Here is a 62,103-nt window from a genome sequence, read left to right on the forward strand (position 1 = left end):
AACTATGATAATATAAGTTTGGAAAATTTAGATAAGATTAAACAAATTTAGATATAATAATTAAGTGTTTTTCAGACAACTTAAGGGAAAATTAAGAAAATGTACAATAAGTTGTTTAAAATAAAAATGATATTTTCTCACTACTAAAAAGTTAAGGTCAAGAGTACATTAAAAATTAATCTATGGCAATTCTCTCTCCAATTTATTGGATATATATTATATATTATTTATTATTGCGACTAAGAAGGTTGACAACCTTAGCTTAGGGACTAGGGTCACTCAAATATTTTCCCACATTCTTACATTCAAATGAAACAAACGATATAAGTACAACACTTATGAACTTACGCTTGATACTAATATCATTTTTAAAGAAAATTCACACACTTTGAATTTGGCCTTCTATAAAAATTATAAAATAAAAGAGTAGGAGAGAGAGTGAAAACATGACTGTGCTTAAATTATAAATAAAGCTTTCTTTAATTTTTATATATATGCGAATTATTTTGCAAGTTTTATGAAATATCAAAAAGAAATATGTTGCGTGTATTAAGAAACTAAGAATAGTAATTATTTTTTTAATATATATCCAATATTTTAATATTATTCTTGCAAAAAAAAAACTAATATAACTGTTCATAAATTTAACATCCTAAACTCAAATTATATATGAAAGTATGAGTGAATCATGAAGTAGTTGACATTATAGGATATCAATAATTATTTCTTATATGCATGATTAAATATAGTTTCCTTGCTAAAATAGATATTTCTCACTTATTCATCATTAAAGTTAAGCAGCGCCATGATTTTTCTTATATAATTAATATTGTATAATACTCATTCAGTTAGATGAAATGGGGAATGATGTAAGATAAAATATTCATCAAAATTGTGGTCATTTTAGGGAACTACAAGTAAAATAATTATCTTATAATTTTATATAAAAGTAATGTTATAATTTTTAAACCATAAATCGTGTGGACGATATTAGACTGGAAAGAGAGATATCTAATGAGCATTGCGACACTAATTTAGAAGGTGAATCAACAAGATGAGTTAATTGTCAAGCTTATATGTAAAAAAAAAAGGGGGATTTATAAGTATTCAAGTTTAATTGGTTTATAATAGAGTGAAACTGTTTTGAAAAGATCAAATAAAGTTATTGAATTGGAAAAGTTGTTAATTTATTTAACTTTGTTTTGGTTTTTTTTTTTCTTTGATGTAGAAGATAATATTGAAATGTACATCTTATAAAGAACCTATAAAACACACTATATTATACAAGTAGTGCGTATTTATATTTGTTTACATTTTCTAAATTAGTCTTAATGAATATTAAAACTTTAGTTCGCTTAATATATTCGAAAATTGGTTTTAGGAAGAAATTAATGAATAAGGGTTAATTGTGGACCATTGAAGTCACTTGAGGTAGTCTTTGGGAGGTGAAAAGTAAATTGAGAAAGCCTGTATTATACTCATTCCGTCAGATGGAATGGGAAATAAGGTATGATACAATATATCATCGAAATTGTGATCATTTCAAGTAGCAACGGGGAATAAGGTATTTAGGAAATTTTTTTTAAGAATTCCCATACAGTTGTTGGCGATTCTATTGTATCGGAAGTGCGGAAGAAAATCTGGAATTCCAATCTTCCTCCTAAGGTGTTGTTGGCTTTACTTATGATGATATAATTGCTTCTGACTATATTATACTTCCTCCGTTCTTTTCTACTGCAGCAATTGGGTTTTCACGCTTGCCAATGCTCAATTTTTACTATTAATATCTTTATTTACTATTTAGTAAAATTATACACATTTGATATTTTGAAAGTATATATCAAGATGAATCTAACAATACCCCACATGACTATATTTGTCTTTACATAAAAATAACAATATATAGTGAAAGGGTATGATAGTGAATGAATAGTGTAAAAATCTCATTGTTATATCAGACTACGAACGGATGAAGTAGCTTCTTAAAACATTTTGTTTTGCTCTAAAAAGAAGTCTTCCAAAACATATGAATATCATGTATCTGTTAAACAACTTTATAATTAATATAAATGTGTATTTCTCTTAAACACAAATTTTCTGATTAAGTAGACGTAAATAATCGTTTATATGTTTTCAATGTAGCGGATATATAAACAATTTTATTGTATTAAAGTTCCCGTGCATTATGCACGGGTCCAAAACCTAGTTAATTCTAACATTTTGGTTGAATAAACAAAAGAAAAAACAAAGTTCAAGAAGCAAATAAATGATGGGACACGGTTTTTCTTGACAAATTAAGAAAAAATGTAAACTAAATATGGAAATGAGAACTATATTTTGGGACACCCAAAATGGAAATGGAAACTATATTTTGGGACGGAGGGAGTATATTACATCATTGTAACGAGGGTATTTCAATAGGATATAGCCACAACCAGCTTCAACAGACCTTCCTACAAATCACCATATGAACTGAAATCTAAACTGTGCTGACTACTTGAGACTTTAATCTATGGAGAGTTTAATTTAGATCCCATAAAAAAAAACATCTTTGTTTTCTGTGTACCAAGTATAGCAGAGTTTATTTTTGTAGACCTTTACGGCCCGTTTGGTAGTCGTTAATAAATTGCGGTAATGGGAATGAATTTTAAGTGTAATTTTATTAGGGAAGCACCCTTAAAATCTCCATGGGGAGGCATTTTTTCTCCATGGACAAGCAATCTCACCCCTAAACTTGTGTTTTTGTCTCCAAGGGGAAGCAATTTTCATTACCACTCATTACCACCCTACAAAGTGGTATTGGATGGGAATGAAAATTCAAGAAGGAAAGTGGACACTTTAGGATAAATTAGCATTACCATGGTAATGGACAATGATATTTTTCACAAATTTATACACAAATTCATTCTCATTACCACCATTTATGACCAACTACCAAACGGGCCGTTAATACCCTAGCTGACTAGCCAACAATAAGTGCTCCGGCCTACAGGGTTTGAACAAGTCATAAGAATTAGATATTCTGAGATTTTTGATGAAATTGCACCTATTATATTAGTCCACCACTGATCTTTTTGGTGGAGTTTAACCAAACAATGTACCACTTTTTTTATGTATTTCTTCACTCCTAAAACACTTTCTGTTTTGTCCAAATTGTAAATTAATTGTAGCACTTTTAGAAAAGGATAAGGGTTTTTTTTTTATTAATTCCGTTTCATATCGTTAGTTCCACCAAAATGCGGGCAATTCAAATGAATAAAACAAAATATAACCAATCCTGTCCTTGCAAAACAACTAGTTGTAAAAAACAGTTGATCATATAATCTATACAGGATATAAGAGTGTAACTATTAAAAATGAACAGTTCAATAAAAAAATGTAAATATTAAAAAGAACGAAGGAATACCAACTTAATAATATTAGAAGAAGTCGACTAGAATTTATAAAGTTTCTTCAAGTCAAATTGTTGTGATTAATTGAAATGGATTGAGTACTTTCTATCAACAATCAATTGCATATCACTATAAAATTTGCAAATGCTCTTCCCCTCATATCACTTGTTTACAGGGATTATAAGAAACCATTATTTTTTTTAATCTAGTACAAGGATTGCCTTGCTCTACTTATATGATAGTTTAAAGCTCTGTTCTTTTGGATTGTATCAATGAAAATTCAGTTTAGTTCAGACAAATTCAGTTCAGGTTGGTTCAATTCAGAAATATTATGTTATTTTCTCTCACAATTTATATTCAGTTATGTAAAATTCAGCTTAGTTGAGTTCAGACAAATTCACTTCAGTTAAGTTCAATCCAAAAGTATATAGCCTAAACAAAAGTCTAAACATACTAAACCAGTTAACCTCCACTTATAATTACACTAGCCTTGTATGCACGGATCTGTGCATTAATTTCAAAACTTGTTATTCTATTATATACTTCATTCGAATTATAGTTATGATTACACTTAAAATATGGAAGATTGATAGTTAGAAGAATTTAGATATATTAATTCGCGAATGTAAAAAAATAACAAAGATTGTGAGTGATTTTTAAACTTAATTTTTTGTGAGTGAATTTTGAACAAAAAGAATAGACATGCTGAGTTGGCTTGAATGAATTAAAGAGCATCAAATGTAGTAAGTGTTTCAGACTTTTTAGGTGGACGTCATGTATACCATCTTATCTCTATACTATAAGGGAAGATGGGAGCAACGGTGTCCCCATCTGAAATCACATTGTTATCCCTGTTAAATAAATTATATTTTAAGAAAAAAAACTTTAAACAACACTCCTAAACAACTCAAAATTAGCACAATCAATGCATATCAACAAAAATTTGACAAAATTATTTTATAAAATAAAATTCCCAAACAAGTCAAAGTCATCACAATCAACACAAAATTGACAAAATAATTTTACATAAGGAAATTTACCATAAATTTAAAATGGCACATACATATGATTATACATTGATTAGAAAAGTCCATAAACAAAATTAGAAGTGTGTTATTGAAATACTTTATCGACAATAATAATGTATTACGTAAAAACTTGATGAGGATTTATAATGTATTTAGAAACTTATATTTTTTATCAATAAAATAAGACTCTTTATCTAAAGTAACATTATCGAACCATCATATAGTTTCAACTCCAACTTTATGTTAAAAACAATAAAAGGTTAGTGATATATATTTTTTAATTGCTTTATGCATTATATGTGCTTCATTGATTTCAAATTATTTGCTCATAAATAGCACAATCAAGAAAAACCGAAGTTATTCAAATGCTATAGAAAATTAACTTGGAAAGAAAAAATTCAAAGGGTTTAGTGCATAAGAACAACTAACAAAAGAAAATAATTAAAGCACGCATCGCGTGCATAAATTGCTAGTTCTCTTATAAAAAAAGGTCAAGGTCCATTTAAATTCTTGATTGAGATTTTGATTCATATATCATTTTTAACTTTTTTTTAGAAGGACAAATCAAACTGATGAATGGTCCTTAAATTGTTTTATTTTATAATTTCTTTTGTTTCATTACATCATTAAGGATAATTTAATATTTTCAAAGGGGGACACCATTTTCCTCCCCCTTTCCTTATACAATGAAGATAATTAAACTTGCTCCTGATCTCAAAGATTAGTAGGAAAGAAGAGTAAGGTACCATCAAACTAAAGCTCGATTAGTCATTTATTACTTGCTTCTATTTCAATTTTTTCTTAAAAGTAAATTTGGTTTGACTATTCATGATATCCAAATTCTAAATGGGAAATGTTATAAATAATAACTTATAATAACATATAAGTAAATTTCTAAAGATAAGAGATTATGATAGTTGGCTAACTCTTCGATTTTTAAGTGGGAGATCACGATTTACATTTAATAAGCTCATTTTAGGAAGGATGTTTCATATTTTACCATTCTTTTTAAAGACGAACCTCCTGTAAAACATTAACATAATTTTTGAAGAACTTGGTCTACTCCCTAAAATAGGTTAGACATAAGTAATTCTTGTATCTGATTTTTTTTTATAAAGAAAAAAGGATCTAATATTTACACTTACATTTTTAAAATTTATTTTCTTTATTTCCTAATCTCTATTATATAAGCCAAGGGAGGAGGTGTGGTGTCCTCTTTTGAAGTGACCAAAATACCCTTAATGATCTAACTAATGGAATAAAAAAAATTACAAAAGCAAATCATTTAAAAATTCTCATTCCAACTTGCCATTTAAAACAAGTTTAAAATGGTATATGCATCAAATACTTCAATCAAAAATTAAATGGACAAAATATGTATACCTTATAAAAAAAGATGACATACATAACGTGCACATGAAAAGTCTGAACATTCACTACCTTTGATACTCTTTAATTCAGTTAAACCAACTCATTATTTTTTGTTCTTTCTGTTCAATATTCATTCACAAAAAATTAATGTTAACAATTACTTACAACCTTTTTATTTTTTTACATTAGCAAATTAATATATCTAAATTCATCTAACTGTTGAATTTTTCACATTTAAGTTTAATCATAAATAAAATACAAATGGAGTATCTAATAGAATAACAAACTTTGAAATTAAAGCACACATCGCGTGCATATGAAGGCGAGTGAGTATATACTACACCTCCTCAGAAGTCAGATCTCATGTGCATACTAGAATTTTCAACGGAATGTAAGTTTTCTCGTCACTTCATTCTTCATTATTAATTCCAGTTTGGTGTTAAAGCAATTAATATCCACCAATCAAATGAATAGAAAAATGAAACACGGTACAAACTATATGATGGAAACTAGTATGATATGTCTATAGTAATAGGACATTCTATTATTCTCCCCCCTTTCACAGTAAAAAGTCACTAATAACTTGTCTGTTACTGAAAGGTTTTCAACGTGTTCAAGTCTCAACATACCAAAAATTGCCAGCTTTTTACTATTAAAATCCTCCATCTCATACTCTTCTTGTTGGGGTGGGGGGTAGATCTTGTTTTCTGGAAGGTAAATAATTGGTGTGTGTTTTATTATTTAAGCTGGTTTTTGCTCTCTTTCTTTTAAACCAATTAGTTTCTCTATTTCTCTCTCTCACACATTACCAAGCTAGGAGAACTCAAAAAACCTCAGGTATTTTCTTTCTTTTTTGGTTTATAAAAGTCGTGTTATAGACGAGATTCGATCTCAACTCTTATAGGTTCCCTCTAAGATTATACCCTGTGTAACCTGAAAACCTATATGCATGTCTTTGAGCGTATTTTTCCTTGAAACTCCAATCATTTTAAAATGGTTGAAACGCAAGATTATCCTATTTTTCGTAATCTTTTTATTTTCAAAACATCAACAGTTTTCGTGCTGCATAGATGATATACTACCGACTAAGTTAGCTGACATTTACATCAATAGGCAATAGCGTCTTTATTTGATCAACTTTTGTCTCCTTAATTTCAATTCTAACACAAATGTTTCATGTCATTACACAGGAATCAGAAAAAAAAAATGGTGAAGATTTGCTGCATTGGAGCAGGTTATGTAGGAGGGCCAACAATGGCAGTGATAGCCTTAAAGTGCCCTTCAATAAAAGTAGTAGTGGTGGATATATCAGTATCAAGGATAAATGCTTGGAATAGTGAAACACTGCCTATATATGAGCCTGGGCTTGAAGAAGTTGTTAAGCAATGTAGGGGGAACAACCTTTTCTTTAGCACTGATGTTGAGAAGCATGTAAGGGAGGCTGATATTGTGTTTGTATCTGTTAACACTCCTACCAAAACTCAGGGCCTCGGGGCCGGAAAGGCTGCCGACTTGACCTATTGGGAGAGCGCCGCTAGGATGATCGCTGATGTCTCGGTTTCTGATAAGGTTGTGGTGGAGAAGTCTACTGTCCCTGTTAAGACTGCTGAGGCTATTGAGAAGATCCTCACCCATAATAGCAAAGGTATGATTTCTTCTTCTAACAATTAACAACTTCTTACATACTACTTCGTCTGTTTCTTTTTAATCTACACACTTTCCTTTTTAGTCCGTTTCTTTCTAATCTACACACTGTTGCTTTTTCTATTTTTGGTAATATATCACATCTACTTTCTCCTCTTTTTTCATCAATGTTATTCATTTTTTAATATTTTAACCCACTTTTTTTTGTTTTCTCTCCACCTTTTTAGTTTCTCCACTTTTTAATATATTTGCACACTTTTGTCTTTGGATTCATCATACATTTAGAGAGTAAGTGAGCATGATACATTTAAGGTTATATAATTTCTTGTTCGTTACTCATTTGAAAAACTCAATTGGAGCTTTCACCAATTGAAAATATGAGCAACAATTGCAAAATGGTGAGAACTCTAAATGAGAAAAAAAAAGTGTTAACTGCAACATATAAACATGCACATAGTACAAATGCACTCGTATTATTTGTCACAATTCTTTCAGTAATATTTCACCCATTTCTGTTACTCATCCACCAATAGATGACAAACCCATTATTCCATCTACCTTTTTCATTTGTTTTATATTTATTCAAAATATTTGGATTTTGCACCATTGGTATAGTCTCTCGGGCCAATTTTTTTTTTATGAAGGGGTAGTCCGTCTAGCCATCTTTTTATTTTATTTTATCAAGGGACAATCCCTTAGCCATTCTTCTATGATTTTATACATAAAGATAAAAAAAGTCATGATGTAAAATTAAGTTAAGCTTGACTTAATAGTAAGAAAAGAACCTTTCAACCTTAAAGTTGGGGGTTCGATCCTTGTTAGGGATCCTTTAGGAAAAAGTTTTTCTTTACCATCCCGTACACTTAAAGTGTCTACTCGCAAACCAGGTTAGGTTAATTTATGAGAGGTTTCGGTTTGAAGGACCCTTCGTCTAACTATCTGGTCCTTGTGGCCCAAAAATGTAGAATCATGTAAAAGTTCGTGTATATATATATAATATATATATATAATTATATATAATATATATATATATATAATATATATATATATATATATATATATACTTTTGAAATATAACTTTTTATAATTTTTAATATTTTAGAATAGATAAAATTTTATATTTTCTCCGTTCATGAATAAGTATTATGTTGAGTAAATTGATACTATTCATCAATTAACTTTTACTCTATTTTCTCATTATTATATAAAGAGAAATATAGTCAAGTGACATCTTATTAAATTCGTCTCAATATATATATTTTAAAATATAGTTTTTATAATTTTTACTTGTGCACAATTTCAATATTAATGATCAAAAAAGCACGTTGAAATATACTACGTCCGGTCTTTATTAGTTTCCATATTTTTTTTTGGGATGTCTCTTATTAGTTTACCCATTTTTTTATTTCTATTTTTGAAATGGCACCACTAGCTTTTAATCACACATACATTCAACTTTAACATATAATAATAATCCCTTCGTTCCAAAATATAGTTCCCATTTCTTTTTGCACAGTCTCACAGAGGTATCTTTGACTTATTATATCTTCTATTTCGTATTAGTAAAAAATATAAAAAATTGATATTATGAATGTACAAGTTGAGACGAATCCAACAAGACCCCACATGAATATGTTTTCTTGTATACATTAATGAGAATATTTGGTCAAAGATTTTAAATTTTGATTCCCAAAATAGAAACGGAAATTATATTTTGGGACGGAGGGAGTAGGTTCTCTTTTCTTTTATGTACCACAACATTGTTTCTCCTAAAATTTTGTAAAAAAAAAAAAAGTAAACTAATCAATATCGGAGCAAGTATTAAAAAATGAATGTAAGTCTTATTTAGACATGAAGGATCTATACTTGTTGTAGGCTTTATGTCATGGAAATAGGTGTACTTTTTATCCTAAGCGGCTGAGCCACTTATTGTTCATGTTCTTAGGAATTGGGTGTTGAGATAGTGTCATGATCATGTCATGTAGGGCAATGTTTTCTCATAATTACTAGACATATCACATATGTAAGGTCATTCTATCATGCCATCTTTCTAAGGTCTACTTCAACTAGCTATTATAGAACATGCAAAGTTAAAACCCTATGCACCTAACATTATTAAAAATCACATGAAAATGTCATTTTTTTTAACCAATGTTAAAATTTTGGCTCAACTTTATTTATAACATCATAGTAATTTTTCGTTGAGTAAAAAAATTCTTGACCAATGATAAAATTATAATTGTCGACAAACTCACTAATAGGCACACTTAGAAATATGTATTTTACATAATATTCTAACAATTACGACTTAGGGCCTGTTCTCTTCGGCATAAAACAGCTGAACTGAATATAATATCTTTGCTAGATTGACATTTCCTCTACTCTTGTTAACCGCGTCATGTATCTATAACAACAGGAATAAACTTCCAAATTCTATCAAATCCAGAATTCTTAGCTGAAGGTACTGCAATCAAAGATTTGTTCAACCCAGACAGAGTCCTGATAGGAGGCAGGGAAACTCCAGGAGGCCAAAAGGCAGTCCAAGCACTCAAAGAAGTGTATGCTCAATGGGTGCCCGAGGACAGGATCCTAACCACTAACCTTTGGTCAGCCGAGCTGTCTAAGCTCGCGGCTAATGCATTTTTAGCCCAAAGGATCTCTTCAGTCAATGCCATGTCCGCGCTTTGTGAGGCAACAGGAGCTAATGTGACCCAAGTATCTCATGCTGTTGGCAAGGACACAAGAATCGGGCCTAAGTTTCTAAATGCAAGTGTTGGTTTTGGAGGATCATGCTTCCAGAAAGACATACTCAACTTAGTCTACATTTGTGAATGCAATGGCCTACATGAAGTTGCAAACTACTGGAAACAAGTGATTAAGATCAATGATTACCAAAAGAATAGGTTTGTGAACCGTGTTGTTTCCTCTATGTTCAACACAGTGTCTGGTAAAAAGATTGCTATACTTGGGTTTGCCTTCAAAAAAGATACAGGAGATACTAGGGAAACCCCAGCTATTGATGTTTGCAAAGGTTTAGTGGGGGATAAGGCATTGCTTAGCATATACGATCCTCAAGTAACCGAGGATCAAATCAAGCGGGACTTAGCTATGAGAAAGTTTGATTGGGATCACCCTGCTCATCTTCAGCCTAAGAGCCCCACCGCGAGTAAGGATGTGGCGGTGTGTTGGGATGCATATGAGGCTACTAAAGATGCTCATGCTATTTGTATTTTAACTGAGTGGGAAGAGTTTAAGACATTGGATTATAAGAGGATTTTTGATGGTATGAGTAAGCCTGCATTTGTGTTTGATGGTAGGAATGTTGTTGATGCTGATAAGTTGAGGGAGATTGGATTTATCGTCTACTCGATTGGTAAACCTTTGGATCCATGGCTTAAGGATATGCCTGCTATGGCCTAGATAATTTCGGTTGCATAACTGGAAGGAGGATCTAAGTAAAGGAAGACATTGCTATTCTTTTAATTTGTTAAGATTTATTAATATTTGTCATATTGGCTTTTGGATTATTATTATCATTGATATCAAGTTACAAATTTGTTATAAATCTTTTTTGTTGTTATTAATAAACAGTTGGTTCTCAGTTTTGTATGATGAATCTTTTCCAATATGAGTTATGAAAAGATTATTATTGTGTTAGTGATTTCTTCCTGGGATGGAGATCATGTGATCTTCTCTCTGACTTGATCTAATGTAGAAACAAAACAGAATTTTGGGAAAATCATACATCAATATAACTATGATTCAACTTAATTAACCCTAGATTGAGAAACCTCACTCATAATTGTAATAACAAAAAAAACAAATAACAGTAATAATATTGCAAGTAATTAAAGAACAATGGAGTTGAAAACTTTTTTTTTTTTTTTTGCATCAGGAGTTGAAAATTTAGTGCATGCATATATGTACTTGAATCATATGTTGAAGTTGAATGAAAACTCAGCATTTATTTGCAACGAAGGTATAATAGAGGTCTTGGATGAAAAATGTTAGTATAATACATCTTCTATTCTAGATTACTTGCAACAAGTGTTAAAAGTTACCCTTGTTTTCAGTTTTCAGCTTAAGAGCTGTTTTCAGCGGATCCCACCCCTATATATATATATATATATATATATATATATATATATATATATATATATATATATATATATATATATATATATAGTGTACTATATGTGATTATAGTATTTGATCATTGGTCCAATTTATAGGATTAAACACATTATTATATATTATCTTTCACAACCTCATCCTTACTCAACTAAACCAAAACAATTTAATATTGCAACAAAATTTATTAAAGAAACTTTGTTGTTACAACAAAAACTATAAATCTATAGCGATAAAGTTACGTATATACTACCTCTGCTTTTTTTAGTTGCAACAAATGCCTTCTTGCACAAATACTAAGGAAAGATGAGAGAGAGTAAAATTTGACTCAATTACCCATACTTTTTGCATATAGGGTATGTAAAGTGGTGATTAATTAAATGGTCAAATTGCCCCCAAAACCTTTACCAAGAAACAAAATATTGCAACTAAATAAAAACACTTATATATGAAAATTGTTGCAACTAAAAAAACAGAGGAAGTATATTAGAGTTTTGGATAATAAAAAAAAAATTAGAGTTTAGTTTTGAAAATTGACATTAGAATATTACATAGAGTTTCACCTAAGCATGTCATGTCATTCTTTTTTATTTTAATTTTTTTTTAAAAATATAGTGTTCAACATAGTATAAGTAGTAGGAGAAGGACAAGAAGTGGCAACTTTACGGTGAAGAGCGCATACTTCATGGCCTTGAAGGAAAACATGTCGAGGGTGCAAGCTCATCAAATGAAGCTAATTTGGAGGGATGGCAGAAGGTGTGGAGATTAAAAGTTCCACATAAAGTGCACAACTTTGCGTGGAGAATCCTAAATTCCGCCTTACCTATGAGTGTGAATCTTCTAAAAAGGCAGGTTGATATTGATCTGATGTGCAAGAGATGTGGTAAAGAGGTAGAAACTGTGGAACATATGTTGATGTTGTGCAAGGAAGCTAGAAAGGTGTGGTATTTGTCACCCCTTAGGCTGAATGTGGATCATATAAACATAAATTCCTTCAAGGAGTGGGTGGGGCAACAAATGCAATTGTGTAGGAAGGAGGAGTGGTGGGATATCTTTTGGTCCCTATGCTGGACAATATGGCTTGCTCGAAACAATTGGTTTTTCAACTTCAGCAAGAGAGATGAGATGAAGAGCATTTCCAAAGCTATGAGCGTGATGTAGAAGTATAGAAGAGGTCAGGGGTACATGAGGGTGTACAAGGAGCCCAACAAGGCTTCCAAAATTATAAAGGTCCCAAAATATATTATTTTGAAAAATTTATTTCATATTTGAAGAAATCACCCCTGTTTCCCATCCTTAATAAATTTGTCAATGATTTATCTTTAGATTTCCAACTTTCCATCCTTAGAAATCTAACCTTCCATCTTTATTTTCTATAAATTTAGGGGCCCAATTTTCATATTAGAATGGGACCCCAAAATCTTCAAGACGGTCTTGAGAAGAGCAGTGGAGGTAAGCACCATTACCCAACCAAAAGGCGCCTGGATTTTGTGCAACTTGGAAAATGCCTCAGGAGGGAAGGCTAAAACTGAACGTGGATGCGGCTTTTAGGAATGATACAAGGTGGGAATGGGTGCGGATGGTGCTGATGATGTTTTGATGGCGATGTGTGATGTATGAAGGGGCTCCTATGCTGTGGAAGTGGGAGAAGCCACGACAGCTAGCCAAGGTATTAAAATAGCTATGGAAGATGGTTTTAATAGCTTTGAATTCGAGATGAATAACATGATTTTGTTCGAAGCTTTGAAGAGGAAGAAGAAGGAGAATTCGATGTTTGGCCTTGTTTTATTAGATATCTTTAAACTTTTGCAGATTACATCTAATTATTGTACAATATCAACATAAAATTAACAATGTTAACATCATAATTTAGGCTACATGTAGATAGTAAGTGGGCTACCTTGTTTTCACTTCTTCTAGCAAAATAAAAATAAACAATGTTAACAAAAATTTATAAAAAAAATAAAATAAACAATAACCCGTTCAAAACTAGTATATCTAATAATTGTAACTGCTCACGGCATCGCTTGAGCTAAAAATACTAGTATATCCCTCCGTTCCATAATATAATGCTTGTTTATTTTCTACATGGTCCCCAAGACGTAATTTTGACCTTTAAAATTTTCAATTCTGCACTAATAAAAAATATAAAAAATTGATATTATGAAAGGATACGTTGAGACAAATTTAACAAAATCACACATGAATAAGTTTTTTTCTTTTTGTATATAATAATGAAAATATTTGATCAAAGATTTTAAGATCTGACTCACCAAAAATAAAGTAGAGACGGTATATTATGAGACGGATGAAGTAGTTTTTAAGCTAAACTCTCTAACTCGAGAGTCGTGTCGTGGTGTACATAACCTCTGACCCAAATTTCAGTCAACCAACGAATCAACCAATAATGTACTTTAGGAGAGAGAAGAGACAGAGACCCGGCATTTCACATAGATTTCTAATTTTAATTATCATCAAAAACATTAAAAACCTCTGACCCTCTTCTTCTTCCTCAAAACCCACCACCATTTCCCCACAAATTCAACGTTCCATTTTTTTTCCAACCTTCTTGCTTTAAATTTTAGATTATCTGAATTTTCTTCCACTTTTCTCATCTGGGTTAATTTGATTTATTCTCCAAAATTTCCCGTTTTATTTGGTTGATGTGATTTTTTAATGGGGTGTGTTTCGAGTAAAACAGCTGATTCTAAAGCCAATAGAATCGCTCGATGGCGTTCTACTGGCATTGTTGCTATGCGTGACTCTAAATTGAAGGTCAATTTTATCTCTTCTTTTTTCTTTTTGGTAAAGTATGATCCTTTTTAATTTGTGTTAAGGAAATGCAATTCTCTTTTCTTTTTTTTTTTTACATTTTTTTTATGAATTCTCTGATTTGTGTTTTTGTTTTTATGTTGCATTCAAATTGACAGAGAAAAAATTCAATTTTTTTGGGGTGCCATTTTTTATAATTTCTATGATATACTACTATATATCTATATTGTATAATATGATCTTTGTATTTGGGATGTAGTGGGAAGATGCAATATGTGAACTCTTGAAGAACTTATTGAGTTTTGATTCGGGTGTCGAATTTGTGGTTGTATGAATGCTTTATATGTTGGGGGGATTTCTGGTTTATGATTGTTGTGAAATTTGATGTACTACTTTTTGTTTGGTTGTTATGTTAAAAAAGATGTTTATGAGGGTTATGATTTGGAAGTCCTCGAATGCTAGATGATTTAACCTCTTTAAAAGTGATTGTTACTGAAAATGTTGTTTATGATTCGATATGTTTATGATTGAATGGCAATTGAGCAACTGTGTAATTCACTATTGTTTTTAATCGATAGCTTGGATTCCATGTTTAGAATAGGAGATGGTATGTGTGTGCTGTCCTGATGCATTACAATTATTGTTTAACTTCGATGCAAATAGAGGTTTTGCAGTGAGTATATTGATCTCACCTGTTAATTATCGGCCATTATATCGAAAGTAACAAAGTTCTGTAACAATAAGCTATTGTTGCTGATATAGAACACTTACGAGTTCGGTAATGGTTTTGGGGCTACGGTTTTGCAATCTATTTGATATAGCCACAGGGAAATTTTTTTATTTTTTACTATTCTCAGCCATACTTTTCCTCCTAGAGTTGAGTGGCTATGAGCCACATTTAATTTTACTTTGCTTTCACTTGTTACCAGTTATATATAGACAACCTAGGAGTGTCATCCATAGCATGACATGGTCATAGGGTCAAGTGCTGTTTATTGTTTAGAATTATGTATGCACATGCTTGTCTTTCTTTATTTTGTTAATGTTTGACCTTCTCTTTTAGATTCTCAGAAGTTTGCTATCTTTTTAGGCTTGGCTTATACCTAATATCTAGTAAACATTATTTCCTCGAGCAGATATTTCCAGATGAAGTTCTTGACCTTGACAGAGTCGTACGCACGGTGGACCTAACACACAATAAGATAGGTATACCATATGTTTTGGGAATATTCATCATATGTGTGTTGTAAATTGTAGTATTCATGGTAGAGTTTTATATTAGAGAATTTTAGATCATTAAGCTTTATATTTTGAGAGTAATAGTAGAATAATCTAGATTTAGTGTGACATGTTGTCATTTTTTCCAAGCTACTGATGTTGCTTTTGTTCTGTCGCCTAGTTTTTTTACATTAGGATAATTCTTCTTTTTGTATGATTTGTAGGATTTTGGGAGATCTGTTTTTTAGATTGTTTTACAGCTGTTACTTTTTTGAAATTCAAGCTTGATTTAACAGTATAAGTTTGAGTGACAAGGGCTCATTGGTCACAGAGATTTCTTACGACGGTTCATGTTAACGACCCCAAATCATATTGGGACTTAAGGCTTTCTTGTTGTTGTTGTTGTTGTTGTTGTTCTATTAGAGTGACAAGGATGCTGTCTGATCAAAGTGGTCTTATGTGAATGTATTTACAGTGTCTACGCAGTCTCTTAACTTTTGATAAGGACATCTGCGTCAACAAACTCTTATGGCTTGCGTAATTGAAATTCAATTTTTAACAGTTAAACCTCTTTAATTGTTCTATGCTTGCTGCAGTTGATGTTCCAGTTGAAATCAACAAATTGATCAACATGCAGCGTCTGGTAAGAATCATTTCCGTTTGCTAACCTGAAATATTTTGTTTTTATTTTTAGAGTTTGTTATTATTATGTTATAGCTGTATGTTTAAGGACTATTAGGATGAAGTCGATGGTACTTTAGGTATTTCTTAAATGAGAAAGTAATACTGTTGAGATCTCAAACCTTGATGTATAGCTACAAGAATTTTTGCTTGGTAGGGTCCTTACACGAGCTGTTTTTCCATGAAGCTCAACCAAGATTTTGCAGAGACTATCAGTCTGCCTCATGAATAACCAATGTCCCTTTTTTGGTTGCAATGATCTCCCTATCCGCTGTTACTAACATATACCGCAATAATTGGACAATGGAGAAGGCTTTTTTATACCTTGACTGTTTTTGCCTCTGAGCTTTAGCAAAATGTGCATCTTAAAACGGAGTTTAGTTATACTAGGCTACTAGCCCCTTTCCAGGATTGTTTAAAATATTATATTATGACCTTTTGCTTTGAATACCTGTGCGTATGGTTGTTCCTGTGATTGAGGGCCAATGCTTTTTATTACTACCATACTTTTTTCAATTTAGATATGTATTTCAATTAACATGTTGCCCTCTTCTCAGATATTAGCAGAGAATCTTATTGAACGCCTTCCAATGAACATGGGGAAACTTCAGTCACTGAAAGTGATGACACTTGACGGGAATCGCCTTTCTGGCTTGCCTGATGAATGTACTTTACTCCTCTCTATCAGTTTAGGTTGTTATGCTTCTCATTGTCAAATTATGGTGATTGTCTCTAACGAAGTCTGTGTTGTTAGTGGGTCAACTGGTACGGCTTGAGCAATTGTCGGTATCTCGGAATGTGTTGACATACTTACCGGAGACTTTAGGGAGTCTTAGGAATGTAAGTAACTTAATCTCCTGTGGCTTTTGCATATTCTCTCCATCCCACTTGTCTCCCACCTAACTATGTTGGGTTTTCCTAAAATATTGTTCTCATTATATAATATATACATTTATCCAAACCAACTTTTGAATTTCCACTATAGTAACGTAGGGAGGCGTTTGATATGACACTTTGGAAAGGAATTAAATATTCAAAGGGAAAGGAAAATTAATAAAACCCCGCGGATTCCCTAATATGTCTGGTTTGACAAGCGGAATCCCTTTCTCTTTCCCGAACCCTTTGCAAAAGCTCCGTCTCCTCCACTATGAATGCCGATGGCTCCATCCATGAACTACCCAGATTGAGTAATTAGTGAATGCCTCCATCGTCTTCTCTAGTGTCCCCTCCACGGCATTGTCTCACTTCTTTATCCTCTCTCTACCATCCTTTTTTTTGCCCAATCCTCCCTCCACACGTGTTGCAACTGCACCATGGATAGGTGTTTGGTGGCCAACTTTGTCCTACAAAGTTTTAGATTCAAAATTTTAGTGATTGAATTTGACCAACTAAAGCCAAAATTCACGCTGTATAGTTGAGGCTGTAATAACGCTTTCCTACCTTGGGTCTTTTCTAATTCGCTTTAAAATCTCAGTTTATGAAGGCTTGGTGGTGGGTCAGTTGGTAGTGTTTTAATTGTGTTTAGGTTGAATTTTGATTGATGACAAAAGTCAGTGGTAGTTTGTCGCATGTTGGTGGTGGTCGAATATAGGTTGGTGAGGGAATTCAGTGTTGGGTTGTTGGTGGGGCAGTCATCGGTGGTGCTGCCTTTGTGGTGATGGGTGGTTGGTGGTGGGATAATAGGTTGTTGGAAACTTCTGATGGTTGAAAGTTGTTAGTAGTAGGTGCGGTGGAGGGAGATTGTAGGTGGCTGATGGTCGGAGATTAACGGTGGCAGATGGTGGAGATAGGTTAGGAACTTGTTTATGCTTGTGTTTGAACTGTTTGAAGCTGGTCAAAGGTTTGTGAAACCCTTGGGGGGTGGGGAATAAGTAGAGGGGTTTTTGGGGAAATGTAAATTGAGAAAAAGGGGATGCATACCACATCGAGCCACTTTTTTTTTTACCCCTATATAGCTCTTTTGAAATGCATGGCAAATGGAGGAAAGATTTTGTGTCAGAGCTAGTACTTTTTATTTGTTAATCTTCATTCATTAAATACGATGTTTGATAGTAGTGGAAATTTAATTGGTTAATATAGTATATGAATGGAATTTATAACCAGAGTTTGCTTGTTGTATTCAGCATCATCCAAATTGTTGTTTGAACACCTTAAAATTCTTTCAATTCTCCATTGTTATATACTATAGAGAACTTTTTACTCATATCTTGTAGTTGGATGAACCAAAAATCCTCTATTTTTTTAGTTAAACCATGGGGGAGGCATGATGAGGAGTAAGATCGAGAGAGGAGATAGAAAGGGTCTTATGTGATTGATAGAGATCAAGAGAGGAAGGTAAAAGGCCCATGTGATTGAGAGAAAAAAAATTAAGCACAAGCTAAAAAAGTACTCCCTCCGTCCCATAATATAGTGCCTACTTCATTTTTGGTGGGTCAAACTTTAAAATCTTTGACCGAATATTCTCATTTGTATATATAAAAAAACATATTCATGTGGGATCTTGTTAGATTCGCCTTAATGTGTAATTTCATAATATCAACTTTTTATATTCTTTATTAATACGGAATTGAAGATATTAAAGGTCAAAGTTACGTCTTGAAAACCGTGTAAAAAAGAAACAAGCACTATATTATGGGACGGAGGGAGTAATATTTTTGACAAATTTTTAACCTCCAAAATAGGGAAATGTTTCAACAAAAAGATTGAAAAGTATTTTTTTTTTTTTGCGGAGGGGAATTATGTTTGTATGTTCTTACAACTCGGAAATTTGATGTACTTGCAAGATAGGAAAACGTTAATGCATTCTCTTAGGTGTATTGGTCGTTTTGATACTAGTTAATCTAATTTGTGCTTTTGGATGCAGTTAAAGCTCTTAAATGCATCAAATAACCAATTGAATTCGTTTCCCGAATCAATTGGAAGTTGTTTTTCACTTGAGGAGCTTCAAGCAAATGGTAATTTCAATCCGCTTTCTTTTATTACTGATCTAATTTACACAAAAACAAACTTTATATCTTATAAAATTTTATGATTTAGTAGAATGGTTAGTATCATTATATACATGCAATTATAATTTATAATAAGTATGTGTGACATTTCTTTCATTAAAGTCAATAGTATGAAATTTATGCATGATTTACAATGACGTTAATTTTAATGATATTCATGTTTCAAAGTAATGTGTTAAAATGCGTGGTCATACACTCATACTTCGTAGACACTTTGTTTGAATGTTATGATAATTCATGCAATCATGCCCATTGACTCTTAATGTTGTTGCCAAAGCCTTGTTTTTTCGTATTTCCCCCAACCACTTTTGCATTTTAGCATTTGGTGAAATTTGGTATTGAAAATTTTCTAAGATCTATGCTCATACTCGCAGATAATTCCATCGAGGATCTTCCTCCTTCAGTGTGTAATCTCATTCACCTGAAGTCACTTTCTTTGAATAACAACAAAGTTAAACAGGTAAATGCATGTGAAGTAAGAGCCAATTTTGCTAAGTTGTTCATTGACTGATTATTGTCTTCTTCTCGAGTTATATTTACTTATGTTATCTAGTAACTTATTGCCACGTGCTGACTAATATGCTAGTCATGCATGTTGGCTACTTGCTTCACAATTCGCTTAGAAATTAAGTTAGGTTCTAGCTCGAGGCTCGTATGATTAGGATTGTCAGGGCCGTCTCGTATTATTTAGGGGCCCTGTGCTAAATAAAAATAAGGCCCCAAACGATAAAAAGGACGATTTTATATTTATATCGAAAAGTAAAATTTCTTTATACAGTTAGTAACTTAGTACCAAAGACGATGAACAAAAAACACGATATAAAACCAATCAACTAGTACCACTATACCAGCTAGGCAGTGAACCCAACCTGATGTACCTGGATCTTAAAGGGGTTTTAAAGATGATGATTTCATTTTACAGTTAATGTATTTAAAGTAAAAGCTACATAGTATTACTGTAAACTAGGACTAGTTACAACAAACTAAAAGGAAAAAGAGGAGATTCAATGAGAGATATGTACAACTAATAAATAGAAGATATTAAGTTACATAAATTTGATAAAAATGTCAGCCTGCGCACATCCGATTAATATAACTAACTAAGGAAGCTACATAAATCCTATCAAGAAGTGCCTAATTAATAAATAAATTTTCAAAATTTCAAATTTGATAACTGAATAATTCAATGCCCTAAGAAATAACCAGAAAATATTAACCTAGAATGTCAGATTATCAAAATGAAAACACAATTAAACAACAAAAATTTCATAATATAGAAATTACCTTCGAATACTAGATGTGAATATCATAATGTGAGAGTTTGTTTGAAGAACGTGGTGAAGATTGAATAATTGGAATTACTAAGGTGTGAAACATCAACAAAACTCACAATTCACAAATGGCTTTCTTTTTTCTCTTTAGAAATTGGGGATTAGGTTGTTGAATTAAAACATTGGTTGAAGGGTCATGTAGAAAAAAAAAACACAGAGATTTTGATTCTTTTAGGTGAAAGAACCTGTTTAATTACCTACTAAACATAAATTAGATTTATTGGCTGGAAATTGGAAAAGATGCAGCCATTAATGGGGTTTTGGAGGAAGAGCCATTAATGTGGTTTTGGAGAATTGAAAGAGTCGAGATGTGGAGTAAATGGGGGTGAATTGTTGTGCGTGAATTGTTGTGTGTGGTTGAAGACTGAAGGAAGAGAAGATTGAAGGAAGACGTTTAATTCAATATTTTTTTTTCTTTGGGCTCTAAAAAAAAATTGGGCCCTCATATTTTTTGGGGCCCTGTGCAGTTGCTCACCCTGCACAGGGCCTTAGCCGGGCCTGAGGATTGTGCTATGATGGTGTGGAGTAAGGGAATGGATATGGTAAATACAATAGAGGTTGAGGGAATGTGGGATAAGATTTTGTGGTGATGTATATATGAACTCCCATGTCTATTTTATAGGGAAGCTTATCTATTCTAGAACAATCTAACTTAACAAAAGTTAAGCTCTAGCCAGTAGCCACTTGGCTTCATCATGTAAGAAACCTGGAATACTGGACATATTACATTATAGAGCTTAATTTTGGAACATTTCTAAAGGATCTATACAGGAGCCCTCTAAAAGCCTCTTTTGAGGTTTCCCACGTGCAAGAAGTTGAATCCCATGCCCATGTACAACTGTAGGTCCATTGCAGTTTTTTGGCCCAGTTACATTATTATGTTTTTGTTCCACGGGAAAATGTAGCTGTGCATGATCTAGCTTTTTGTGGGGGAAGTGTTGATAGCATGATAAATCCCGAATTCCCCATGAGACGAGTGGGATGGGAGATGAGTCATGATTTAATGCTCCTATCCTGATGTTCTATGACATGCTAGTTAAACTGGTCATTTATTAGTTTACCTGGTCTGAATCCTCGGAGAATTGGGGCTTAAAGCCCAGCTATATATGTTCCTACCAACTAGGTCTTTGTGTTAGAGCTATGATGTTGGAAATAGTGTTACCTAATTCGCCTTTTAAATTCGCCAGTTTACCCAAAATGAGCCAAAAATGAACCAACACCGACCATAATTCGCTTTTCTCAATTCGCGATTCGCGGGGGAATTAGGGAGTTAGGTAACACTGGTTGGAAACCAATTTTAGAACAACTTCTCCTAAATGCTTGTATCCTCTGTTACCCGGACTCGGCAAAATTTGCCAAATACCGGTGTCGGTACGACACCGACACCGGTACGAAATACGTGTCAGATCCGGCAACCTCCACTCGGACACGGCGGCCTAAACCCTAGATACTCAAACCCTAGAGTTCGAACGTGAAGAGGAGAAGAGAAGAAGAGGAGAAGTGGGTAACTCATCTGATTCGCCGCCGGAGCATCGAACGCGCCGCTTCATGTTTCTTTCGTTCTGTTCCTTCTCTTCTTCTCTCTTCGATCTTCTATGAGTTCTATCTCTTCAGTTTTCACCTTCTCATCTTTTTTTTTTTTTTTTTGTTGTTGTTGTTGTTGTCCTTTATACAGTAGATGGGGAAGCAAGTCCACGTGACTTTGATTCTTTTTCTTTCTTTCTTTTCCTTCTCATCTTTTGATCACGTGACTTTGTTTCACTTTCTTTTCTTTTTCTTTTTCCTTCTCTGCTTCCCTTCCTCTGTTCTGCTTTCCTTTTTATTTTATTTTTGTCTATTAACAAATAGAGTTTTTTGTCAGAAACAACCTTTTAAAAGTGCCATTTTGTCAAAAACAACCTTATAAATTTTTTTTGTGACAAACAACCTTTAAATGGGATTTTCTTGTCAGATCAGACCCTTCGACCATTTTCCGGCATTGACTTTATTTTTTCCGGCCAAGACTTGATTTTCCGGCGAAGACTTTTTTTTTTTACCCCCTTCACTCTCTTTTTCCCTCCAATTTCTTATTGCAAACCATTATCTCTCCTCTCTTTCACTTCCTTCCTTGACCCCTCATTCTCTCACGCATCATCTCTCTCGCCTTCTTCTTCTCTCTCCTCCACCTCGCTGAACAGTGCCACTGAACACCGCCATTGCTGCTCATCCTCTTTCCTTCTCTCCCAAATTTGTCGCCTCTGTTTTCTGTCTCCACTCTTATTGTTAATGGCAACAAGCTTGTGGGGGAGGGGGATTTTCTTAGGTTAGCAACATTGGAGGGCCATGGTTTCTTACTAGTTAATGGCAACAAGCTAATTTTTTTGTGCAACCATGGTGAAATGAGAGAAAAGAGATGAAATGGCAAGTTCACAAGAGATTCAAATGGGGATGACATTTGAAAGAGAGGAGAGAGAATGGTTTCTTTAGGTTTGAAATAGGGGACTCTTCCCTAGGCTTCCGGCCACTGCCGATGTGGTGGCTTCTTGTGCGAAGGAGAAGGCGAGAGGGTGAGGATGGAGGATGGAGAATGGGGTGAGGATGGAGGATGGAGGATGGAGGATGGAGAATGGGGTGAGGCTGGAGGTTGGGGTGGGGTTGGGAGGAAGAAATTGGAGGGAAAAAGAGAGGGAAGAGGGTAAAAGAAAAAAGTCTTCGCCGGAAAAATCTAGTCAATGCCGGAAAATGGTCAATGGGTCTGATCTGACAAGAAAATCGCATTTAAAGGTTGTTTCTCACAAAAAAAATTTTATAAGGTTGTTTCTGACAAAATGACACTTTTAAAAGGTTGTTTCTGACAAAAAACCCTAACAAATACCTTAATTGTATAAATATGCTATAAATAGACAATCAGAAAATATAAATTAGCAGATTAATTATTAAATTTTATATTATAAAATATTAATTTCGCCATACCCGTACCCGTGTCCAAATATCGGACAGTGTCCCCGTTCCTGATTTTTTGGAATTGCCGTACCGGACACTCGGATCCGTACCCATATCTGACACTCCTAGCCGAGTCCAGGTAACATAGGTTGTATCCATAGAACCTTTTGAAGTGATATTTATTATTTTTCCCATGAACATCAACATTTAATCAGGTTTTGGAATCAGCCTCATGCCACTAATATTTTTGGGTCAGTGATATGTCCTCTTGAAAAGTGCTGTCAGATCTAATAATTAATTCATTCCAACTGTCATCCGCAGATGCCTGCAACTATACTCAGAGACTGCAAAGCTCTGCAGAGTATTTCCCTGCACAACAACCCCATTTCCATGGAACAGTTTCAACAGGTATGTCACTTTGTCATTCTATAAACTGCATGTATCTTTTTTGTAACATACATGAAGTCTGCCTGAGTCTAGTGGTTCCACATCCAATGATTCAGGCTATGTTTGATGTATCTGAACGACCTGTTTGGTAGCCAATAATAAATGGTAGTAATGGTTGTGGATTTATATGTAATTTTGCATAGTACAATTTCAATGCTCATGGTAGTGGAACTTCATCTCCGAACATGTGTTAATCTACATAATTGCCATTATTGCTCAGTATCACTTCTAAAAGTGGTAATGGATCGTAATGGAAGCTAATAGAAAATGAATTATTTAGGGATGAACAAAAATTAGCAATTAACATTGGCATGACATTTCTTACACAAAATTTACTTATGAATTCATTAGCGTCATCTCTATTTATCAATGCTTACCAAAGAAGCTGTAATGTTATTTATACAATATTATTGCTGAATAATGTTGCACATTAGATGGACAGCTATCAAGAATTTGAGGCACGGCGGAGAAAGAAGTTTGACAAACAAATTGACTCAAATGTGATGATGAACTCGAAGGGTTTGGAAGAGGGTGTTGATATGTAATCCTATGCATCGTAGACTGTTTCATGAATTATTGGTAAGATTTCGTGCTTGGGAATAATCTGAACTTGTATTGGCTGTACTTTGTTTCTAATGAGATTTCTGGTTTGAGTTGTCTCTTATATGCTGCACATAATTTCTGTTTTACGATACTGATTACTTGATTAGCAATATATGGAAACACACACTACTACCTTGGTGTTGGTTTCTTTTACAAGAACTGAAGCACAACTGGATTACTTAACTCCGACCTTAACATATTTGCATAGTCGTCGGAATATACACATGAAATGTCCTGACCATGCAATTTTCTTTTGTAGGTTAAGAAGTTAAGCTCTGCACCTTTGGGGCAAAGATGATTACTCGAATGTCTTAGATTGTATTTCTTCAGCTGCATGCAGCCCATTGCAAGCAGCCACTGTGCCTCCTATTCAACTTCAAATGTCATGGTGAAAATGGCTCCTGTAAATGAATTTTTTTGGGGGTAATCGATTTTTAAGGGAATTGAATTTTTTGTCCTGGGTTTTCCAAGTTGTGCAGGTTTGTTCGTTTGTATATAGGGAAAGGTACCTTCCATATTGTTAAAAGAGAATTTGCGGCCACAGGACGCTTGATATGTTTGAGTTTGCAAACTGTATGTTATGTTTTGCTAAGTATTTATACAAGTTTTTGTTGGTCTTCTTTGCACCTATGCGGCTATACATCCTATGTTTTCAAATAGTTTGCAACAAAAGGGCATTATTTGTGAGACATAGAAGATGAGAGAGAAACAAAAGATGCAAAAGCTCTCTAAAGAGAAAAAAGAAAAAAAAGAGGAAAAAAGAAAGAAAATCCAAGAACCTTTCCTCAAGCAAACCCTTCTCCCCCCTCACGCTTGCTCTTCACTCCCTTCTCTCATGGACTCTCTTCACTTACATCTCAAATCTGACAAAGCACCCATCACATCCAAAATCATTATACCTATATGGTTAATTACAACCCTAATATTGATGATTTTCAAAGCCCTAAATTGCTTTTTATTTTCGGTTAATGCCAACAAACAAGGCATTAAAGACAGCAATAATTACAATCCCTCATCACCAATAGGAGGAAGCTCCAACTTTATAGAAATTAAATGTGGAAAATTTTGGGTTTAATTTAGATTTCTTGGAAGAAATCCCTATTTGCTCTTCTTTGCAAGCAAAAGAAGATGTCCAATACAAATTAAAAGAGCCCCCAAAATCGATTGGACTACTCTCCTCAAGCATATAAGTTTTCTCCACCCTCTTAATTAATTTCTGTAATGTTTTTTCTAGTTGGGGTGATGAATCGATGATTAATTGCTTGTCTGCTTATTGTTGTTGGGATTTCTTGGGTTACTTGTTGAATTTATTTTCCCTTCTCCTATTGTCTTCTGCAATTTCTAGAATCTCTCTTGCTCCTGCTCTTAATTTGCCGGATCCCCCCCCCTTCTTAAGTACTATATAAAGCACTCTTCTTTCAATAAATTGCACCCCATTCACCGAAAGCTTTATTCCATTCTAATCCTTTGCGCGCAGTTTCTCTCAATTTTCCTCCTATTTTCATGTCGGATATTCCTCCTTCCCCGAGCTATGCCTCCGTTCTCAAGTCCTCTAGCACTCATGATACCATTCCCCTTAACATTGACAGGTCCATTCCTAATCCAGCTACCGCTTTGGATAACAATGCTAGTAACTCCCATACCCCAACCTCCCCATGCCCTCCAACTATAAATTGTCACAGTCACGGTTCACCTTCCACTTTCATCCAACCAAGGGACACAAGTCCTACTCTCCATACGTTCCAAATTCAATTATCCCAGTGTCAATGTTGTAGCTCCCACCCTTGATGAAATCGAATTAGCGCAATATAGATCTTCTTGTCTGTTTGGGAAGTTATTGGGAGATCCCATTTCCACCTCCTCGGTTCTTAACCGTCTCCAATGTGATTGAAAATTCACCCATGGATAATTCTCCATTCACCATGTCTCTAATGGGTGGTTTCTAATTAAGTTCACCAATCCTATTGATAAGAGCGAGATTTGGGAGAAGAGGCATTGGTTTTTCCAAGGTTTCAACTTCGTCCTCATTCCTTGGAGGCCTTTCTTCATGCTATTCGTTCATGAAATCACCAATGTTGATCAATGGGTGAAAATCCCATTCCTCCCTAATGAGTATTGGTCTTGGACTCACTTAACCACTCTCGCCAATAAAATCGGCCACTTAATCAAGCTTGATAGATTCACTCTCCAAAAACGATGATAAGACTTTGTTTGCCCGTGTTTGTTTGAATATCAACATTACAAAACCCGTTCCCCGTTCAATCACTATGATATCCGAGTATGAGTCATTCGAGTTTTTCCTCTCTTATGAGGGGATCCATGTCTCCATGAGGTGTGTCCTCTTTGTGGCATCAAGGACCACACTCTTGCCCTTTGCCCTAACAAGCCAGCCCCATCGTCTTGAACTTGTCGTGGCCAAGCTCGAAGCAAGCAAGCAACAACCCCCTTCTCCCAACAATAATGAAAACAATGGTTGGTTCTTTGTCGAGCCTTAACGTAGAGATAGACCTTGTTTTGCATACTGAACCCCCTTCAAAGGTAAGAAATATACCCCACCACTTCCACCCACTACTAATGACATTGCTAATACCAACCTCACTTGTAATGAAATCATTTTTAACCCTCCCTCCTCCCCCCATTATGCCGACGTGGTTGTCATCACTAACACTTTTGCCTTCTTAGCCGAATTTCAAATCAATAACAATGATGGCATGCAACTCAATCCTCCAATTCTAAGCCCTACTATCATGCACCATGATCTTAATGTGAATGAGCCTAATGACGAGATAGATGAAGAGTTCCTCAATGCTTTGGGTATTATTCACCACAATCCTAATGTGCTTTTTGATGCGAACATGACTGAAATTCCATCTTCCTCGGCTTTGGGACTTAATGAGCATACGGTTGATAGCCTCAAATGATAAGAACAAAATTTTTCGGGTTATCTTTTTTTTTGGGGTTACTTAGGAGGACCTTCTTTAGTTTCTAGTTTTAGTTATTGTATTTTCTTTCCGTTTTTTAGATTAATTGTACTTGTTAATTTAATAGGTCCTCCTCCCTTTGTACTAACTCTCCACTATGTGCTCATCACTCTTAATACAATGGACACTTTTTACTATTTCTTTTTCTCGATATGACATATGAAATGCTCCCCGCTCTTGTTTTTCTTCTTTCCTTTGAATTACCCATTCTCTATGAACTTGCGAAAAGCTCACCCAAATTTCGTTACTTGGACTGACTGCCTCCCCCACTTCGTTTTTTTGTACAGGTCACAAGCCCAACTCCCCTTGGGCCTATACACACTTCTATTTTACCAGCGCTGCCTTTACAGGCCTCGAAACCGCTTGGGTTCAACAACGCTTTGAGCCTTTGATAATGATCGGGCTTTTAAAGCCTTAAAGAACCGAGTGCTTGACACTCGCATAGTCGGGGTGTTTTTCCACCCACAACGGGTTTATTCATCCTTGCAGGTTGGACTCGCCTCACAGTTCTAGGCCCAAATCTTTATTTCGCATATTGATCTGGACGACCGCTTTGTCATTCTGCATTCACTCTGCCCTGCTGGCGGCCCAAGAAAACATTATGGGCCTCCTGGCCTCAGGTATTCGGTAAAAAGGTTTGTAGGCCTTTCACCTTTAAATTCGACCAGGCTGTTAAAGCCCAAAAGAACCGAGTGCTTGACACTCGCTTGAAAGGGGTGTTTTCCCACCCCTTAATGTATATGTTCATAGATGCTGGTTACTTTGGGAACTATCAAGGTCCCTTCTTTACTGGAAGTTTTCTTCACGCATTACGAAAAGACCCTCCCCCGTAAAATACTAGTTATATGAAAATATTAAGCTGGAATATCCAAGGGGGTAAAAAACCCCAAGCGTTGAGCGAACTAATCTACCTCAAAAACAAATATAGACTTGATATTATTTTCGTCAAAGAAAAAAAAAACGATAATAGCAAAAGGGTACTTAAAACGCTACAGTTTCATAATAATATTATAGTTGAACTTGTTAACCATTCCGGAGGCATTTGGGTTTGGAACAACGACGACATTACCCTACAAACTTAAACTACACGTGATAAATTAGTTTAATTGAAAATTCTATACACACCAACGCACAAGTTATACTCCATTCTTGGAATATAGTGCCCTACGCAAAATAGCAAAAAAGATATTTTCTGTTATTATCTAAACTCTTTTATCATGAATATTCATCATCCATGGCTACTATTAGGTGATTTCAATAAAATGGTTCTTCATCAAGATAAAATGGGAGGAGCACCACTAAAGCCATCTCAGCTTAAAACATTACCGTACCTAATTAAATTACATGCCGCAATTGACATCCCATGTTACCAAAAAGCTTTCTCTTCGAACGGTTTGTCTAATAATAAACCAATCTACGAAACTTGATAGAGCCACATCTAGCCAAACTTTCTATGACGATTTTGATCAAAGCACACTAACATATGGAACTTTTCTGCCTCAAATCACGCACCCGCTCTTTTCTCTTCGAACCAACAATCTCTAACTAAACCACCACATTTTCGTTTTCAAAATTTTTGGGTCTTAAACAAGGAATCGCACTCCATCATTCGCAGACATTGAAATTTACGCATTATCGAATCACAGTTCTATCATGTCCAACAAAAATTATTATGCATCGAAACCGAGCTCAAGTCATGGGCCAAAATTAAGTACAAACACAGCTAATAAACTTCAAGCCAATGACGACAAAATCAAAGAATTACAAACAAAACTTTGGGACCAACCTTTCAATAACTTTCGGATCAAGCATATCAATAGATTACTACTCCAACGAGAAAAGCTTCTACTATTCAACCACAAATCATGGGGGAATGTCGCACGCAAAACATGGTTAACTCAAGGATATCGCAACACTCGATTTTTCCACAATAGAATGAAAAAAAATAAAAACATACTCCAATATTTCCAGACTAAAGAATGATCTTGGCCAATGCGTGGATTCACAACATGATCTCTCAGCTTTACTGATGAACTCTTTTCAAAAAAGGTTCAAAATAACCAACATCGCAGAACGCAACTTAGATCTCTCATTCATCTCATCTTTTGTTTCTCGAACCAACTCAGATCTTCTTCTTCTCCAACATCTCATGATGAGATTAAAAGTGCCATTTTTGATATCAACCCCAATAAGGCCCCCGGCTCTGATGGATACGGGGATAAATATTATCAAGCATATTGACCTGTCATTGAAAAAGATCTCACTATTGCCATTCAAAAGTTTTTTCCATTATATGGCAAACTTCGACCATCGCTCAACCACACTCTCATCACCCTCTTCCCCAAAAGAGAGCTTCCGGAGACTCCAGAACATAATTTATAAAGGAATATCTAAAATCATTGTTAACAGACTAAGGCCTATTCTCCAAAGAGATATATATAATTCCTTTACAAAACGCTTTTACCCAAGACAAATCTATCCATGACTATCTTCTTAGAGTACAAGAAGCTCTAAACACTTTCCAAAAGTCTCAAAATAAAACGGGCTGGTGTGCTTAAAACTATATATGGAAAAAGCTTATGATCGAATTGAATGAGACTTTCTTTGGAAAGTCCTAGCTGATTTGGTTTTCCTCCAACTTGGATTCTTTTGATTAAGGAATGTGTCACAAATTTTTCATATTTCCTAAAAGTAAACAGTACATCAACCCAGTGGTGGTTCCATCCCTCTAGGGGATTAAGACAGGGTGATTCGCTATCACCATATTTGTTCATACTTTGCATGAAAATTTTAATCATGAAACTCTCCCTCCTCTCCTATCAACAAAATTTAGGTATTGGATTTACAATCCATCCTCGCACGACAAACATTCCATGTCTTATGTTTGCAGATGATAGCCTTCTTTTTTCTAAAGCTTATGTGGAAGCTTGCCGGAATTTAAAACCAACTCTTGATGATTTTTGCATCCTCTCGAGCCAACTTGTCAACTTCCACAAGTCCTCCATTATTTTTTCCGAACATGTCCATAACTCAAGAAGAATTGCACTCGCCCGTCAATTCAACATGCTTCCCAAGTCCTCTTTAGGGCATTACTTGGGCATCTTCTTTAGTTCATTCCAACCTATCGAAGCGGATTTAAATTCCATCATTCAGGAAACCAAACATCGTATTACTCTTTGGGAGTCTGGTTTCCTCTCCAAAGCTGATAGACTAGCCTTAATTCAGTCAAATTTAGAATCTCTACCGTCTTACACTTGTGCTTCACCCTCTTAACTACAGGATCTGCTAAATCTATTGACATTATTCATAGAAAATATTTTCGGTGTCGAAACAAAGATAAGAATACCACCCCGTTAATTATATGGGATAAAATTTGCACCCACAAATCCATAGGGGGTCTCGGTCTTCGTAAAATTCTTCCTATGAACCAAGCATTTATCACAAAATTAGGTTAGAAAATTCTCACAGAACCAAATAATATTTGGGTCAAGCTTGTCAAAGAAAAATATCTTCAAAGACGATCTTTTTTCACTTGCCTTCCTAAACCACAAGATTCATTCATTTGACGAAAAATTCTTCTCCAGAGAAACATTATTCATAAAGGTATCATTTGGAAAATTGAGGACGACAAACAAAATACTTTTTTGGTTAGACATCTGGGTTTCCCAAGACAGCCTTCTGCACACATTACACATCTTTCATGAAAGAGTGGATACATCCATTTACCTAAGTGATTTCATCCTTCCGACTCAAACATATAAAATTCAAAAACTAAATGAATACATCCTAAAAGTATCACCAATCTCATAATAAAAAGTATATCTCTTCCTATTTATCCCATTCCTAATGAACCCATACGGGGCCCTTCCGCCTCAAGACAATTTACTGTCAAATTAGCAATTATTGGCTAGCTCACGAAATTCCTTTAAACCATGACAAATGACATCTCCGCTGGATATGAAAATTGCACATCCTTCCAAAGCTCCTAATTTTCCTATGGAAAATATGTCATGATAGCCTGGGTCAGGAAAATTTTAGCTAAAAGACATATTATCCCCTTTAATAACTACAATTTTTGTAGTGGCATTGAAGAATCGGTCGACCATCTTTTCGCCTCTTGTCACTCGTTAACACCTCTATGGAATCTTCAAGAATTTAAAGTTTTGTTTCCCCCACAACCTCTCCTCAGATACGGTCTTAACCACCCTATCGGGATTAAGAAAATCCACAAATGCAATCACAAAATACAATTTTCTCCTTTGCAGTATTTGAAAGGAATGCAATGATGTTATTTTCAATAAAGTAAATCTTAATATACATAGAATCCTCCACGAAGCTAAGTTCCTCCACAAAGAATGGACCATTAGGGACGCAGTTGACAATTGTCTCTCCATTGGTTCCCCATTTTCATCTTCTCATTCAATCCTTTCCACTTCCACTCCTCACCACAATCACACCATCAAACTCAACTTTGACGGCTCGGATCGTGGTTCGTAAGCAGCAGCAAGTGTCATCTTACAAGATTCAGCTGGGGATCTCATTACAACCTTAGCTTTAAACCTCGGCTCCACTCTAGTTTTCATTGCGGGCAATGACGCTTCACCATGGTATCATCTTAGCTCTCCAACATCATATTCAGCACATCATCATCGAAGGCGACAACCTTATGGTCATTAGTTCAGTCACTAGAATATGGGATCCACCATGGCAGATCAACCACATCATCCAGGACATCCTCACCCTCCTAAAAGATGTCTCCTCTTGGGAAATTCGTCACATTTACCGGGAAGCAAATAGGGCAGCAGACTGGATTGCTAATGTTGGTCACCTAGTCGATACTCAGTTCTCAGTAGAAGATTGTAATAATTCTACTATCCGTAATGTACTTGTAACATATAAGGTATGAGCTCCCATCGTGCGGAAGGTCTCCTAACCTTCTTTTTCCTTACATTTATAAAAAATATATTTGTGATACATAAAAAATTCCTTTGTTGCAACTAAATGAAAACGTAGGAAGTATTTCTTGCTCCTACTTGGGTCCTTTATGAGGATTTCTAGTTAGGGTGAGTATAACAGAAATGGGAATATGAGGAGTCGATCCTCAAATCTAGGGGATCGGACATCTCCACTTTAAGTTTCAAATGTTGTTATGTACTCTGTTTTTATTTCCTAAAATTGAATTGAAAAGTCGTTCATTAATTTGAAATCACACGACATCTATAATATAAGTTAAAAATAACAAATACATATTAGAAATAAACGTATTTTTAATATATTATAACCTCGATTGTTGAGTAAATCTAACACTTTTGAAAACTTTAGTCTTACTTTTACATCACTGTCTGGTGTAACCTTATTCGAGGGTCTATCGATCTAACGTATTTTGAAGCAAAATTGGATTTAATTCAACTGATTGTAAATGAAGAACTGAAATCTGTTGCACAAATTTATATCAACACATCAACCTTCAACTTGATACTCTAGATCTTCAGCTAACAACAAACGTTACAGCTCCCACAAAGGAGGAGAAGACAACTCCCACAAGAGGGGAGACAAAAACTTCCATAACAAGGAGAGAAACTCTCACAAAGATAGACTAACTTGTTAAACATATATAAGTACATAAGGGAAAACCAGCATAATATGAAAAGAAACATCCTAGCTTGAGAAGATGTAGAAGGCTCGAGGACGAAGATGAGGGGAGGGGAGGAGAGGAAAGGAAAAAACGGCTAGGGTTTTGTTTCCATCGAATAATTATGTTTTGGGAAAAAACTCTCTGTTTGGATATAATTATTTGCCTTATTTGTTTTCTCATCTCTTCCAAGTTATATCTTTGACTATTTTATAAAATAAGATAATCAAATGTTAATTAAAATATAATTAAGTTGATATTTTGATAATATATTTTGTAATAAATCAACTAATTAATGTAGATAAAGTTAATAATTTGCCATCAATGCTATTATTGTGATTTCAGATTTTAAAGTTCTCACCAATTTAGTGCTGGCAATAATCGATCCGACCCACCAACTCAACCCATTAATAACGGGTTGGATAAAAAATTCTACGCATTTTATTTAATGGGTCGACCCAACCCGATCTGTTTAATTAAACGGGTTGGGTCTAGTTGAAATTTCCAACCCGAATTCAACCCGTCTAACCCAATTTCTCAAGTTAAATGAAAAATAAAAAGGGTTGTATTGTATTCAGATTTGTCTTCTTATTATGTATATGGACTTTTTGTACTCCAAAGTTCTTAAAACTTGAGAAGTTTAAGGGGTCGTTTGGTTTTCATGAGGATAAGGGAATGGAATCAAGAAAGGGGTAGAGGGAGAAAGGAAAGTAAAACCCGTAGATTAAAAATGTTGTTTGGTTGATTTTTTTTGTTTTTCTCTTTCCTCTTTTTACATCCTTCCACCACCATCCTCCCTCTCATGTTTGCCGGAGCCCCGCCGAAACTCCCACCGCATTGTCGCCCCGCTGGAACTCCCACCGCGCTGTCGCTCCACCGGAAATCCCACCGCACCACGCCGGAACTCCCGCAGCACTACGCCTGCGATCTCCCCCTCCCCTTTCAGATCTGTCGTTTTCGCCTGCGATCTCTCCCTCCACGTCGTTCTCTTCCGGCCAGTGGACAACCTCCCTCCCTGCTTCCGGTCGTCGCACCCCTTCCCCCTTATGGTCGCAGCCCCTTCATTCTCGAGGGTGGTGGGTTATGGGTGAGGGTGGTGGTTTTTCGAGGTTTGGTCGTGGGTAATGGGTGGGTGAGGGTGGTGGTTTTTCGAGGTTGGTCGTGGGTAATGGGTGGGTGGGGGTGGTTTTTCGAGGGTGTTGGAAGATTTTTTGGCAGGTGTGGTTGGCGATGACGATGGTTTTTCGAGGCTGGGGGTGGTTTTCAGGAATTGGGGGTGGTTTTCCGGCAGGTGTGGTTGGCAGTGACGGTGGTGGAAGTGTGGCAGTTCGGTGGTTAGAGTGGAGGGGTGATGGTGGGTGGTGTTGGTGTGGGGTCAAGCAGTGGTGGGTGGTAAAGGAGGTGGTCAATGGTTGGTCAAGGAAAGAGTAAGTGAGACCTTAGGGGAGGGTGGGGAATGGATGTAGAGGATTTTGGGGGTAAGGATGGGGTAAAGGGAATGATAAAATAACACAAACAAACATCAAGTAAGGGAATTAGCTTACTTGATTCCCTTACCCTTTCTTAAATACCTCAAACCAAACGTCCCCTAAGTAATTATTAATATGTTGAAATTGATGTGAACTTTTTAGAACTTATTAGTGTTAAAATTTATTTAAAAACTGATCTAATTAGATCGAAACTTTTTTTTAAGGTAAAAGAATGCACCCTGTATATTCGCTAATGTTCTTAGCTATCCAAAGTTTATCGTATGCAAAATGGTGTAAAATGTGCAAAAAAACATAAACGTATGACTGCTGAAATAAACTAGTGTAATGGTAGCTTACTCAGTAAGCTCTTTCTTTCATCATCTTCATAAATAAAGTTCAAAAAATAGGATCTTTTATAGACACTGTTTATCAATGGAGCCGGATTTGATGCATCGTACCAAATTCTAGGTATATTGGTTTTTTCACAGAAACTTCATGCTCTATTAACAAGTACAGAATGCTCTAATACATGTAGCAATTTATCAACGACCAATCTTTTCTACAAGTTAGGCATTTTTTTGGAGAAGAAACAAAGTTGTTGCATCTCCAACTTTGATTATTTATTATTGACCATAAGATCAGAATTTCTCAACTTAAGCTATGATTATGCCTAACCATTCAAGTGAATAAACTTTCCCTGATTATAGTTTCATATATATAGAAAAATTTACCTTTTCTTTCTCATCTTAAAACCTAGGTTGTTTAATGAGTGAAACACTTCTTATAGCTTAAAAAACATAAAAAAGAGAAGTGTTTCACTTATTTTAGAATGAAGAAAGTATAATATTTTTAGATTTTATATGGTGAAGATAGTGTTTCATACAAAATACACTAGTAATTTAGGGTAGAATTTAAAGGTGGAAATAATAAATCAAACTAGCTAAAATGTTATTTCTTCTAGCCATTCGAGTACCTTCTAAAGCAAGATACACTTTTTTAATATGGTTTTTTGCTAATTGATCTATCAATAGATACAATATATTTATCTCAACTAAAAGTTCACTTATATAAACTTATTATAGTGTTTAATTGAACTTGAGAAGCATTTATCGAATTTATCTTTGTTATTAATTGAAACTTTTGTATATGTAGCTCTCGTATTTTTAGGACAATGTCCAAATCCAACCCGAAAGAGATAATTTTAGCCTGAAAAGCCCAACTTACTTTTTTTGCTAGTTTCGATATGATTTTTTGTACTAAATTAATTCCGGCTATATCAAATTGATGACCACCTCTTGTTTTTATCAATCAATACTTTTATTAAACAACCTCTACAAATTTTAGCTATGAACTCGTAAAATAACTATTATAGCTACCATTACAATTACTTTATTGAGGAGTCCCAATTCAATGCGACACCTTTGCTAAGACTGAGGGATATAAATTAATACATATTCATTTATGCTCATATATAGTAGAATAGGTTTAGAATCATCTTGTCTATGCTTTGAAGGCTAGTCCTAAATCCTTTTTATCAAGCATTTTGAACCTTTCCTCAAAGAAAAATGAAAAGGAAAAGCAAGCATAGATAACGCCATAAATAACTACTGAAAAGTAGCTACCACCGTCCACAAGCAAGTAGAGCAAGTGAAGCAACCACTCTGCCCACACTTGCCATCTAATTTAGGTTGGAATCGATTTGCTGATCTTAAGGATATTAACATAATAAAAGTGTATGCTACTTAACATATAAAACTAATGGTAACAAGTTAATAACTAGTACTAATTTTAATGCAAAGTGGTTAATCTTAGACCGACTAAAACCTAATTGTTAAAAAGTTAAAGCCAAAATTTTCCACCCAAAGTGGTCATATAACTTGCAATCTAGTACATAGTAATTAGTAATATAACTTAGATGGGGAGAATAATCAATTAAAAGCAAAGAAAAGAAAATAAATATGATGCAATTGGATTAGGTGTTAGCTTGTCAACCTCATTTCTAAGTGATTGGAGCTCATAATGAAAAGAGTGGTCCTCTTAAAAAAAGTTGAGATCTTTCCAATGAGCTTGGTGATTACTAAGAAAAACACCTAGCACAAGTTGCATGCTTAAAGTTTTAAGAGAGCAAACTAGAGAAGTGAGATGGGTTGTCATGTATAAGGTAGGTTGATGACTACACAACCACCCTATGCTCACATGCTATCTTTGTGTACACTACTAAACTATTGCAAAATGCTTTACTTCTTCTCTTTCTCTTTCTCTTTGTCTAATGCTACTTCTACTACTATTACAAACTCTCTTTTTTAACTTTCTTTTTATACAACTTTCAACATCTCACTCATTTATCTTCCATATCAAGTGAGTATTATTACCTCAACAAATATCTTTAATGAACTTAAATATCTTGAATCTTGAAGTATATACTTGAAATAGTAAATTTAAGAGATGAGACTGTTTCACATCGCTCGATTTATGGTGAGACGTTTGATAGTCTCTTTTGAAAACAATAAAAAAAAATCACCATAGAATTCTAAAAACAGAAGTCACCATGATCTCGCAATAAGTTATGGTAGAACTGTCTTATACAAGATCTTGAAATACATGATATCTCATTACCATTATAATGTATCACACTCACAAGTCACAAGTTTGATAAAATTATCATTAAATGCAATTCACCTTTTGTCTCTTTTCACTTGATCAACAAAGTACAAGGTCTCTATATTGATTGTAAAAAAAAGAAAAAAAAAGTATAACATTTGGCCATCCTTGAATTTTTTTTTACTGCAAATGCGAAAAAAATAATAATGAATGAATGGCGAAGGTATACCATAAATCTGTACTCTTCAATTGAAACCATTGAACATATTCTAATATGAATCATTATCAACTTAATTTGAGATTAAACCCAAAAGTGGCTCATGCTTGTGAGAACTTTCAACACACCAATATGGCTTGATGAACCCAACAAGGGAAGCACTACTACTAGGAGTAGTAGTACCAGTAGCAGTAGTAGTAGTCGTAGTAGTAGCAGTAGCAGTAGCAGTCGCAGTCGCCTCGTCTTGTGCAGGTGGAAAATTGAGATCAAGCAAGTCTCTAGTTTCTGTACTTGCTAATCTTTCAACAACTTGAGCAATTCTAACATGATTATCATTGATTTTCCCCTCAGAAACTCTGCCATTAATTTCATCATTATTATTAGCTACTAACAAATGAGATCTTTTGTGCCCTCCAAGTGCTTGCCCTGATGGAAAAACTCTATAACATATTGGACACTCATGTTTCTGAACAACTTTCTTTGTTGACGACGATGATGATGATCCAATCCCCATCTCAGAAACTAGTTGTTCTTGTTGTTTATGCGTAGGCGAGATACTAGCATCGTTGCCAGCAACGTTGCTCGGCTCGAGCTTCGGCGAGGGCGGAGAACACTTACCTCCGCCCAGCAGCTTCTTATGGCTAGCTCTGTGCCCTCCTAGAGCTTGATAAGAGTGAAATACTTTGTTACAAGTAGTACACTCAAATTTGCTCCTTTTAAAGCAACTTGTTCTACTAACATCATTATAAAATTCAGAATCTAATTCATTATGATCAATGTTCTTTTGATCATATAAAGAAATCCCATTTTCTGAAACTTCATATTCTTCAATCTTTGACCCCTTCTTGACACACCTAGAAGTTACAGATTGAGCAATCTTTCTCTTACTTTCAAAAGATTGCTTAAGATGATCATTTGACACAAACCCATTTTCAGAAACTTCATATTCCTTAATTTCTGCACCATCTTTCACATACCCAGAAACTGCAGATTCTGCTTTTATGATTTTACCAACATAATGATCAGTTGCACCAAAAACAGATTCTTTACCCTCAACTTTCTCTCTCCTTTTCTTACTCTCAAAACACTTATTATTCTGATCATTCAAGCAAAACCCATTTGCAGAAACTTCAATTCCCTTCAATTTCAACTCTTTTTGCAGATACCCAGATGCTACAGATTCAAATTTTTTAGCATTAACACCAACAGAAACAAAGTCATTTTCATTCACCTGAACTTTCTCTCTCCTCTTTCTCCTCCTACTCTTACTGTTATTATTTCCCTGAGAGAAAAATGAAACATTATTATTCTCAGAAGAATCAGCAGCAACAGCAAAAGAAGAAGAAATATCACCCCAAGATCCTTCATCTTGAGATAACATGATCAAACACATTGCAACAACAACTTCTTCTTGTTCTTGTTCTTGTTCTTGATGATCATCTTCAACCACTTCAGAAACAGAGGAATGAGAATTATTCCTACCAATACTGGATCTTTTACCCTGAACATGATTCTTTATTGTTCGACTTTTTCGATTCTCGGTCTCGGTTGATGAAGAGGAGAAGGACGAATTAAGCAGCAATTCATCACGACGAGATACTCTCCATGTCTTCTTTGGATTCTCTCTGAGTTCATAACCTGGTTTTGGTAAATGAGACCTTATATGACCTCCTAGTGATCTTCCACAAGGGAAACATTTCTTGCAGAATTTGCATACATGCTTCAACTTTTGTACTTCCATGACAAAACAAAAGAAGAAAAAAAGACTTGGAAAAATTATAGTGAGAAAAAACACAGGAAAAACAGGGGAAATGTTGATGATTTGATTGAGATTAGAAGTTTTTGTAAGAAATTTAGAGGTTATTTTCTAGTTAGGAGGAGGTGAAAGTAGGAGAGGGAAGTTGCTGTTTTTGAGCTAAGGTTAAGATCTGAACTACTGATGCACAAAAAGAGGAGCTTTTTTGAGTAGGAAATTTTACACATTTCCCTTCAATTTCTCTATTTTCATTCAACTTTCTCTCACTAATTAGCTTGTGGGTAGTTGAAATTTGAGGAAATAATCAAAATTTGATCAAGAGAGAGAAAGAGGGTAGTTTTAAAATTTCTTGTTTTTTAGTTTATTTTTGTGTGTTTGTGGTCTTAGTTGATGAGCAAGAATTTCTACTTGTTTCTCTCTCTAAAATTAAACTAGTTTGTAGTTCTACTAGTACTAAATAAGTAGTACTAAATTTGGTGGGGAGGAGAAATCCATGCATGAAAGCAAAGATAAAAAGAGGAGAGAGAAGTAAGATGGAAGTAGCACGTGTTGAGAAATGAGGGTGCATCGCCCATTCTTTCTCTCTCTAAGTTTTGATCCAAAGGCTAATTTGGGATCATATCCCAAATGGTTGGGGAACCTACTTAAAACTAACGGCTATAGGACGAATTTTTTTTTGCTTTTTTACACTTTGTCTTGCTGCTAAGCAAGCTTACTAGTAGTGTTTTAACTATTTTTATGTGCATTTATTGCACCAAAAGAAAAGGAGGGAGAAAAACATTGTTATTTCATTATTTGTATTTATTTCTCCTTTAATGTATCAAGAAGTTGAGGCTTATAGTTTTGTACTAGCTCATTTTGGATGAGCTTACTTGAGTGGTTTGGTTAAGAGGTTAAAGGGTGTGCACCAATAAATTTGGTGATTTTGTACTATTGCATTTTTAATGGTTTAGGAGAATTTGATTCAAATAAAAAGTCAACCCTTATGATAGAGGAAATGTCTTGATAGGTAGAATATTTTTATGGCATAGCCTATTTCATGAATGTTGCATGTATGAAAGCAATATGTTTTATTGAGAATAGTCTATACCTGTTATAGAACATCTTTTTCGATATCCTCTAACTTGAATAATAAAGTCGCGAACATGAGTTAGCAATTCACTAGTTTATAACCAATAACTCAGTTAGCAAATAGACCGTTCATGTTAAAGGGTATTGAAAAAAGAAATATCCACATTGAAAATCAGATTAGTAATACTCTTCATCTATCTCATCGAAAATGTCCCTAAAAATTAACTTATTATGAAAATCTATATATGGAATCAAATTTATAACATCATTGATCATACACCACCTATCACATTCTTTCTCTAATTATTAAATTTTATATTTTATGAGATATTATAATATTTAACTTAAAAGTATTGATATACTACTATTCGTAAGTTTTTTTATATTAATTAAAATTTTGCCGGAATAATTAAAATTTCTATAATCAGATAAATTAAAAGATATTTTAAATTGGGAGAGGTGATCCACTAATCCATAGGGGGATAGTTTATACAACATTTCTAAGGAAAAATTGACGCTATGAGGTTGAATCATTGGGCATTATTTTTTATATGTCCCAACTTTTAGTTATTCTATGCAGGACCTAAGTGTACCTCTCCTATCTTTTTTTTTTTTTGAAAAAAAAGAAAAAAGACTTTGATTAAACGGTTGGCAATTTGGCATATATTGAAAAGTTGTTAGTAGTTAGTGTAGCTAGATCGATCGACTTTATCTTAGTTGGGAGACTTGATAAGTTGATATCAGTCTGAAGCTCCCAAGAGTCAATCGTAGCATAAAATTGTGCCGCTTAAGATCTTTCGCTCGACGTGTTGAATACTTCTCCAACCTCCAACAACTGTTATATACTATGGATCTAAGCACAAGTAGATTGGTTTTTAACCAATATTATATTAATGGTATCTTTCAATTAAATTCCATATAAATAAAAACATTTGTTACAATCGAGGAAATATTTTTTAAAAATTATTAGATCATGAGCTATTAACTGTCCTTTAACTGCTCATTATTTTGCTTGTGAATAGGTCAATCAATTGTTTCCACGACACGATTGAAAGGAAAAAAATTTGAAAAAAAAGAGAAATTTATAGGTTGTAAATGTTGCATTGCATATATTAAAACTTTATTTCCTTAAACTGAGGAGCATATGCTTTAACTTATAAAATTAATCTTCTTAAGTTCTTACTGATTTGCAATAATCTTGCATTTATCTGACTGAGTACAAGCTCTAGCTAGCTTTATTTGAGGGTAGGGAATATGATAGATCATAATCTTGCTAAACTCAATTTCTCTTTATCAATGAAAAGAATGTGGTTGGAGGACAGTTGCTTTAGAATTAAGTTTGTTAGACTATTGATTAAGTTTAATGAATGAGTTTAATCACTTTATTTAGTTGTTTCATTAGTATGGTAATATTTCACAAAAGTGGTAGTAATATACACTCTCATCTTGAAAGATGCCTCATTCAAATATGTATTAAGAGTAGACCACTAGTGGAATGTATAGAGCAATTAACTTTTGATAAACAAGCTACTATTTAAACAAGCTACTATTTAAATTATATATATATATATATATATATATATATATAAAAGAATGCATACTTACATGAGAAATGAGAATGATATTTACGCGCTATAACTCTTATGAATAAGTGATGTAACTCTAATGAAAAAGTGATGTAACTCCAAAAAAAAAAAAAGTATATTAGAAACAAAAATTCAAAATTCAAACTTTTTTTTTGGCTCTAATTTTTTTTAGGTGGGTATAACTTTAATGAACAAGTGTTGTAATTCAAATCCAATCGTGCGGTTGAGATTTATTTTCATTTCTCATGTAAGGAGTATTCTCATGTGATCTTGCCCCTATATATATAAGTCAAAGGATTTTAATTAATAAATATACTCATTTTTGACCTAAAAAAAAGAGCAATCCCACCTTAAAGGTTAAAACCATCTATAAGGTCTGAATAAATTGTTTCTCCTCTTTCTCCTTTCAATTTATGATAAACATTTCAATGATATATACTACCAAATGCATAAATGTACTGAAAGGACCAATCTGTTTCATACATTGTTGAGAGTCCCCTGAAGACTCTATAACTATGTTCACTTTACTATATATATAAAAGAAAGTAGAAATAAGCTTAAAATGAGTAAAAAAAATTAATTAATGAATGTCAGGTCTAGTCACTAAACTTTTTGAACTTTCATTAGCAAAAATAAGTTTAATTAGTTTTCCAATATATGTTAATTAATAGTAATAATAATAATATATAATAATAATAATATATAATTATAATTATTAGTATTATAATTACGATAATTATCATTATTTATTGTATTTGGTAGAATATATTAGGGGTGTGCTAAATACAACATAAAAAAGCTAAATTAAATACAACATCTAATATTTTATACTACCTCCGTTCTCTTTTAGTTGCAACGTTTGACAAATTGCACTATTCATGTTCTCTTATTTGACCACATTTATTGATTTATATGTTAAACAAAATATAATCATGTGGGGTCTTGTTTGATTCGTTTCGATGTAAGCTTTCATAATATCAAATTTTTATAAATTTTACTTACATACAATTAGAGATAAAACGATTTGAAATTGTACATTGGCAAGCGTGAAAGTCAAAATGTTGCAACTAAATAAAAACAGAGGTAGTAGAATTTAATCATGGTTAATTTTATCTTTTTTATAGTTAAAAGGAACATGAGATGCTTTTATAACTTCTTATTTATTTGTTGTACCTAACTACCCATTATAGTATAACAATAGTATATAAGATTACAGCATATCATAGCGTATTACCATATTAGCCCTCCCGGATCCATAAATATAATAACAACAATTCCGTGAGTACTCAATTGTGTAATTTCAAATTTATTGTCTATTCAAAGTATAGTAGGAGATCAATTTTTTTCTTTTTCGAATTAGGGGGTCATTTATCAAGATAACCCCCCGTAGGGAATTCATTTGTCATAGATGACCTCCTTACGAGGGGGTCATTTATCATAGATGACCCCCCTATCATGTTTAGTATGATCATGACCTTCCCATGAGGGATATGTTAGTCTTTTATTCTTTTTTGCTATATTTAGCCTTTTTTTGCTGTATATAACACTTATGATATATTGTTACCTAATTGTGAGCTACTCCCGCCGTTCTCTAAGATCTTATTATTTATTGTACCAATTGAAACCAAAGCAAGGAGGAGATAAAATGTGAAAGTGGATCATGTTTATTTACTTAAATAAGACCCTAATAACTAAATAACCCTATATATAAGGTCTATTTTGGTACAATGCATGTTTCATAATGTTCAAATTAAAGCTAAGCTTAGCTTATTTGTATATTATGTTCTAAAATGAAGTTGATGATTACCGTCTTGAAGAAAAAACAGGAACAAAGAGTAAAGAGAGTCCGTGTTATGTCTTGCAATAGTTTATCCCTTACAAATTGTCTGGTGTCTAGGGATTAAGATGCTTTTGGGAAGTAGACATAAACACATGTATGTTAGCTCATTCTCACTGTTTAGCTTGTCATTCTAACTTAGCCACATCTGCTCCTCTACTCTGGGCCACTCTCACTGCCTTTGTGAAAGTTTTCGAGCTGGTTATCAACTATTTTTCGCTCTTTTCGGGAAAAAGAAAAAAACAACAACATTGTAACAAACATCATTGTACCAAACTATATTAACTATTAATATCAACTTTTCATATTTGATGCATCATATTAGAAGTGTACAAGTCCATGATAGTTTTCCCTAGCTAGCTTTTTTTTTTCCGCTTAATATTTACTCAACTAAATTTACTTTTACCGTGTTTTGATTATATGCAATTACAGCTTTCCGCGAACTAGAATTGTTTTTATAAGTTGAAAATAAATTTCAATTGTTTTAATAAATTAAACTAAAATATAATATACTTTTTTAGGAGAAAATGCAAAAGACTTTTATTGATAACATCTTAAACATTTATACTTAGTTAAGAGAGTTTTAAAAAATTGAGTAACATATTTCATCATCATTTTTTATTACTTGAAATTCATGTAAACTCAAAATTTTTTAAGGTATAATAATAGAGTAACTTAGAACACTCTTCCCTAAGGGAGTGTCCTAAAAAAATTAAAAGAAGATAATTATCTAAGGTAGGATGTTACTAAGTATAATTAGAATTTAACTAATCGAACAACAACTATTATTATAGTTTTTTTTAAGAAAAAGAAAATTTTATTAATGGACAAAAATGTCACAAATATCAGAGGCTACAGCAGTAGTTATAAAATTAGGACCATTCCCCAACCAACATCTTTCTCCTAATTCAATAGGAGATAACTTATCTAGGAGATGGGAAACAACATTCCCCTCCCTTTTAACACGACTCCAACTTACCGAAAGAAAAGCAGAACAAAGATTGAAAATGACACTACACTACTGAAAGATCAAATAAATAAGTAACTCTTTTCTTTTTTTTTGGTAATTAAAGTTTCAAATTAAGCCCAAACACAAACAACCAAGTAACTCTTTTCTTTGGATGGTTTATTACTTCTAAGCAATCACTCTCCAAAATAACCTCATTAAACCCGCAATTGAAGGCCACCTTCATGGCGAAAGCACGGTCTTCGCCTCAGCTATGTGCGCCCCCCACCTTGCGCTCTTTTGCCTTGTGGCACCTGCCAACAAAACACCATTTTCGTCCCTCACAAGTTATAACCACACCTAGGTCGACCACACCTTCATGACAAAAAGTCGAATCACAATTGACTTTAACCATCATCGACCACGTAGCAAGGAGTGGAGGCTTCTCAATTTCATCCTTCACATACGCATCAACAAAAACCTCATAATAATTTTTGAGCACCAGCAACGACCTCCATATAACATCTTTTAGAGCTTTTAAATATGGTTTCATTCATTGCATTCCGAATTCTCCAACACACCATGACTATATGACATAAGTCTTAATCATCTTACAATCCACAAATGAAACCATCTTACAATCACTTAGGAACTCATTCACCAAGCCGTTTCCTCCAACATGTACACCTGAGAACTATGACAATATACTAGGGTGTGCAACTCATCTTCAGCGTGGCCATCACAACTTTTGTACCCATCACTTATATATTTGTGGTATATAGACAATAAAACCTTTGCGGATAGGCAAGGCACGTGAACAAGCACGCCAAACAAAGGACTTGACCTTAGGAGGGAGTAATTGGGACAATACCTTCTTCTAATGAGAGCTTTGGGATGAGGAAGAGGCCCTCTCATCAAGAGATTTAAACTGCCGAATGAAATGGTATCTGGAGCGAGAAGAGTTAGAGCCATCCTTTGGATAGACAGATAGTGTTAAACCACCGTTCTAAAGAAGGAGCCTCCAAGTGGGATTTGTAATACACGTTCAGCTTCGAACCTAAAAAATATCTCTTTCACCTTAGGTTTATCCTAGAGGTGAACATGGGCAGGACCCGGACCAAGTTTGTATCGGGCCAAACTTTTAAAAAAATTCCACTGTTCGAGCCAAGCCAAATTTTTGTGCCCAAAGCCCACTATTCCAGGCCAAAAATAGCGGGCTTTTTCGGCCAAAATTTAGACTAAAAAGTCATTTTTCGGCTTGCCTCAAACTTGCCCCAAAGCCCAAAAAGTTCAAGTTGGGTTAGGCCTGATACCAGGCCAAAAATTCTGCCCAAGCATGAGAAAAATTCGGGCTCGGCCGGGCTTATTTGATCAGCTCTACTTTATCCCATCCACCCTTTGTCCAATCAACAACCAACTCTATCACCTTCATATCCTCCTCTCTTTCACCTCTGGTCGAAATTACCTTTAGGGATTGACCTAAAAGAATCCATTTATCTCCATCCCCAAATCGAAATGGAGGAGCCATTCTCAATTCTTCAACATCATCCATTAGTGATGATCCATCTAGAACCAACTAAACTTCTCCATGTATAGCTTGGATTATACCCACAACAACCTCAAATTAAAGTTGATCTCCGTGGAAAATACTAAAGCCTTCAAAACCTGGGCATCAACACTATCGGGCATTTTCAAGAGGCGCCAGATTCGTTTGCCTAACAAAGCGTCATTAAAACACTCAAAGTGCCTGAAACCCAAGCCACCATCAACTTTAGTATTTCAAACCTTCTCCCACGACACCCAATGAATCTTTTTCTCACCATCTTTTGCACCCCACCAAACCCTCGCTATCATTGATTGAATATCACCACAAAGCGTCAACAGGAGTTTGAAAATACTCATCACATACGTAGGGATGGATGAGGCAATGTCCTCAATGAAAACCTTCCTTCCCGCAGATGATAAGAGCTTTTTTTCCACCTTTTCAGCTTTTTGCAAATTCTTTCTTTGATAATTTCACTAGTGGAAAAAAGTTCAACTGCTACGGTGAAAATAAGCCTTACAGATCTGGTTTTTCATCTGCAGCAGTTGGACCCGTAGCAGTAAAGGAAAATTAATAGATCCGATCATGGACCGGATCAGTTAACCCTCAACAGACCGTATCAGTTGAGGGAATGATAGGATCAGATAAGGGCATTTATTAATTTTAAAAAAAGCACTGCGCTCTGCACTGCAGAGTTGCAAGCTTACCAATTTCCGCTGTACGACCAAGACCAAAACCAAAACCCGACAAAATTACAAAAATTGTAAACACAACCAAAACCCAATAAAACTATAAACACAATCAGATTAACAATTGAAATATATTTTACAAATTATAAAAAACTAATTAAAATTAAAATGGCACAATTCAATAATCTATGAAACTTACATAAATTACAATGAAATTTATGAAACTTAAAGAAAATTACATAAATTACAACATAATTTATGAAACTTTAAAAAAATTACATAAATTACATATAGAAAATAAAATTGGAAAAACCCTATAAACTAAGAGAAACAAAAACTAAATAAACGAACAAAATTTGGTTAAACTAGATCTGAAATGAAACTAAGAGAAATCATGAAATCAACTTCAAAAACCTAGATATGAAATTGAACTCGGGAAGTGATGAACATGATGGCAACGAAGAGGGGAGGAGACGATGAACGACGTTGCGAAGTAGGGATTTGAAATCCGGGGATAAAAAAAATTCGATTATCATCAAAATGCCGCAAGAAACTTCAAGAACTGAGAAGATCAAAACGTAATATAACAAAATTCACCAAATATTCACCGAAAAAAAGATCAAAAAACTGAGCCGGCAAAATCGATAGTAAGAAGTACAACGAATTTCGAAAATCGAAGTCGAAATCAAATGCAGAGTCTGTTGGTGATGAAGTTGGTTGTGCGGAGTTCTTCAGTGATGACGAAACGACGAGCGAAGTTTAGGGGAGGAGATGAAGCCATGAAGGGGAGAAGATGAGTGAGATTGAAGGGAAGTGAGGAGATGAGTGAGATTGATGGGGAGGGAAGAAAGAGATGGTGGGCCGTTTTTTCAAATGAGGGAGGGAGTTTAGGGTTTTAGATGAGGGAGGGGAGAGAGAGAGAGGGAGGGCCGTTTTTTATACGGTCAACAAGTTCAACGCACGCTGGGCCCAAAATTCTTTTGGTCCACAAACTGGTACGATTTTGGGAGAAACCGGATCAGGTAACATTAACTGATCTGATTTTGCCTAAACCGGATCAATTAGCTAGGTTGTGTCATTTAAGGTTTTTCCACCAATATTTGAAACAAAACTTTCTTCGAGTGACCAACAACGGTGGGGAGACCAAGATATTTCAAGGGCGTCTGCACTACATGAACCCCAAGAATCGTTATAATGCTCTCCTTCATGCTAACTGACACACTAGGGCTAAATGTTAGTTGGCATTTGTCCACACTTACCACATCACCATAAACGAATATTCATAATCTTGTGACACTCATCTTCCCTAGCTCCAGAAAAAGGGTACTGTTGTTCGCAAACAACAGATGGCTATTGGTAGGAGCACCACGAATACTACACACTTCTCTATTATAGGCACTTCTTATGATTAGATTGGAAAAAAACCTCTAAACATAAGAAGATGAATAAGTAAGGTGATATAGGATCTCCTTCACAAAGTCCTCTCTCCAGATAATAAGACTCAAAATCCTAAATTCAAAATAATTAAAAAAACCATTTAGTTCAAAGAAAGTATTGGAAATTTTGACTTTTCCTAAATAATTAATAAACAATTTATTTGGAAATGACAAGGATAGATATATAGCAGTTCATAACCATGAATTCGAACTTGATAGGCATAAGCCATAAGCCGACGCTTAACAACCATTGTTCCTCATCTCCTTCTATACACTCAAGCAAATTAAAAGTGTATGTCATTGATTTTAGAACTTGGATAATTATGTGAATAATGTTCATAACGAAAATGACATCACGTAATTTCTCATAATTATAGTATCTAGGGGTTGTAATAAACAGATCGACTCTTCAAAAAGCTAGTATTGTAAGCTACAACACTTGCTCAAACTATATCATACTTTGTGCTTGTTTGGTTATAAGTAGGAATTAGGAAGCTATATGTTAAAATCCATTAAATGTTCACTTGTGAGTGTCCCACATTGGAGAAAGAGGAGAGAATAAATCACTTTATAAGATTAGGAGTTACTCCTCCTATCACCAATTGGTTTTAGGATGAAACCTCCTAGCTTGTAAGTGGGTTAAACTCTCCTCCTCCTTATTGCGTTACCCAGGCCCATTTTCATATAATCTGAAATTTAACATGGTACAGAGCCCGGGTTGTGGGTCTCTTCTAAACTGGGCCTCTAATCAAGCAACTGGGTAAGGGTTTACCTCGACAGGATGTCCAGCCCCTAAGAGGATTATTTCTGATTACCTTTCCAGTTAGCTCTAAATTCTAAAGACACTCACAAGTGAGGGGGTGTGTTGAAACCTATTAAATGTCCACCTGTGAGTGTCCCACATTGGAGAAAGAGGAGAGAATAAATCACTTTATAAGATTAGGAGTTACTCCTATCACCAATTGGTTTTAGGATGGAACCTCCTAGCTTGTAAGTGGGCTAAACTCTCCTCCTCCTTATTGGGTTACCCAGGCCCATTTTCATATAATCTGAAATTTAACAGTATAACTTTCTAAGAAATCCTAATGCACTTGAAAATATATTTCCTAGAAAATGTCAAATTTTATTTACTAATTAGGTAATATTTGAGACAGAAAACATTATATTACCTTTATTGTATTCAGATACAACATTTAACTATTTTAATACACTAATCAAAAATCAAATGTTGCATCTAAAAAAATAGAGGAAGTATTAACTCAATCTAGAGTTTCAAGTTAAGACAATCTTCTAATAGATTATTATCCGTTTAGGCAAGGCAATGCCTACTACGTGTTGAAGAGGGGCGGCCACCTTAGACCCATCTTAAAGGGAGTCCAACTAAGTGACTCGATATATAAACTAATAAGAATATAGTGTGTTATTTGTTGCTTTGGCTTGTATATTAAATAGCTCATTCACAACTGAAAGAAGATCATGAGAAGGTAAAAAGTAATATCACGTTCTATAACAGTTAAAATCTCACAAATCACCATATTTCAAGCTTCTAAAACTAACTCTTTTTTTCCTCAAAGTTCTTATTTTATCTTTTTTTTTAATCAGACCATCTTTATTCTTTAATTTTGAAAAGAGAAATTTCGTTAATTGAAGGCTAAATGACATCTACAACAGATATTAAAGAAAAAAAAAAGATACAACCAAATTAAACAAGATCCAATCAAATTCATCTTCGGAGAAACTACAATAAACTAGATCAAGCAATACAACAACCCCTTGTATTTGCTAAATCAAGCAGCTATTGATGAGAAAGTATATCATTCTGACATAGTTACACAAGTAGAATAATTGCTTCTTGTTGCGGCTAAATGGTTGCGGTTTCACCCATACACAATAATGAACCACCTCAAAAGAAAAGGAAAAATCTAAAATCAACCAATTGTTGCGATTTTGGGTGGAAACCGCAACAACAGATTTCAACGGGAATTTTTCAAAAATATCTGACTGGTTTGACCAAAGCTATTACTACAATTTTCACCCAAAACCGCATCAATAGATTAAAATATTATTTTTTTAATAAAATTTTAATCTACTGCTGCGAATCTGGGTTGGAACCGCAACAATAGGTCTAAGATCTAAAAGAAAAACCTTGACGGGTCAACACGCTAGGTCTTCACTATTAGAGGCAACATGCTAGGATTCATTCTCCCCACTTACATTCACAACCGTTTTCCCCTCACACATCTCTCATCCCTCACTCATCTTCTTGCCTCTCTGATCTCTTTTCTCATCCTTCTAAACTTCCTCTGCCTCTTCCACCTTCATATGCCTCAATGGGAATTTTTGCCTTCAATGAGCATCGCCTCTTCTCTCTCTTCCATCTTCTCAACCAACGACAAACTCTTTTCGTCTCCCTCATCCTTGACTTCACCATTTTCGCTACAACTCTCAACCTCACCAACTTTTCACTGTCATTGTCACTGAAATTCATATCTTGCTGTCGTCGACGAAGCAGTGGATGAAAGTCTTTTCCTCTCTCTATCTCTCTCTCTCTCTCACTGAAATTCATTGAACTCTTTTCGTCTCTCTCTCATTCTCCCCACTCACATTCACAACCATTTTTCCCTCACACGTCTCTCATCCCTCACTCATCTTCTTGCCTCTCTCTTTCCTTATCCTTGTAAACTACCTCTTTCACCTTCATTTGCCTCAATGGGAATTTTTGCCTTCAACGAGCATCGCCTCTTCGCTCTCTTCCATCTTCTCAACCAACGACAAACTCTTTTCGTCTCTCTCATCATCGACTTCACCATTTTCGCTACAACTCTCAACCTCACCAACTTTTCACTGTCAGTGTCACTGAAATTCATATCTTGCTGTCGTCGACGAAGCAGTGGACGAAACTCTTTTCGTCTCTCTCTCACTGAAATTCATTGAAACTCTTCTCGTCTCTATCTCATTCTCCCCACTCACATTCACAACCGTTTTTCCCTCACATGTCTCTCATCCCTCACTCATCTTCTTGCCTCTCTCTTTTCTCATCTACCTAAACTTCCTCTTCCACTTATATTTGCCTCAATGGGAATTTTTTCCTTCAACGAGCATCGCCTCTTCGCTCTCTTCCATCTTCTCAACCAACGACAAACTCATTTCGTCTCTCTCATCCTCGACTTCACCATTTTTGCTACAACTCTCAACCTCACCAACTTTTCACTGTCAGTGTCACTGAAATTCATATCTTGTTGTCGTCGACGAAACAGTGGACGAAATTCCTCCTCGAATTTTCGCGATATTTTTAGCCTAGCCACGTTTAAATATCAAGTGCGTTGACAGCGACACTGAATTCTCTTCCCTCGCCTCGTCATCGTGACTCCACCTTCGCCGCCTCAGTCACGCATTCGGTCTATGCCGCTTTCAGCTGCGGATAATTGTTCTTTGCCGCATTCAGCCGGAAGTTTAGTTTCCTTTTTTTAGTTTTCAAGATCAAATGTAGGAGGTGAATTTATTTATTTTCATATTATTTTCATATCTATTTTTCTAAATCAATTTGTAGTAGGTTTTTGGTTTTATTTTTTGAATCTAGTTAATTTTTTATTCTATACTTTTTTGATTTGAAATTATAATTTGTTTGTATGTGGAGATTTTTATTTGTAATAGTTAACTTTTACATATTTTGTTTTCTGCTGGTTTTGAGTCTTGGTTTTCCTATTCTATAGCGTGTTATTTTTTGTTAACATGTTTATGTTTGAAGTTTGATGTCCAATTTTTTTTTTTACTTGTACATATACCTGTTGCTGCGGTTTTGGTCCAAAATCGTAGTAATAGATTACCTATTTACCGTTTTAGTGAGGGATCGATTGCTGCGGTTTTTGCCTAAATTAAAATTGCAGCAATATGTTAACCTAATTGTTGCGCCTTGATTTGTGGTGGTAGGAAAAGCGCAATAATAGGCCACTTAATAACCGTTGCAATTAACATTTATTCTACTAGTATTAGGAGAAGAGCATTCTTGATCGAGCCATGTTGACCACATAAAAGTTTCCAATACATTTATGTTGATAGTATTGAACTTAAACCAATGAGAACACTTTTTCATACCTAAAGACAAACAAACTAGACTCACAACTCGTATAGGAGAGAAGGAGATCTCCACAAAAGAGACTGAAATTCCTATAGCAGGACTCGAGAAAATCTCATAAAGAGGAACTAATTTATTCAACGAAACAATAAAATAAACTAAAAAGTGAAAAAAAAAAAGGAAAAGGGATTTATCATGAATGAAATCATCAATGACGATCCCTACTAATGAATAAGGGATAGGAAAAAGAGGGGACGGCTAGAGAGAAAACTAGATTTTATGTGTTTTTTTATATTTCTAGATTGGGTTGGGACCATGTTCACTTAGGAAAAAATAATTCCGATCACATCTGTTTCATCTCAAATTTTCTATTGGAACAACAAAAGGTAGGAAAATAAAAAATTTACGTGCATACATAGCTACACCAACAAAGGCAAGAATTTCAATATATTTTATATCCAGATAAAATAAATATTATGTCACCGAGTTTTAAAGCTTCCAACATTTTGATTTATGTGTTTGCCAAAAAGTAATTTAAATATCTTTAAATATTCATTAGCACAAACATTATAAAGTTGATTCTTTATGTAGTAGTAAACAAATTGGGCCAAAATTGATACAAAAATAATTCGAAAGTTAAAAATGTTTCCAAACTTTAAAAAACAGAAGAAGACCTTCTTTTTCCTAACAAGTGACCCGTTTCTTTTACTCAAATTTTCATATAGGTATATATTCTTGAATTTTTCGATAAGTTGTTTCTCTAACAAGGAGCCTAGATTTTATTCGTCGCCATTGGCCATTTTCTCCCTAAATCTAATAATGAAATACCCTGCTTTCAGAAGCGAAAAATTGTTTTATTGGCTTGTATGTTTCTCCCTCTGCTTTTTTATTTGCTATTGTTGTTGCGTGATTTTCAAGATAACCCTTATATATCTTTTATTTTATTTAAGTAAAAATTAAAAAAAATATGATAGATTTTATAAATCTACACATCGAAATGAATCTAACAAGATAATCCATGACTACATTTTACTTATAAAAAATTCAAAACTATCGGTCAAAAAGTTAGTTAGTTAGGGGCTTCATTTCCCAAAACAACAATGTAACAAATAAAAAAGAGAGGAGGGAGTAGTATATAATAATTGTGCCAAAAATTTAAACAATTGATTACATTATCTCATTTATACGTAATAATAACCATAAAGATTTTTCCTATTTTAAAAAAAGCAAACAGATAATAATTATAGTAAGGATTTTTCTAACCTATGTTACAAGGTATAAGCTGAGAATTTCAAGATTTCATTAAAAAACTATTATTTAGGTCCGGATGATGCCCCGACGTTTCTCTGTGCTATAATTTAGTAGTAGTTAAATAAGTCATCTTATACTCATTTTAAAAAGTCACCTCTCATTCATTATATGGATTTCAAAAGTTTTTCATTCATATATCATTAATTTTGATTAAATAAGAAATAATAGTATGGTGGAATGATGATTGAATCTCTTTCTTTCATACTTGAGGTTTTCAAATTTTCATGTTATTAATGTTTTTTTTTTACTATACGAGAAAGACATTGATAGAATGTTATTGGATGAGGGATGGTGACACGTGGCAAATATAGGTTAGAAAAATCCTTATAGTAAATACATAATTGAAAATATAAATGATCAAAAGTGCATCTTAAACACTGTTGAAGGTTGATTGTAAGGGAGAAAATTACACTTTATTTAGTAGACAGTAACTAGTTATTAGACCCGGGCTATGCCCCGGGTAAGAAAAACTTTCATTTATTAATATAATACTTTATGATAATAACACTAAATACAACTTAGTCTAGTGGTTAAAACTTTAGTATATGTACTTGAAGTCTAGGGATCAAACCCCATACTATGCAATTTCTTAATTTTTTTTATTGTACATAAATTACATGAACTAAAACTCCCTAGGGAGAGCGCCACGTGGCACAGTTTCTTGTTTTCGCACGGCTTTTAATATATTTTTATAGATGTATAAACGATTGTATGGATTTTACTATACACATACTAATTTAATAGTAATCAAATCGATCGTCGGCAGCTTAATTAGTACGATGTTGAGTTGTAACTTTGTCCAGCATTCAATCCTTCCTAGCCATCTTTGTTATTGCTTAGTCCTATTATGTAATGGAGGGAACAGCAAGAACCATCAGAGTGATTAGAGAGAAGAACATCTAATTTAATTGGTGTTTAAAGCCAACATGTTCTCTAAACTACATGTGCAATTGTGCATTCATGTCTAAGGGACCTCACTGGCCGGTGATTGATTATCCAAATTTTAAGTTTATGTAAAGTGGATACTATATGTGTGTTAAATTAACGTATAGCAAGCTTTTATATTAATCATGTTATTGCGCTCAAATCACCAAAAAAAGTAAATGGAAACAATAAAAAATATTGAGACATAAGATACTTATCCAATTCTTAATGTAATACCACATCATTGATCTTATGAGTTAGTAACTTCATATACTTCTTGATCCATAAAATATAATCTCCCCATTTTTAAAAGATCTACTTGTTTTTCCATTTTTTAACGATCTACTTATTATGTTTATTTTTCATTGGACAAAAAGATATGCAATTATTTAATCATCATTGACGCACCCTCTTTCTTTCATGCTCTCTATCTCTCTTAAAATATAATAAACATGCACTCTCAATCCTCATACAAAAATAAAGAAACCAAGCAAATTCACTTTTTACACTCTCTTCAATTTGCTTTAAAGAGTACATCTAAAATAAGCGAGTTTATCTTTAAAAACGGAGGATGTAACTTATAATGTTGCATTATTTGCACCCAATAAGTAGTAGAAGGTAGCGTTTAATCCTTTTTTTTATATTATAAGGTTGACTTAATTTTAATCATTAAACTTTACGTATATAATTTGTAAAAATACTCATTTGGAAGCATATAGCAAGACAGCAATCTGTACAAATTAAAAGAGCAATGATAAGAACATTATACTAATGTGGAAGCATATAGCAAGACAATAATATGAACAAATTAAAAGAGCAATAATAAGAACATTGACAAATACAAATTTTAGTGTGAAAATCTCTCACAAATTAATAGTGTAAAAACCACCAAAGGTTCACAAATCCTTCAAGAATATTAGTATTCAAGTTTATAAAAACCATGCGAATTACAATCTCTATCAAAAATTCTATCTTGAATCTAAGAGTATATCTGTATATGTGATCTCTCCTGCTTTCGATGTGCTTCCATGCATGGTACCAAAACGTCAAGAGCCGATCCCCTTTTATATGAGAACGTATTGTGTCGGACTCGTCCGACCATAATCTTGGTCGGACGACTTTCAGGTGGTTCCAATTTTTTTTTCAGTTAGTCTTAATTTTCTTTCAGGTAGTCTTCATTATTTTTCATGAGGTAGTCTTCATTTTGTTTTCAGTTAGTCTTCTTTGTTTTTCAGTTGGTTTTTGTGCTTCAGTTAGACTTACTTGGGTTTCAGTTGGTCTTTATTCTTTTTCAGGTAGTCTTCATTTTTTTTCAGGTAGTCTTCATTTTGTTTCAGTTAGTCTTTTTTTTTCAGTTAGTCTTCTTTGTTTTCAGTTGGTTTTTGTGCTTCAGTTAGACTTACTTGGGTTTCAGTTAGTCTTTATTCTTTTTCAGGTAGTCTTCATTTTTTTTTCAGGTAGTCTTCATTTTGTTTCAGTTAGTCCAACTGAAAGAAAACAAAGTCCAACTGAAAGAACACAAAGTCCAACTGAAAGAAAACAAAGTCCAACTGAAAGAAAATAAAGTCCAACTGAAAAGAAACAAAACACTAACCTCTGCTTTCTCCACTATTTCACCTCTTCCCCACTTCCACTTTCCTCTCTCTCCTCCTTCACGAGGTTAGCAATGTTGGTAGCGATGGCATCATCCACAATTTTTGGAATGTGGAAGAAGAGAGATTGGTACTTTCTAGTCCAGATTCATCAGGAGTACTTTCGTTTGTTGATGATGTCGGATTCTTCGTAGTAGTATTTGTGATTTTTAATCCACAATTCTGTACTTTCTAGTCGAAATAAAGGATATTAATTAAAGAATCCCTGATGAATCTGAGGGATTGTGACCAAGTTGAAAAAAGGAAGGAAATTGCAGAACTAATTTCTACTTCTGCACGCAATTTAAAGATAAACCAGAATAAGTTTGAGATAATTTTCATTCTGCAAATTGAAATTGCTGCCATAACAATGGCAATTGGTGGTGTTATATCTAATCGAAGCTTTGCTTCTTTTCTCTCTCCTGGTAATTTTGCGAATTCTATGCTTTAAATTTGTTTCTTTTAATGAAATTTCAGTGTGAGAGAACCAAAGAGCGTGAAGGACGCATTGGGTTGGGCTCGTCTGACCATAACTTATGGTCAGACGGTCTGACCCAATACTTTCACCTTTTATATAGTACAACAATTATACCCCTTTTCCAAGTATCAAATAATATTCTATTCTTAGAATGCTCTCTCCATTTTTTGAAGGATCTTATTATCTACTTTAGCAACGATAACCAAGTTAAGAAACAGCAAAAATTATTAAAAGTAATGGTCTAATCTATACAAATATATTAAAAGGCGTGCGAAAATAAAAAACTGTGCCACATGGCTCTCTCTCTAAGGAGTTTTAGTTCAAATCAAATGCAATAATTTCCTTCTTTCGATTTTTGGTATGATTTTTACTCCTAAAATTAGCACAATATCATTAAAAAACTAAGACACATATTATATTACCCAAATCAAATTAATTACAAACATAATCACAATTAATCAACTTAAACATATCCTCTCCCTTTCTTCAATACCACCTTCACTCCACCACTCACCACCATTTCTCTCTCCTCAAGCTCCCATCTCCATGACTCCATCCTCCTGCTGTCTCTCTCCTCCATCTTCCATCAACATTGTTCTCTCCTCCACCACAACCACCACCACCACCACCACCATCATCACCAATCTCGTCGGCGTCCCCCACCAGCATCATCATCACTTTCGATCTTCGATCTCCTCCACCCACCAGCATCATCATCACCTTCGATATCCGATCTCCTCCATCCACCACCATCATCATCACTTTCGATCTTCGATCTCCTCCACCATCAACCCAAATCCACCGAAAACCTCCATCGATCTCCTTTCTCTCACCACACAACCACCCTACCACCTTCGATTTCCTTTCTCGTCATTCTCTCACCTCCATCTTCTTTCGTTCTATCTCTCTTGCTGCATCTCTTTCTCTTTCTTCGATTTGTTTCTCTCACCTTCAAGTTGTTATGGAGGTGGAATGGATTTTGACGGTGGGTGGTGGTGGGGGCAGTAGGAAGGTGTTTTAATGGTGGAAACGAGTTTTGATGGTGTTTTGGTTGTGGTGGGTGATGGTGTAGGCAGTAGGAACTAGGAACGCCTTTGGTTCATTTTGGATTCGAATTTCAGGGGTACGAGGAAGGTGTTTTGATGGTGGTGGTGGTGTTTCAGTGGTGTTGGTGGTGGTGGTGGTGGTGGCGTATCGATGGTGTTGGTGGCGGTGGCATTTCGATGGTGTGTGGTGCCTCGGTGGTGGTGGTGGTGGTGGCGGGCAGTATGTGGTGGCAGCATTAGGTGGTGGTGGTACTTGGTGGTGGTTAAATACACTAAACACTTGCCCTCACTTTTGTTAATTAACCCTTAACAAATTTTGCCTAGGAGACCGTGCAACTTGAATTGTTGCATTTAATTTGATACGGAGGAAGTATGCAACTTCTCATCCATGTTAGAGCAATGGAGAAATGGAATAGGGACCAAATACATTTTCTAGGCACATATTTAAACATTTTGTTAATAGTAGTTTGTAAAGACACGGGATAGCGTCATGGTGAAGACATTTAATGCAATTACTTGGCTCGCCAATTTGGTCTTACTGTAATTCTCAGTTTTTTGAATTAAAAAATTGGGTAATGTTATATGTAGCCCTTAGGGTTATGGATAAGCATTAAATATATTTCTTAAAATAGAAACAGTTTAAAAATTCAAGACAAAATTACACATCATTTGAGGTAATAAATGTTTGATTCAACTTTTTATTTCCATTTTTAGATTTTTATATGTAGCCCTAAGGGCTATGTATATCATTTTCCTAAAAAATTATATGATATACTTTCTCCGTTTTTTTAAATGATTCCTTTTGACTTTTCACACTATTCACATATGTAATTTTGACTATTTTTTGTGATTTTTACTTTAAAAAAAATATAACCATGTGTATGGGTGTATAAGTGGACCGTAAAAAGTCCAGAGTCCAATCCAATCCAGTCAAAACTTGTCGGACAGGACTGGACTGGACTGAAAAAATGTTTGAATTAGACTCGGACGCAAATTCTCGTGTCTAAATATTTTCCGATTGAATTTGGACTCACCCGTTTGAATTCCAATAAGTCCAACTCAGTCCAAGAAGTATCATAACAATAAAATATATAGTATATACATATAATGTGTATTTTTTAAATAAAAAAAAAACTTTAACGTTTTTGTTGAAATTTTAGACTTTTTAACATTCCTGTTCTAAAATCTTTACTTAGCGCTAGAATTCACTTACGCTCCAAAAGTTCAAAATGAGTACTGAAAATTGAAAATGCATGCAAAAGTTACTTTAACCCTTTTCAACCCTTTTGTATTATGCAATTTGCATTTTATAATACTTTAAAGATGTATGTAACTTACTTTTTTTAATGGATGTAATGAGTCGAATTTTACAAATTTCAATGATTCAATCATGAGAAAACATTATGAACCTAAATCAACAAAAATATTATATAATAATCGGCAGGCTGAAGAAAAAAGTTTCGGACTAGACTGGACTGTACTCAAAAAAGTTTGGGTCGAATTTGGACTGAATTTCTCGAGTCCAAAAAACTTTGGATTGGATTTGGATTTGGCAAAATCCAATATAGCCCAGTCCACTTACACCACTAGTCATGTGGGATTAGTTTCGTCTCAATGTATATTTTTCATATATCAAATATTTGTAGTTTTTGCTTATTGATAATTAAAGATATAAATGCTGAAAATAGTGCATTGACAAGTGTGCCCAGAAGAAACGGGTCAACTAAAAAAACGAGGAATTATGTCCTATAATGGATTTAAAATAGTCAAACTTATTAGAAACATGATGGTTTTACTGACAACTAAAACGTGAAAATCACTTTTTCTGATTTTTAGTTTTTTTTTTAAGAAAACTAAAAATTAAAAACAAAAAAATAATGAACTAGCCCTAGATATATATTGTGACCAAGAAACTCATGCATGTTCCTACTCACAATTCAAATCTTAGGATCAACAATTGAAATATGGCAAAATGATCCAGATCGTGTGTAGAATCAGACTATTAGTAGGATTGGTATATGATCGTCAAGATTGCACATATTCGATTAGAATCATACAGGATCGAAACAAATTAACAAAATTCGCTCAGATTAGTATGATCCTACAATATAATTCTAAAAAGATACTTAATATTTGCTAAAAAGTCAATTCTTTTTAGAAAAAGATACAAGCCTAAAATAAAACCATCCAAAATGGATGAACGTAAACCTCAACCTTTTATTTTGCAATTTAAATATATTTAATATTCAATTAATTAGTTTGAAATAATGATACTTTAGAACATAAATAAACTCTCCTTCGCTATTTATTGGTAATAATAAAGCATTAGGGATGTCCATCATGTTAAAATCAATATGGCTACATTAAAATATTTGTTGAAATTTTAGTTCTAAATCTGTAAATCATGTATGTTTTTATTTTACATAAATGGGATTCTAGAATACTTCAAAAAAAAATTTCTTGAATTGTGATTTTAACTACTTGCTTATTAGGGTGCCATAGACATGAAGATACTTAAGTTCAATAAATTTTCAATGAAAAACCATCGAATGTTATAAATTTATGTGTAAAATATAAATTCTGTAGAGTCTTACGATCCTATATCTGATTCTAGCGATTTAATCCTACTTTTTTCATCGATCCAAAGTAGATCCGACATGTCTACAACAAATTATGATAGTGCTTTATTTATACCCCTCAGTTATTTAAGGATATTCTTACTTTCCGTTTTAAGTACATTTTTTAAATCTTCATATTTCTAATTTATCCTTTATTTTATATGGTAATGTTTGGTTCCCTTTTCTCACAACTATATTTTCTCTTCTATTTAAATAAATACAAATTTTTGGAAAAGACAGCCTCACATTAGTCTTAACGTGAGACCTGCCAAAGTCTAAAAGATATATGTTTGTAAAAAAGGATCGCGTCTCACAAATTCTCACGGTAATATTTTTGGCAAATTAGATAATATTTTTGGCGAATTAGTTAAGTATTTTAGCACAATAGTTTAGAGTTGGTAATCTATATGTAGACTTAAATTAATTTTTAGTTAACATATCAGTACATTAGTTAGTGTTGTTCTATAGTTAGTTAAGATCTATTGAGCATTATTTAGTTTCCAATAAATACAATAAAAAAATAACTTTTTTTATAAATCTAAAATGTCAAATACAAAAGAGCACCTGTAAAAAGAACTTAAAACAACCTATCATTTCGAGTAATTGTGCCAATTTCAATTTGGTTCTTTGAAATTTGTTTTTTTAGTCTTCTTCCTTGCACGTCTTCCCTTTGTTTTTGCACAATCTGGGTCTAAAATAACCAATGTAGTTGTACTTGATGAGCATTGTTCTTCTACAATTGGTTTTGTAGTTAAGACTTTGTTTATACTTACAGCAGTATTTTCGTAGACTTCTTGCAATACCTTTCTTGCATGTTCATTATCTTAACTTTTAAGAATGAGATTGTATTGTAGAACTTTCTTGCGGTTCATAGCGCCGTGAGTTACGTTGTTTGTAACTTCTCGTTAGATTTCTCTTTTCCATACTTCGCTCTTTGCATATCTAGTCCATCACATGTACTTATGTGGTATCGTTGTGACTGAACGCGTATGATTGTATGCATGTGCATGATTCTCAAGGCATATATAAAAACATAAAAATCTTGGCAGCATAACTTTTCCATTATGTAATTTAACTATTACGAATAAATTAATAACTAGGTAGTAGTTATATTTTTAATATAAAAGTTAAAATTTTTAATTGCAAAAGTTAAGCTTTCGGTACCAAAAGTGATCTAACATGTTTATTCAAAGTTTTTCCAAGTGTAACTTATCGTCTGATCATGGGCAGTATATATTACCCTTTTTGATGAATCTGTGTTAAACTCTTCTTTCATTTCAAACATGATAGACATCTTGTTAGGTGAAACAACAACAAAGTAAGTGTTTGTGGACATTGCCATTGCAAACTCATGCTCAAATATTTTATTTACATTCAAATTAAACAACGAATTCAGTTGTAGGGAATGAATGGAGGAGGAAAACAATGCAGGTTTTAGCGCTTACTCATCCATAAGCAATTTAAGACTAGCATAACTAAAGGATCAAATCGATTACTAATTACGTTGTTGGTTTGATGCAAGCGTCTAATGTCAACATGACATCAGTTGGTCTCACGTTAACACTAACGTGAGACCGTCTCTTCAAAAAGGAACTATTGAATAAGTTAAATAAAAAGACCCACTTGCACACTCTCTCTTTCCTTATCTTAGTTTTTGTTGCTACTGTAATTAGGAAGGTTTAAAAATGGAGGGAGCATTAAAATACAA

At 34.1% G+C, this 62,103-nt stretch overlaps 3 protein-coding genes across 3 annotated transcripts; 2 read left to right on the forward strand and 1 right to left on the reverse strand.

Annotated features, from left to right (window-relative positions):
* Nucleotides 1–6,490: 6,490 nt before the first annotated feature.
* Nucleotides 6,491–11,092, forward strand: LOC104893967 (UDP-glucose 6-dehydrogenase 1). The gene is made up of 3 exons (XM_010680111.4): nucleotides 6,491–6,628; nucleotides 6,982–7,436; nucleotides 9,852–11,092. Exons 2-3 carry the CDS (start codon nucleotides 6,998–7,000, stop codon nucleotides 10,853–10,855), a joined length of 1,443 nt encoding a protein of 480 aa, XP_010678413.2. The 5' UTR covers nucleotides 6,491–6,628; nucleotides 6,982–6,997; the 3' UTR covers nucleotides 10,856–11,092.
* A 2,875-nt stretch (nucleotides 11,093–13,967) lies between these two features.
* LOC104893968 (plant intracellular Ras-group-related LRR protein 7) lies at nucleotides 13,968–25,174 on the forward strand. Its single transcript, XM_010680112.4, has 10 exons — nucleotides 13,968–14,341; nucleotides 15,475–15,544; nucleotides 16,153–16,199; nucleotides 16,795–16,903; nucleotides 16,992–17,077; nucleotides 19,101–19,191; nucleotides 19,620–19,705; nucleotides 23,820–23,906; nucleotides 24,380–24,524; nucleotides 24,808–25,174. Exons 1-9 carry the CDS (start codon nucleotides 14,243–14,245, stop codon nucleotides 24,488–24,490), a joined length of 786 nt encoding a protein of 261 aa, XP_010678414.2. The 5' UTR covers nucleotides 13,968–14,242; the 3' UTR covers nucleotides 24,491–24,524; nucleotides 24,808–25,174.
* An 11,802-nt stretch (nucleotides 25,175–36,976) lies between these two features.
* LOC104893969 (hypothetical protein) lies at nucleotides 36,977–39,925 on the reverse strand. The gene has a single exon (XM_057395187.1). It carries the CDS (start codon nucleotides 39,187–39,189, stop codon nucleotides 37,522–37,524), a length of 1,668 nt encoding a protein of 555 aa, XP_057251170.1. The 5' UTR covers nucleotides 39,190–39,925; the 3' UTR covers nucleotides 36,977–37,521.
* Nucleotides 39,926–62,103: the final 22,178 nt, after the last annotated feature.

Source organism: Beta vulgaris, chromosome 5 (genome assembly GCF_026745355.1).
Source record: "Beta vulgaris subsp. vulgaris cultivar EL10 chromosome 5, EL10.2, whole genome shotgun sequence".
NCBI classification, from domain to species: Eukaryota; Viridiplantae; Streptophyta; class Magnoliopsida; order Caryophyllales; family Amaranthaceae; genus Beta; species Beta vulgaris.

Excerpts from the sequence above, each read along its gene's own strand:
- LOC104893967 (XM_010680111.4), top strand. The coding sequence starts at position 6,998 with ATGGTGAAGATTTGCTGCATTGGAGCAGGTTATGTAGGAGGGCCAACA. Across the intron at positions 7,437-9,851 it reads CCTCACCCATAATAGCAAAG|GAATAAACTTCCAAATTCTA; the intron begins GTATGATTTCTT and ends CTATAACAACAG.
- LOC104893968 (XM_010680112.4), top strand. The coding sequence starts at position 14,243 with ATGGGGTGTGTTTCGAGTAAAACAGCTGATTCTAAAGCCAATAGAATC. Across the intron at positions 19,192-19,619 it reads TGAGGAGCTTCAAGCAAATG|ATAATTCCATCGAGGATCTT; the intron begins GTAATTTCAATC and ends TCATACTCGCAG. Across the intron at positions 23,907-24,379 it reads CCATGGAACAGTTTCAACAG|ATGGACAGCTATCAAGAATT; the intron begins GTATGTCACTTT and ends GTTGCACATTAG.
- LOC104893969 (XM_057395187.1), bottom strand. The coding sequence starts at position 39,189 with ATGGAAGTACAAAAGTTGAAGCATGTATGCAAATTCTGCAAGAAATGT.